This window comes from Heloderma suspectum, chromosome 2, assembly GCF_057233095.1.
Source record: "Heloderma suspectum isolate Gila_16-S chromosome 2, 16-S_ref, whole genome shotgun sequence".
NCBI lineage: Eukaryota > Metazoa > Chordata > Lepidosauria > Squamata > Helodermatidae > Heloderma > Heloderma suspectum.
Genome location: NC_139459.1, coordinates 125525567 through 125597016, shown reverse-complemented (window position 1 = coordinate 125597016; position 71450 = coordinate 125525567). Strand labels below are relative to the sequence as shown.

Genomic DNA, 71450 nt, shown 5'->3' with positions numbered 1-71450 from the left:
GGATAAAATGGAGGCAGATTATGTATGCTGCCTTGGGTTCCTTAAGGAGGAAAAAAGCTGAGATATAAAGGTAATAAATAAATAATAGATCTAGCCCTGCACTAAAGTTAGGATGTTGACATCTTCTCTTCTTTCCCCCAGGTCTCTTGGGGCTGGTTCCAGCATGCAGGTCAACCATTTGACCCAGCAGACAGGGCCTGAGTGAGGGTAGGCTACCTACCGTGAGTGAGGGCTAATGGGAGTTGTGGTCCCAAAATGCATAGTACCAGAGTGTCACTAAAATGCACAAACACATGCCAAGACTCCTATCCCACAAAGCCATGAAGTAGGCTTTGGATACTCAGTTATAAAAACCATATACAGTGTAATGCTGTGTTGATAAATGTATCCTTATAGGAGTCCTCATTGGGAAACAAACATTCATCTTCAACTCCTCTCCTAAATAATAGATTCCCCCAGTGAATTTTATATGCAACACTCAGTCCCCAAATCATAATGTTAATAGCTATCTCAATATTGTTATTTTTAAATGCACACAGGCCCATATACATATATTTGAAATTACTCATTTTCACTGGTAAATGCATGTCTATGTGTGTATGTGTGAGCAAGCATACATTTAATCCATCAAAACAAGGAATAACCAGTGTTTTAAGTGGCAGTTTTGACATAGCAGTAATAGCAGCAGTTCTGCCCCCTTTCTGCTGATAAAGCATAGAAGCCATAATTTCCACAAGGACATAGCAAAATCTCCACGATCCATTAACTGTCATTTATTTCTCATTGTGATGGAGTATCTAGCATAATGGTGTTTCTCTCTCCCTCTCCCGTGTGTGTGTGTGTGTGTTGCTTACTAATCTTTTCTGGCTTTTATTTGTCTCAAATTGTCCCCTCTGTGGCTTGAATCTGATGCGTGTCATCCTTATGACATTTGACGCGAACCACATCAGAAAAAGAACCTCAGCTTATTTGATGCCAAATATCAAGAGACAATGAGCTATGTATTCTAGGATGTGCAGACAGTCTGACATCTTGCTGAAGTGACTGAGAAGTCTTTAAAATGGAAGCCTTTTCCTCACAGACCACCATTGGGTTGCCAAGATCTTAACCAGCCAGATGGGCAGTTAATAAATTTAAGAAATAAAAGAAATAAATAAAAAAATGGTAGAACTATGGGCAGTATCCACTGATGTCATTCCACTAGTGCAAATGCCATTGTGCTAGTGGAAACAAGGTTTCAAACTACGTGCAAGAGGAGAATTGAACTCAAGATTTGTGCAAGTGTGGTTGTGCAACAGGTTGTGCAAGCAGTTGTGCAAGCAGTTGCCCAAGAAGTGTTGTGCAATGGAAAGATTCAGCAGAGCTCCACTAGTGCTATTTGAGTTTGCAGTAATGACGCTGTTGGATACTGTGATCAGATAACTGCTAGTATGGGGTCTGAAAAGCCAGTAAATTCCCAATTCTGCTTGGCTCCACCATCAGGTTCCACCTTGGCTTCACTCCCAACCCAGCAGGTTCCACCCTGGCTTCACTCACCCCCGATCACCAGCTTTATGTCAAGTCTGAGCCCCACGCAAAGGTCCAATATTTTAAAATCAAAATTGGCAACCTCCTATTTCTGACTAAACCATTGTGTGCAGATGTTATAATGAAGTTATGTAGTACATATCAGTTCCAAGAGGGAGTTCTGGCTATAATACTGGATTGCAGTTTTGTCCAGCTCACTATCTAATTATCCCCATACATCGGTTTGAGGGGTATTCAGGTTTTGCAAATATGACACTAGCAGACGTGAATAACAGGAGAAACTACATCACAGGTACATTCATACATGTGTGTACATCACTGGAACATGTGATTTCCAGCTTTGTCTGGCTGGGCCCCTGTGCTTTTCACAGTTGCCTGATGCACATAATTTTTTAGCAGGTGATAGATTTCTCACTATTGAAAGGTATGGGAGACCTGTCACAAAAAAGATAACAAGTGGCAACAATTATACAACAACATGCAATGGCTTGTATGTATGAGGCCATGAATGCACAGTTCTTATCAGAGTGGCAAGACATCAAGTGATCTACATGAATTTGTAATTTAGCCTTGAAGATCCTTAGCTTAGTGGGGAAACGTCATGCTCAGAATAATAAGCAAATTATCAGAATAATAAGCAAATAGGGCTGCCAGCTGGTGACGGAGGAAAATTGCTCCTGACTCTTTAATTGGACTTGATATGCAGAAATCAGCAGATGAGGCTTTTGGTGGCATGGATCCAAGCATTGTCACCTGCTAATTTCTGTAGTTCAAACTGCTATTCAAGGGACAGCTAGAGGGATGGGTTCAAAGGTTGGCAATCCCCTAACTCAAGGCTAGGCAACCTGGTGTCCTCCAGATGTTTTGAACTACAATTCCCATAATCCCTGACCAGGCTGGGGCTGTTAGGAGTTGTAGTCCAAAACATCTGGAGGGCACCCAGTTGCCTCCTCTTTTCCTAAGTGAAACATTTTTAATACGGTTTCTAAATACAAAACTATTTGTTGCTTCATTTCTTTAGGTCAATAGACCAGAAGTCAGACATTACAGATCTACTTACATTGGTAATATCCAAAACACAAATGTAGGCAGAATGCAATGTTGAATGACAGCAACAGTCCATGATAACCCCCACAAAGACAATTCCCGGGACAGCAAAATCAAGCCATAGTTTCACCAGCTGCTTTCTGGGGGGTGTTTCCATGAGAGATTTTCTTCGAACTGGCTGCGTGTGGAGGTTATTAATGATACATGACATCGTGGCCATCCTGCAGCAACCCCGGAGCTTATCACAGAAAAAATGGTTCTTCTGAGACAGGCTATAGTCCGACTCAGCTACTCTCCTGTTGGGGTGTGTTCCATCTCCCACACTTGCTTCAGTATCATAGTCCTGCCCATGGGGGTGTGTAGCCCTGCCCATGGGGGGGGCAGGTGTTTCACCTGGCCGTGACCTCACTGACACTGGTCGGGGTGTTTCCCCCAACCCTTTCCTTCCCTCTCTTCTGGAAGTTTTGCCACCATTTTGGAGCTGGATGCCGAGGGACCAATGTTAAAAAAAAAACATTGAAATTAAGCACTAGATCACTACTGCTCATTAGCATGCTATTGTGGACAAGCAAGTACTCCCGCCACAGCCTGGACTTTGCTGAGTTCTACACTCTGGATTCTAAGAGAGGTTTCTTTCACCTTCCTCTGGGTCCACAAAAGCCTGGTCTTCAGATCTCTGCTTGGGATCTGCAGAGGTAGCTATACATTCCTTTTAATCCTCCCCACCACCACCACTCTCTCCCTTTTCTCTAAAAGTTTGGGCCATACTGCTACGTAGCTGAAAGCATCAAACACTGCATTTAACTAGTTTGGATTGGTGGAAGTTTAAGTACAGCTAAGTACAATTGAAACCGCTGCTGGGCTTACTTGGGCCTACTAACATTGTGGGTTTTTTAATAGGCCTTAGCAAGAGTTAAACTGTAGTGTATTTTGCATAGTATACACATGTATTTTCTTTGTAATCATTGCATGTTTCACATTTTACTTCTGTATATGATGTTCTTCTGCATTTAATTTTCTTTATAAACCATATCTTAAGACATCTCGTATGGCATGATCTCATTTGTTTAACAACTTAAAAAGGTATTCACTGTTTTCCTGCTTAAGTTTTAAAATATATTTTCAAACATATTTAACTTTTAGATAGTGTTTTAGATAGCAGGGATCTGTATTGGGACCAGTGCTTCTTAACTTGTTCATAAAGACAGTGTGGTATAGTGGTTAGAGTGTTGGAATGGAACCTGAGAGATCTGGGTTCTAGTCCGCACTCGGCCAGGAAGCTCACTGGGTGGCTTTGGGCCACTCACTGACTCTGAGCCTAACACGGTTGTTGTGAGGATGAAATGGAAGAGGAGGATGCCCATGGAAGCTGCCTTAGGTTACTTGCAAGAGGAAAAAGGGCAGGATATAAATGTAATAATAATAGTAGTAATAAAATAATAGTAATAATAATAAATTATCTGGAACTAGGATTAAGTAGCAAGGTAGCCAAGTTTGCTGATTACACCAAATTATTTAGGGCAGTTAAATAAAAGAGGGATTGCGAAGAGCTCCAGAAGGATCACTCCGTAGCGGAAAAATGGACATCAAAATGGTAAATGCAGTTCTATGTAAATAAGTGTAAAGTGATGCACATTGGCGGGGAAGGGGGGGATCCCAACTTGACTTGTATGCGCGTGACTGATCAAGACAGAGACCTTGGGCTTATGGTTGACAGATGACAATGTCAACCTAGTGTGTAGCTGCTATGAAAACGGCACATTCCATGTATTTCAAGGCATAATTAGGAAAGAAATCAATTTGGCTGTGGGGATGGGAAAATGCTGCAAGGCAGTGATGTTTCAACACACACTTAAAGTCCCCCCCACCAATCCATGACTTTCTGGTTCAAGTCAGGCAAATACTGTATAAGGACAGTAATTTCCCATCTTCTCAGGGCAATTTCTGTGGATTCAAACAAAAAGAAAAGTGTAAACTTCCCGGTTACACAGGATTCTTTGTACAACAAAATCAGAAGTATGCTGTATCATGCACTCAGAAATTTTCATTAATTTTTATCACAGAAGCCACTTCCACACCGCCACTTTTTCAAAACCACTTTTGAGTGAGAGATATAGATCGCAATTGTATACAAGCCTATTTATTTATTTATTTATAGCATTTTATTCTGCCTAGCTCAAAAGTCTCCCAAGGTGACTTACAAAGACAGGAAATAAGATAGCCCCTATCCACAGGCTTACATTCTAAAAGATGTAACACAAAAGGAAAGGGGATTGGGAGGGAGGAAGAAACACAGAGCCAAGAATGAGAAACCATGTGGCATAGCTGTTTCTCATTCCACATTGCATGGTGCATACAAGAACACAATGCAAAAGGAGGACCATCAAATCAAATATGCTATCAAGGCTTTGGACAAGCCAAATTTACAACCCAACAAGCCACATGGACGTTGAACTCAAATAAACAGTAAGTGAAGACAATTCCTGCCTTCAGGCTTATGATTTAAAAAGACACACAAGGAAAAAAGAACAGGGAGGGATGAGGGGAGAAAAAACAGGATGCAATGCTAGGCATATTTAGGCAGAAATAAGTTCTACAACTCACAGCATTCCCCAGCCAGCTTTTCAGTAGGAATGGTGCTGCTTCTCAATCTCATCTCCCTCAGCACAGCCTGCTGGAATTGAATTTTTAGGCCACCTTTAAGGCCTAAGAACTTATAAGGGTAGAACTTACAGGATAAACAAATACAAAGCTATACAAGTGGACATTTAAAGAAAACATTTTACTTTTGAAATAGATTATCTTTTTCTACAAGAAAACGGTGCTGATTCTGAAGTAAATGTGTTCAGCATCAGGATAGCAGAAGCAAGTTCCATTTTATTTCTGTGGTCATAGTTGTGATATAATTTAAGTGAGTTTAACATATAAAACTACACATGCTCAAAGTACTATTATTTTTAATCAGGGCTGGCGAACACCGCAGATTGGTGAGGCAGGGTGTGAACATTCCAAAAGCTGCTTTTCTGTGTGATTTTGAGAATACCACATGTTATTTTAATTATGATCATTATCATTGATGTTATGGTTTGGGGTGTTAGGGGAGGTGTGAAAGGGGGTGGGGTTGCAAAGGGTTCCTGCAGACTTCCAAGGGATATAATCATCATTACATACAATGGGATGCCTATACTTTCTCCTGAGCAGTCCAGTCCTTACTTCTTGCAAGTAAGATATGCATGATCTGGAGAGCTTTGGCTATTGGGCAGTACAGAAATAGACAGACAGACAAGATAGGTAGGTAGGTAGGTAGATTTGTACTGTGCTGCTTCTGAGTAGGCCTGCTCTGGTGGATGCTTTGTGATGGATTTTTGGAAGCTTTCGGAACAAAAGCATGGATGCTTGGAAGCTTTAAGAACTTGTTCCTATGTTCCAAAAGCTGCTTTTCTATGTGGCTCTGAGAGTATCACATCTTATTTTAATTATTATCATTGATATTATGGCTGTGTAGACTCTCTGCTCCTATTCATCATCTTAAAGTCATTTGACTCTTTGTGAAATGGGAGTTATTGCTAGAACAGGAGAATATGGATGCAAAGGAGTACTTCTGTGTGGTTATGTGATTCCCCCCACCTTTGCACGTTTCGTGCCTCAGTTTTCTCCTTCTGTGGTATAGGTCTGGAATTCAAAGACTGCTCCTCATCCACTGATCCCCCTTGGCTCTGCCTCTCATTAGCTCTTGGCTCTGCCTCTCATGACGCCTTGGCTATGCCTCTGCTGACTTTCCCCCCATCTCACCATTAAGAGTGGCCACCAGCCTCCACTGTAGGATAGTGGTGTTTAAAATTATTCATGGTTACAGAAAGAGGATAGGGAGACATTTTTCTCCCTTCCTCATAATACTAGAACCCAATGGGGTCATCCCATGAAGCTGATTGGTGGGAGATTCAGGACAGGTACAAGGAAGTACTTCTTCACACAGCACATAGTTAAACTATGGAATTACCTGCCATAAGATGTAGTGATGGCCACTAATTTGGATGGCTTTAAAGGGGCATTGGACAAATTCATGGAGGATAAGGGTAACAAGGGCTTCTAGTCATGATGGCTATGTGCTACCTCCAGTATCAGAGGCAGTATGTCTATGTACACCAGTTACTGGGAAACATGGGCAGGAGGGCATGGTTGCACTCATGTCCTGCTTGTGGGTTCCCAGTTGACAGCTGGTTGGCCACCATGTGAACAGAATGCTGGACCTTTTGTCTTATCCAGGATGGCTCTTCTTATATTCATATTAAAGATAGGACCTCAATGTTCAGAAGCACTGTACCTCTGATTACAATGACAGGGAGAAAGAAAGACACAGACAGACACACAGACAGACAGAGTGGTGTGTGTGTTTATACACACACCCACACCCTGGGGAGACATTTGCTTTTCAGAAACCAAGGAAATCCAATCATCAGAAAACCTGCCAGTTTAAAAGACCAGACGATAAGGTATCTCATGTTGGTCCAAACTCCACAAAGCCAGGAAACTGGAAGCTAAGGCTGATGCCTTATCTGACATGCCCTGTGATCAGTCACGGTGTTGTGCAATGTCACAAATAGTGCTTGCTTACAATTTACCATCCATGCAGCCACACTTTTCCTGGGTCTTTCAGTTGCAAATCCAAACTGGGAGGATGGAGTGCCTGGGACCAGCAAAGATGCTCCACATTGTCCTGGTCCTGTATTGCTTTATGAAGCATCTGAGCCTTACTGATCAACGTGAAATAGCCTCATCTTCTAGTCTTTTAAACTGGCAGGTTTTTTGATGATTGAATTATTATTACATTTGCTCAATAGGGGGGCAAGGAGAGAATCTCTCTTACCGTAGTGTTTAGAATTATGTATGTTTTATTTAATCCTTGTATCTGGTAGCAACAGTATTGTAGACGGGAAGTGGTCAGAAGAACAGCTTGCAGTTCCATGTTCTCTAGAGCAAACAAGATATGTCACTGTTTTACTGCATACAATGAGCTATGTCATTAATGTTAATACCCAACATTATAGACCAACATGCTGGGCTTATATTCTGTATAGTGCAGTGAGAAAAGCAGAATAGGATTGTGATGTCCCTTCCCATTCATATTGCTAACTTTACTACCATCCCCTCTTCTTGTTGACATTGTTAGCAGCTTCCTAGGGAGCAAGTCTTAAGTAAAATTCTTAGGATTGCGCTACAGTGCTGCCAACAGAAGTAACCCTTGCTGTCAAAACACTGGGCTTACTTCTGAGTAAACATGCATTAGCGTCAGCCTGAAAGTGAACAAAACAGTGGAGGCTGGTGGCTCCAATTTCGGTGGGGCTATGAATCCATTCTGGGTTTTAGTTAGAACCAGCCAGAACTCTAAAGGAGCTATCCAAGGTGCTGGGCTCTATCCCCAAAATAGGTTCAGTGCCCTGGATACCTCCTTTAGACTTCTGGCTTGTTCTGACTGAAATCCAGAATGGATCTATACCCAACCAAAGCCAGAGCCACTAGCCTGCACTGGAATAAATGGAGTTGTTGCTCGAAAAAAGAGTGCATGTTTGTCTGTCTTGCAGATCTTAACATAGGTTTAGGAGGTTGTGGTTTAGTGCTTTACAGGACAATCCAAAGTAAGGATGGAGGAGGGAAGGGAAGCAGCAGATCTCGCACCACGGGGTGGTGGGGGAAGGGATCTTGTTTGTTTTTCTTTCCTGGCATGTTTTGGGTTTTTTACATTTTCCCTAGAGGAGGGAAATGGCACAGGCTAGCATAGTCTAGGGACCTGATCCTGGGGCTGTATGGGGAAACGGAGGGCCTTTCTGCCTTGAATCCAGTGGATGCCATGGTATCTCCACCTCTAGAATGCCCTGTTTCAGGGCCTACCACCACAGAGTACTCCCAACCCATCTTAACTCACTTTGAATGGCAGTCTGAGGGAATAGGGTTATATTGTGAGGCTTGCAAATTTGGCTACCTTTGTAACTGTGGTATTTATTTATTTATTTGCTTATTTACTAAAATGTTTATACGCCACACCATTCTGTACCAAGTCTGCTGAAGGCAGTGAACAAAACACAAGTTTAAAAATAAAAAAATATTGTAATACTGTAATAAAAATTTACCATTCAAACATGCAAAGCAGCAACAATACATTAAAATAAATTTTACTCCATATAATTTTTTTCCAAGTTAAAACAATACAACATCAATAAAACAGCAGCATTGTTTTCCCTGTCCAGCGGCACCTGGCGTCTATTCCTCTGAATTTATACATATGCATGAGACCTGTGTACACACTTAGTAAGGAAGTAAATGCCATTGGAATCAGATAGCCTTACTTTCTAAGTAGACATAGGGCGGCCGGGTATTGTTTTTTACAGAGGACAGTTCTCTATGTGAAGGGCTGCTAGGAGATTGTACTCTATTTGAAGACGTCCTCTGTTTGAAGTGCTGTCCAGTCCAATTCTGGTTTAGAGATAATGAACCATAAAAATGAACCATATTGCCCATCAACCATTAGCACCTGAACAGTGGACCAAACAGGCAGGCACACAGGTCACCACTGTTCACAGTCTTCCCCACTCTGGTGAGATGTGCTGAATTTCTATTTAAATTATAATAATTATCTCTAAAGTTGCAGCTACATGTATAAATTAGCATGTGCAAATATTATGCAAATCAGTCTTCTTTCATCCTCTTTTTTGTGATGCATTTCCTCTCTCTTTTTTTTTTTTGGTGACTCATAGGTGGCCACCCTATTTAGGATGGTATTGTTTTACAGCTTTTCTACATGAAGCATTTGTTGTGCGCTCATGATTCCTTACTCACAGTTGTTTATAGGTTCTTTAGACTATGTTGTGATCCTCCAATTTCACTTCTGTTTTTTAAGAGCACAATTCCGTTTTTGTTGTAGAGTGGGGAAACTGGGGGATTATTTCTTTTTTCCCCCCAATACTTTTAATTCTATTTTTTATCTTTATAAATGAAATAAAGAATACCAACAACATAATCACTATCTACAGTTTCCAACATTACAGTATTCTTTGGAGGACACAGCAACAACCAAAAAACAAAAAAGGAAATATAAAAAGGAAAGGGAAGGAAAACGGAGAAAGAACAGGAAAGCAAAGGGAACAAGAAAAAGTATTTTTTTAAAAGTTACATAAAAGGGTTAAAGTTAAACTCCCTTACACATAAACTTCAAGTATCACTCTACTTAAAAGATTATACCATTGCCAATATTATAGTTCAGTACAGCCTAGGTAATCCATCTTATTTCAGTAACATATCCTCAGACTTATGGCAAGGAAACAGGCTTTTCCCCTAGCCATAAAATGCTTTTCAACTAACATATAATGGTAAAGCTAAAATCAACCAATCAAGAATATTACTAATCATATTCTCAAAATAATAATAATAATAATAATAATTAAAAGAAAAAGAAGGAAATTATTAAGGATAAAAAAGCAACAACAATCACTAGTATATTTTATACTATCTATATTTTAGATAGTATTTCTAAATATATATGAGTGTGTACATTTCTAGACACCCACAAATCGGAATTTTATATACAGTACATCATGTCTATTATTTAAAGAAAGGAGATAAAATAAAATGGAAGGGGAAAAAATGGATATATGTAAACAATCATCTCTGGCATACTGCCCGGATCTTGTAACCCAAACAGACCGGAGATAATTGTTTATATATTCCCAGCTCATGGGACTGGAGAAGATGTCTTCTTTCTGGGAGATGTCCCATGCTTTACCAACAAGCCAAGCTTCCACCATTTCATGATTTAAAAGCTGGCCTTCAAAGAGAATGCAAAATGTGGCAGGGTGTTTTATGTGATATTGTAAATTAATTTGTCTTGCTTGGTTTCTTGCCTTAGTGAAGTGCCTTCTTTTATCAGTGATTTCTTTAGTGTAATCCAGAAATAGCATACCTTTATCTCGTTTTGGCCCCCCAAAAGATCTCCCCCGTCTCTTGCCAAGTGTAGGATGTAATTTTTTGTAGAAACTCTTGCGAACTGAACTATAACAGTAACAGCAGTCCTTTTAACACTACGCACCGGACGTGGAACACAGAATGCATGCTCAATGTCAAGTAGATAATCAGATGGCAAAGCAAGTAGTTCATGCAGGAATTTATCCAAGAATTTAGACAGGCTTACATCAGTGGGTAGTCCTTTGATGCCAATAATACATAGGTTCACTCTTCAAGTGAGTGCTTCCAGTTGAGAGATTCTAGTAGACAGGATATTATAAGAAGCTTGCGTTGCAATCTCTTGAGCTGACACCCGATCTTGCAGCTCATTAACTTTGGGCTCCCGTCTTTTGCAGAGAAGTATGAATTAGGTCCACAACCCCTTGAAGGGCGGTAATGGAATCTTGGATTGTATCCAATCTCTTAGCCTGTTCTGACAGTTGAGAAGACAAAGTTTTTATCAGAGCAAGCAGCTCCTCTATATTTCCATCATTTCTAGGAGCCTTTGCCAAAGGAGGTGTGGGGCGGGGGGGGGGGGGGTTGGCAGTGGTCCCATTCCTTTTTCCCTTCCCTTTGATGTTGCCATCCTTCTCTTTAAACGAATTTTGCAGGTCCTCAAATATTGTTGGTATTCTTTAATCCATAAACACTAAAAACTACATTTGGAGCTCGTCAGCCCTGTGTTCTAATTAGATAGGAGTTTCAAAACAGCTTTGAGTAGATGCCTTTGCTCCAAAAAACTAACCTTGAAGTCCAACCCTTCTGCTGCTCCGCAAAAGGAGCTACTCTTCCAAGATTTCATCCAGATGGTACTCTTGCTTCCCCTTTTAATTCCAGGGGAAGATGAAAAGGTTTTTCAACCTTTTAAAAGCTGTTTGAGATAGCCTCCCGCGGAGCCTCCACAGAACGCTGCCAGGGCGACACTGGCTCCAACTGGAAGTCTCATTATTTCTGAAAGTGAAAAAAAAGTATTTTTTACTTGTGTACCCCCGATATTCCGGTACAGCACAGCACCACCTAGAAGTTATGCTGTGAAAAAGCAGGAAAGCTCTTTACATAGAGCTTGGATCTCAATTCAGTGACAAAACTGAAAGTAGTTACAGTGATTAACAACCTAGTGTAGAAATGCTCATAGCCTGAAAGATTTGCTTGGGATATTTTACCTTATTTTTTATTTTGCAATCACTAATCGTTAATCAAGAATAAATAATCACATTCATAGATTGATGTAGATGAACTGTGGCCTGGAGCATTAGGGTGGCACTAAACATTATAAATAAACAACCCCCCCAACACACACACAAACAATCCTGCAGTTCTTTTCTGAGAGAAAAGAGGAGAGGGCATGCATAACCCTTTGCAAAAGTAAATGTGGGGGTAAGTAGTTTGGAAATGTTAGGCCCAGTAGATGCATGTGCAAATCAAACCTGAATGGAAAGCAAGCACATATGTAATACATGACAGGCTGAATGAGCTGAAAGTGATAAAAAGGGGGGGGGGACCCAAGGCAATATTAAGAGGAATAATGCCCAGGTTGCCAAGGTAACTGTGACATGTCGTCCATTGTGACATCTCCCCTTGCTGGCTCATCTGTCAGATAGCCTGTGAGAGTAAATGCTTGATGCTTTCTCTCTCCCATTTTGTTGGCATTTTCCAGAATGGCTATATTTTGAGTGAAGTACTATTGCATACTAATACAATAGGAAGTAACTTTGACTTGGACATCTCGAGGATACATGTCTGGAAGACTCCATAAAATGTACTGAAAGGCTTATTATCACCAGCTGCACTTAGTCCAACTTTCACCAATCTGGCACTCCCCAGATGAGTTGGACTACAACTCCCATCAACCACATCCATCCATCTGGAGAGCACCAGCTTGGTGAAGGCTGTCCTTGGCTCTCTAAAAAGCCCAGTTCCCATTTCTGATCCTAACTAACAACTAGGCTTGAGAGGTCCTCCTTGGGGTAGGGGACAATATGTAAAATTCTCGGGGTAATTGAGGCAATACCTAATGCCCCTCATTCTCACAACACGTGTGTACTTTGGACTGATTTGTGATTTCAGGAAGAATTGGTTGCACTTGTGGATCATGTGTCCATGTCAGTTCATGTGTGGGGTGATGGGAAGCAGCAGCTGCCTTTTTCCCTGCTTTGGACTGGTGCTGGAGAGTGATTTGTGAAGTACTCTTATTTTCTCGGCCTTTCCCAGCTGACAAAGAAGCCTCTTGACAATTCTGTTCGGGGAGAGAGAGAGAGACTGAGACAGACAAACATTCTATATTTGGAGATGTAAGTAAGATTTCTTAGTGGCTTCTGCATTCTGGTTCTGTCACAATCAGAGCAGTTCTTCTAGGGAACTTCTCCCTCCCTCCCTCCCTCCCTCCACCCCACCCCACCCCACCCCACTGGCCATACCAGGACTCTTTTTAAAAGATCATCCTCAGCACCAGTTTCAGTGTCTCAGGTAAAACCAAAACAGCTTGCCTTTTCCTGTGTCTGTGTTTCCTACCTTCCAGAGGACAGGCCTCTCTTTGAAGGCATCCTCTGTTTGTCCATTCCAAGTCCAGTTTGATGATAAAAAACCCTAAGAAGGGAGAGCAGCAGGGGTCTTGAAGTTGCCCATCCACAGTTAGCACCTGGGCTGCAGTCTGAGCAGGCACACAGGTCACCTGTTCAGAGTTTTCCCCGCTATGGTGGGCTGAATTGCATTTCTACTGAAGTTGTAGTAATTATTCCTACATTTGCTTCTATACATATACAAACAAGCCAACTTTATGCAAATCTGTATCCTCTTTTTTTAACGGATGCATGCCCTCTATTTTGGTGATGCGTAAGCGGCCACCCTAAATGGTGGGAGCACACGAAACAAGGCTCCAAGGATGATCTCAACACATGGGTAGGCTTGTATGGGAGCAGGCAATCCTTAGCGTGTCCTGGGCAAGGGTTTCCAATTCCCAATGGTTTGTTTGTATTTTTTGTGAATGGTTGTGAACCATCCAGAGAGTTTCGGCTAATGGGCGGTAAAAAAATGAAATAAATACATGAATAATAACAATAGTGGTGACAAAAAGGCCCTTTTCTTCCTAAATTAGGATCTATTAAAATCAAGAAAGTCTGGGGGGGGGATTAGGACTACATTTGTGTGAAAGGATGTGTGTGGAAGCTCCAGTTCTGGAACAGAAAACAAATTCCTAGCAGGGACAGTGCAAGATGTTCAGCCACCTGAGGCAGAAAGACATGTGCCACCCATACCTCCTCCTCCTCCCCCTCCTCCTCCCCTTCTCCTTGGCTGCCTCCTCCTTCTCCTCTCCCCTCAATGCCCCACTCTGAAGGAATCCTTCCTCAGAGCGAGGCATTGTGGGCAAGGTGGACACAGAGACTACCTCCGCCACTGCAACACAGGCGGTCTCCAGGGCCAACTCACTCACAGTGCTTCGCTCTGAGGAAAGACCCGCTCAGAGCGAGGCATTTGGGCCTGGTGAGCTATCCATGGAACCTTCCTGCTTCCCTGCCCAATCCTTCGCTCAAAGGGGAACTCAAGAGTGAGGCATCGGATGCCTGCTCTGGACAGATGCGCCAGCCCCTCTCCTGCTGCCATGTCCCCAATGCCTTGCTCTGTGGAACCTCAGAGTTCCTCTGAGGAACTCTCAGAGCATGCAACTGCCCTGATGCATTGCACTGAGGCAGCAGCAGGCAATGGGTCTCAGTGTGGGGAGTGGGCATGGTTTGCCACCCCATCCAATCCACCACCTGAGGCAGAGGACTTATCCCATCTCATCTGAGGCCCTGATTCCTGTGCCGAGCATATGCTCAGAGGCACCTTGTCCTTCAGTTCTATCTGAGCCACTATTCTGTATCTGGCACCAGTTGGTGGACCTGAAGGTTGTAATGGAACACCAAGTAGAACCCAGAAGCCTGAAGTCTGCCCACCCCTGGTTTAGAGCTTCGAACGTCAATACCAGAAATTTAAGTTGGCCCAGAAACTAACATGGAACCAATTAGATTGTTGCAAAATTTGTGTTATACGCCACAAAACATGACGCTGGCCATAGTGTGCAGGCCCTGAAAGGATGCGAACTGGTTCTGGGTGGGCCGGGTGCTTACTGGTGTGTTTATATTTCAAGAACTACTCGTGAGGATGGCAGCCAGTCAGCTGGCTGGTTGGCTTGCCTCTCTTCTTTGTTCTCCCATCTACCTTTAAAAGTAAAGCCTATATGGCTGGACCAACAGCATGTTTCTCTGCTTACTCCCAGCATGCTCCTGGAATGACACTAGCCAGGGACATGCTGGGTGGGAAAACATGGCCATGTCCGAAGCTCTTGCTCCAGCTGGGTAGACATTATTCTTAACAGGAGGAGAAAAAGACATGAAGCTTTGAGCAGGGAGAGTTGGGTAGTTCCCTGTTCCTCAAAACAGTTTGCACCCTTTCGCCTCTCTCTGTCCCCATTCAAATAATCTAAATTCCTCCCAATCCACGCATGAATGGGGGTGCCAACTTGTGGGGGGGGGATTTTAATTCAGCCTGGCTGAATGTAGTGGTTTTTAAACCTGTACTCATTTTGCACTGCAGTTAATAAGCAATAATGCTGAAAAGCGTGCAGTGAGCAACAAGCTGGAAACATAACAAGACATAAACAAAACACACAAGGTACGCAACAGAAAATGAACACGGTGACAGTGTTAACTGCTGGGTAATAAATGGGAGGCATAGAGGTTTGGATAGGGGACTAGTAGAAACCAGAGTTCCTATGTGCAGAGAACTTTCCTCAGGAGAAAGATTCCAGCACAGAGGTATAAAATATTCAGAAATCTAGACGTTCAGTGATTCTCTACAACATGGTTGGGGAACCTTTAGCCCTTGTACTTCAGCTCCCATGTGCTTCAGCCAGCATGGCCAAGGGTGATGGGAGTTGTAGTCCAACCACATCTGGTGGGCCATATGTTCCTCACCCCTGCTCTACAAGATGCCCATGACTGCACGGTAATGTAAAGCAGGGATGCAGAACCTCCAGCCCATGGGGATTAGGAACACAGGAAGCTGCCTTATCCTGAGTGAGACCCTTGGCCCATCCCTCATGCTCTTGTCAACACTGACTGGCAGCGGCTCTCCAGGGTTTTAGGCAGGAGTTTCCAGCCCTACCTCGAGGTGCTGGGGATTGAACCAGGGACCTTCTGCACACAAAGCAGGGGCTCTACCACTGAGTTACAGCCCCTCCTGTCTGATTCCCCATCAGCTCACCAGCTTCTCTCCTGGCCTCTGGCCATGCACAATGCCTAGCCCTTGTCAGCACTAAGGAAAGGCAGCCTTTATCTAGCGCTAACAAGGGAAACCCCACTCTTATCTCAGTGTTCTGTGGAGATAAGAATGGGGTTTCCCTTTCAGTGCTAGCACAGGAAAGCCCTTCTCTAGCACTGACAAAGGAAAGGGACTCTGTTGACATACAGGGCAGAGATTTTAGGGGAGGGTGGGGCTTGAGAAGGAGGGCTCTGAAGTGCGGGGCCCACCCTCTGACATCAACTGGCCTCTGGGGGTATCCCAGGAGTCAATCTGGCCCAGGGGGCTGGAGTAGTTCCCCACCTAATGTGGTGAATTGAGGTGGCCCAAACTCAGTGTAGACATAAAGAGCCTTTCTACATGAGCCTTGTATTGCGCGCTCATGATTGTTCAGTCACGGTAGTTTACAAGTCTTTTACATAACATCCTTCTCCTCCAAGGCCTCTCCCATGCTTTGCAATCATTATCAAGGGTTTTTTTTACTCGAGGAAAGTCCAGTGTATCCTCAGCAGTGCTACGAAATGCTCCATGTATTTGCGAAATTCCGTGCAAATGTATTATATATGTATTATATATATATAATGAAACATATAGAACATCAGAGAAAGAAAAACCCTGGGGAAAAACACGTGTAAAGAAGCCGATCTTAATGCTGCAAAATATCTGGAAGAGGAAGTCCTGGTAAAGGTGCAGGATAAAAGCCTCATATAGAAATGCTCATAGAATAGGAAGAAGACTACACACCTTGTTTATGGCTCTTTTCTAGGCTGGAAAGGCTTCGGATCCTCGTTCAGAATAGGAGTGCTAATGCTGGGCCCCCAGAAGAGGGAAACAGCAGTGGTCTTGAAAGAGGTCCTGAGGCTTCTTCGCCAGCCTTGTCTCAGGGCGGACAGTGCATGGACGTCCACAGAACACAGACAATAGCTCCCGAATCAAAGGCTCCAGAGAAACCACCTTCAAAACTATGGGGGTTTCACCTCTGCAGAACAAACAGGGACATTTCCAAAGGGGACGGGGAAAACATAAGAACACTCTGGAACTGCTGCCGAAACTGTAAAATCAGCCCCCAGGGCTCTGAACCGAAGGAGCGGAAGCAACAGCCAGAGTCCTGCTCCAAGGCTAGCCGGCCAGATGCCCGTTCCAGGAACACCCGCCACTCAGCAGTGACGAGCATCACCAATGGCAGCTCCACTGGGTCCAATAGTGCAGGTGAGGGGTGCCTAAGGCTCAAGGGGAATTGTATGAGCAAGAGAATCTGGTCGATTGGGTGAGGTAAAGGCATGCATGGAGCTCATTCAGGAAGGCTTTAAGGCCAGGGGTATTGCTATACCTGGAGCAGATTCAAGAAGGCTTCATGGCCAGGGGTATTGCTAGGCCTGGAGCTGATTCAAGAAGGCTTCAGGGCCAGGGGTATTGCTAGGCCTGGGGCCATGGGCCTGAACCTAGTTCCCATGATCCCAGGCCTATTCCCAAGAGCCCTGAGCAGTGGAGGCTGGTGGATCCAATGTCGGTGGGGCTGTGAATCCATTCTGGGTTTCAGTCAGAACCAGCCAGAACTCTAAAGGAGCTATCCAAGGTGCTGAGCCCTCTCCCCCCAATAGGTTCAGCACCCTGATAGCTCCTTTAGAGTTCTGGCTGGTTCTGACTAAAGCCCAGAATGCATAATAGCCTCTCCAGAATCGGAGGCACCAGCGTCCACTGTCCCGAATTGTCCACTGGTGCCAACTGAAGGATTTGTCCTCAGCTTCACTGCTTTGTAGGGGGGCATTTTCAAGGGGGATTGCAGGTGCGGGAGAGCTAATCCCCATTCTCCATGTGCTGCAATATACTTCAACCCACTCACCCCCCCCCCCACACACACACACACCCCGCATGGCAATGACACTGAGAAAACTCTTTCTGTTGGTGCCACTGGGAGAGTTAGCTGCCGTGCAGGAGAGAATTTCCATGGGGATCACAGTTGGGGAGGAAAGAGTTAACCCTCCCTTTCCTGTGCACTTTGCCCCCACCCCAAAATCCCTCCCCCACATGGTAATTAAGCTTAGGGGGGGTGGGAAACCTTCCATTGATGCCAATGGGAAGATTGGGCCCCAGATCTTTTACATGCCTAACAGCACCCCTGCTTGAGGGACAAACAGCTGAACCCCTTTTGAAAAAGGAAGGAGATGGTGTTTTCTCCCTGCTTCTGCTATGTCTACTTTGCCCACAGTTTCATCAGCAGACACCCTGGATTCCACAATCCAGTCATTTCCATCCATCCAGTCAGAGCAGACCAGCATAATGGATGTGGAGGCCATCATTAACATGATGGAATGTGCCCACGCTGGAGACAAGGTGCGTCCACCCCCTTCCCTGCTGCTCTTGAAGTGAAGCCTCTTGTCCACAGAACCCTCAGCGGAGGCCCTTGCTCCTCATAGAGCCCAAGTCAGGATCCATCCCTGTTGCTTGCCCCAAAGAACCCCAGGGCACCCGCTACTTTATTCTCTATTGGTTTACTGATGTATCTGAAGGATGTTCAGCAATACTATCAGGGCAGCGTAGAAGAATATTTCATGTATTTATTTATTTGAAAAAATATATCCTGCCTCTAAAGGTGTAAAATAAAAACACTTCTCAAGGAGGTTTACAAAACCAAAATACAAAACACATTGGATCCAATCCATTTTTAAAGTGTTTTATATTCTTATTTTGTAAACCTCCTTGGCAAGGTGTTTTGTTCTGTTTTTTTAGTTTTCCGTCCTCCTTCCATTCGTGGAAGGAACTGTGATCTTGTGGAGGTGCCCGTCGGAGGGAGGGCAGACAATTTTTGCTGTTTCCACTTCCCCCGATAGGCCCCTTGAAGCAATCTCCTACATTGTTCATACAGTTCAGAGCAGATTTGGTTTTTTAAAACTGGCATCCAGAGACCTGCAGGCAGGACAGAGGATTTTGCTAAAATCTCCTCCCACCCCCCACTCCTCCAGCGGGAGTGTTCCATGTGCAGAGTTCCATTTGCAGGAACTCTGGATCCAACCCATCCAATATAAAAGAGAGTGAACTAAAAGAGCAGTATCAAAATACCATACAAATTGAAGTAAGCATATAAACAACAGTCAAAACTGTAAATTGTGAGGCATGGCAGCAGGCCAGCAGTGGCAGGAAAAAGACCACCCGCCTTCCCCGTTATGTCTGATACCAGAGAAGGGAACACAGGCCTAGGAAGCACGTGAAGTACTACACTGTCTGATATGAAAGAGGATACCCAGGCACCCTTTCTTTTCTTTTTATTTCCTTTCCCTTCCTTTTTTCCATGGAATTGTATTTTATTCTGAAATAAATTAAAAATACGGGGAACAAAAAAGAACAGACATCTCATATGCTATACTATCTAAGCTCCAGCCTTTCCAAGCAACGTCTGCTCCCTCCCTAGAGCCTGGATCATGACATCGCTGGGGATCAGAAGAGATGGTCAGAAACACTCCACATATTCCTTATATATTGAACCTTTTTGTGGTTTTTTAATTGAAAGCAGGTTTGGGAGCCACTCAAAAGCTGGATTAATATCAATAATATTATTAAACATACAATTTTTCCTCTTCACTCCTAGAGATGTAAAATTTCTGGAAATACTGAAGCCATGGGAAAAAAAGATTGTTTTTCTGGGTGGGTTCGGGGGAAAATGGAAATGTTGGGGAAAATTGAAAATTAAGCAATACTTTTTTCTTTTTTTTTAGCACTCTTTACAGATCTAAAGTCACTTTGTTGCTTTAGGACAGCCTTCCCCAACCTGGTGCTCTCCAGAAATTTTGGACTTCCACTCCTATCAGCCTCAGGCAGGATGACCACTGGTCAGAAATGCTGGTAATTGTAGTCCAAAACATCTGGAGGGCACCAGGTTGAGGAAGGCTGCTTTAGGAACGTAAAGCAGCCTTTATGTTCCTAAATTTATATTTAACTTGGTTTGCTCATAAAATTATCATCATATTTGAAAACTTTAAAAAGTAAACTCAGTAAATTTGTTATTGTCTGAATAAATGTACTTTAAAAATTTAATATACCAAACATGATTAATTTTATGAGCAAACCAAGTTATACATAATGTATTTTAGGTTCCTATTTTATGTCTGACCAGAGGAAACTTCAGCAAGTAGTCCTTGAAACGTCTGAATCATCCTAGAAGCCAGAAGAAGCAGAACGACCTGGAGATTGAGGAAGACAAATCCAGAAACACAAGACTCTGTAGAACAAAACCCAAACTGTCAAGACTGTCAAGAATGTACGCTTTCTTCCATGTTATGGATATGGTGACTCTATTCACATGTTGGGAAACTGAGCGTGACTTGGAGCATCCCCAAATGTTTAGCAGTAAAAGATACATTGGATCAATAATTTTAATAAGAAATGAAAGAATAACTATGCTTCGAATCCTACAGAGAGGATTAAAAAACATTTTTCCCTATCACTTCATTATTTCCAGACATTTTACATCTCTAACCCTTCTATAGAACTCTTCTTATTACATTGTTTTTAGAAATCATTTGCAGGGGAGAAAAGGCTTAGTAGCAATATATAAACACCTTGTCTTACATTCCAAAATAAAATATTTCATAATTCAAAGGTGTTCAATATTTCCAATTTTTCATTAAAAAACAAAAATGGCCCTTGGAAAAAAATGGAAACTCTTTTTTAAATTTTGCTTTTTTTCCGGCCTTCATATCTCTATTCCTTCCCCATCCCTTTTTCCTTTTGTGTCATTTCTTTTGGACTGGGCACATGAGGGCAGGGGCTGTCTTTTTTTAAAAAAAAAAAATTATTGTAAATTTCAACAAAAACAAAACACACAAACAGGAACAACAACAACAAAAAGAAAAAAAGAAAAATCTAAAGTATAACTACATGTTTTAAAGTCTCAGTTTCAATTATTACAGCATTCTAAAAAAAGGATAGATTATACATAAACTTCAATAAAAACAGACCAAATATCCATATATAGGTCCATTCACTAGTGGTGCCTATATAAAAGTTTTACTGTTTTAAACTGTTCTATTATACACTTTGTACATCGCCCAGAGTGGCTGGGTGACTGGCCAGATGGGCGATTAATAAATTTAATAAATAATAATAAAAAATAACAGCCTTTCGAACGTTGCTAGTGTTGTTTGGTCTTCAATCCATTGCATTATAGGAGGTGAGCATTTATCCTTCTGGTGTTGTAGTATCAGTCATTTGGCAGTCAAAAGGGCACGAAAAATTAGAGTGACATTATATGCCACAGCTGAAATTGTGGGAGGAACCCTGTGCTGAGAACTGAATGCCATCCATTTGGAGAGAGGCTCCAGACAGCAAGATTCCAAAACTGACCAAGGTCAAGGTGGAAAATCTAATCTAAGTGGGAAAGACCAAAATTTAGTACAGGTCAGCAAATAAGCCTGATGATATATAGCAAGATCCGGAAAGCCAACCTACCTTCTTTAATTGGGAGTTGCATCCTTTTCAAAGGTCTTCTTGGTGGAAAGGACCCCCCCCCCCCTGCCAAATTTGCAAAACAAAGCATTATATTTAAAAAAAAAATATTTGCTGGGCATAGGTAGAGGAGTCCCATGTATAACAAGGTGTTGTCTTGTGTTTTATTGATCTGGGAGCCTTTTTGGCTGAAGGGTGGGACAAAAATGCTTTAAATAAAATTATAATTAATAATAATAATGAATCATAAATTTCCAGAAACACCTGCACAACAACGAGGAGAACATTAGCTTCCTCCGTGCCATCTCCACCAGTTGCATGGCCGCACAAAAGAGTGGCCAGGACACATTGGATCTCCCCTACACAAAAGCTGAATTGACAGAGGCACTAGTGGTGAGTGAAATGCAGCCCCAGAAGTCCAGTGGGAAAGGTTTCTGGGTGGTGAGCCTTGGGTTTCAATGCTGGGAAGCAAAGAAGAGACATCTGAGGGGTAGGGCTTGTGGGTCTGACAGAGAGAATTGTGTGGCTGCCCGTATTTGGAATAGGGTGGCCATACTGATTGTTAAAAAAAATGAAGGGGGAAAACAGAATTGGTACCATGGAGTTGTTGTGCCTGTTCTAACTAAGTAGCTCTGTGGAAGGTGAACAGATGAAAAAGAGGACAGACAGATGCAGCTGAGTGGTGGGGCTGGAGGCCCGTGTGGGAGAAGCACTGTGGATCACTTTGTAAATATGCCCTCTTGAGGCAGGCTAGGGGTTGGTTGATGGAGCAAAGCACTGACTCTCACCTTCTGCATTGTACCTGTTGCTCTCTCTCTCTCAGATGGTGATGGAGACCCTGCCCATCCACTCAGTGCCATCCTTCATCCTATGTTGCTCCATGCTTGCTGTCTACAACCTCAGGTATCCAGACTGCCTATGACACTGACATCTGTACTGGTTCCAGCACCAGTGTTCCTCAACCCTACCATTTTCCCGGGCTGGTGGGAGCGGGAGTGCATTTCTATTCCACAGTATTTGCCACCTCCCATGCCAATTCCAGAACACCCCCTTTTCCCAAAAATCCAAATAGGCTCAGTAATTGCTGCTCTCTCAGAGCCTCCATCTCTTCTTTTCTTCCTCTTTCTGTCAGTCTCCCTCCTTTCAGTACATTTCTTTCATTTCTATACCGCCCAGTAGCTAAAGCTCTCTGGGCACTTTACCAAGATTAAGCCCCTAAAATACAGTATAATAACAAAATGTAAAACCATTTACGTACAAAAATATAAAACAATTTTAAAGGCCATCAGTAAAAATCCCAGGACCTGTTCAAAACCTTATCATATGCTATCAAATGCCTGGGAATAGAAGAAGGTCTTAACCTGACTCCAAAAAAATAACATTATATAGAATTGGGGGGCCACCACCAAGAAGGCCCTCTCCTTTGTTGCCATCCTCCAAACCTCCCTTGGAGGAGGCACTTGGAGGAGAGGCTCAGATGATGACTATAGTATACGGCTAGGTTCATATCCTTGTCTACTTTGCTCTCTTAGCAAGCATTGTTACTTCTTCTGCATTGTGCTACCACGCTTATGCTGATGACATTTTGCTGAGTTGCTCCCTCACCTTTTCTTGCCAATATTTTTTTATTGTCATGCTGCACTCTCCTCCTGGAGTGACGTTCAACTCAGTATGCAATAACTGAATTGGTCTTAACCCCAAATGCTTGCTTTCACTTTCTCTTCCTCTTTCTGTCAGTAGAGCTACTCTGAATTCTTCTTTACAAGTCCAAAGCCTAAGCATAATCCTCGACGCTTTGCTTTCTCTTACAACTCATATTCCTGATCTAACTAGATTTATAGCACAGGGATGTCTCAAGGGTTCAATCAAGGGGGCTCATAAATGTGAGTGCCCCAACAGAATGCTTGAAAGCAGGGCTGCGCTCACCCTGATCCTGTGAACCAGCTTCATGCAGTGTCCTGCTTCACTTGTCCCAAGGTTTCTTAGCAACATTTCTTGAGTCACGAGGAAGGTGGAGGTGATTTCAGGCACTTCCAGTTGACAGCATGAAGAGCAGGATAAATGAAGCCCAGCATGTGGTTCTTGCTGAGGAGAAAGCCCTTGGGGTCTTTCTCCTCAGTGGGAATTGCCCACAGAGCATTGTTTTCCCTGCTGAGGATGCTGGGACTTGTGGTCCCCATCCATTCCCCAGCGAGAAAAATGTGTTCTGCATGTTATTCAGGCAAAAGGGAGAAGAGCTCTAGGGCAGAGGGGCTGAACCTCTTTCAGGGGCTGAAGGCAAAAGGGAGCTGGCCAGCGGTGAAAGGGGCAGAGCCAACATACCAAACGTTACAGCATATTGTAGCTTAAAGCTCATACTTGGGAAGAGGCATTTCAGTCTTTTAGAATGGGAAAGACTGCACAGAACTTGGGAAACCATCAAATGATCAGAAGATGGGGGAAAGGAGTCGGGCCCAGGGGATGGGGGGGTGACCATCTGGGGAACCCTGGGGCCAGAGTAGGACCCCAAGAGCTCTGGATTCAGCCCATGAACCTGAGCTTCAACACCCCTGCTCCAGGAGCTTCAGGTTCAACTGGGAGTGCTAAAGACACTGTCACCTCTGCTTTCCTCTTCTCCCAAGATAAGGTCTTTTTGTTTTTGCAGGGGGTGGTGATCAGGGAAATGGTGGAGGTACTTTGCACACACTTGAGTGGCACATGCCCAAAGCTGTCAGGCTACTGTGAGCATTAGCCTGAAACAACCACAAAGGCTTGACCCATTTTGGGGCAAGCAGGGGGATGTTCACACACCCCTAATGTTAGTATTTGTGCCATTTTTTTAAAGCACTGCTAAAAACTCTCAGCCAAATTCTCATTCTGGAAAAGGTAAATGTTTTCCATTTATACTTTAACCTCAAATGTACATCTTTAAGGGCATCAGAGTGAACTGTGTTGCCAGTTTAATTTCTTTGTTTTAAGTGTGCAGAAACTGTCAGTTGTAGTTTTAAAATGCAGGTAGAGTAGATCGGGGCAGGAGGTGTCCCTAATCTTTTTGGGTTGGTGGGCATATTTTTTGAGAGATTATCATGAGTGATCTCACAAAATGGTTGCCATGGGGGTGGGACTTGCCCATGTATATAATGATTGCCAGCGTGGACATGGGCAGCCCCACAAAATACTAATTTCCCCAAAGGCAAGCTCGTGGGACTAAAAGAAAAGTAACTTGTCCAAGAATCTAAGTACAAGGCAGAGGTGGGGTCTGAGCTCCAAAACACAAAACTACTCTTTTGAACCCAAATAAAGACAATGCTGGAGGGCAGCCCTTTGCTTTCTAGTATGCCAGCCCCCCAGGTTTTTAAAGTAATTACAAAAATATTAAGAAGTAAAATAAAATAAAATAAAAATCAGAAGGAGCAGGGAGCCTAGTGGGCTTCAAGAGAGGTGTCCACAGGCACTACGTTGGGGACCCAGTAGTAGATCATAAGTGTGACAGAACTATTAAATAATGCTGATGGGTGGCCTTCCTGCAATGTTTCTACAACAGGGATGGTGGAGGATGGGTGAAGCAAATATAATGTCCTGAATGACAGCTGCTCTTTCACCCTGCATAACCTATTGCTTTTCTGTTTGTCCTACCAGCAAAATCAAGCCTCCATTCGACTCTGAGCAGGAGTCATGCATCTTGCGGTTGGCTCTCCATGGCGTTTTCAGCATGGAAACAGCAAAAGGGGATTCTCACAGTCAGGTAGATGCTGATCAAACTTCTCAGAGCTGGGGTGAATATGCTCTTGTGCCATACTCCCTTCTTCTCTGGTGCCAGATCCCTTCTTTAGCTTGTATTGCTGAAGAACATTCTACCGCAGGGCTGCAGTGGGAAGATTTATGTGCCCCAGGAACGACATGGGGAGGTGAATGAGGGTTGACTGGTTACATCACATTCTGCTTTATTGTCCTGAATCCATGAGATGGCTTCCGGAAGAAGGGCTTTATTTGGACAGGCTAAGCTACAGGGTTTTCTGTAGCCTATGTCCATACATTTAAAATTTTACTTGAATGGGTGGGGGGTGTACTTTTGGCATCTCATGACATTTGACCTCACTGTTTACTTTTTCTCTCTCTGCACTGATGGGAGTATATACCCACCAACCAGTGGAGGCTGGTGGCTCCTATTTCAGTAGGCCAGGAATGCTCTCTGGGCTTAAGTTAGAAATCTAAAGGAGCTATCCAAAGTGCTGGACCCTATTCCCAAAATGGGTTTAGCACCTTGGATAGCTCCGTTAGAGTTCTGACTGGCTCTGACTGAAACCCAAAGCGTATTCATCACCTCACTGAAATAGGAACCACCAGCCTCCACTGTTGCTAAATGAAGATAATACTTCATGCATCAGATAAAGTGGACTTTAGTCCATGGAAGTTTATGCCATAATATAGGGGTGCAGAACTTCAGGCTTGGGGGCCAAATCTGGCCCACCTAAGGTCCTGGTCAAGCCCTCTGGGATTTCCAGATGGTTATGCCCATTTCCCCTGGCCCCACTCCCTTTCCCCCAACCACTTTGATGGTTTCCCAGCTTTTGTGCAGTTTTTCCTTCATTCTAAAAGGCTGAAGTGCTTCTCCTAAGGTTTTGGTTACTGACAATAAGAGCTTTAAGCTGAAATACACCTGTTTTGCCTCAGGCCCTACCCACCACTGGAAGGAAGGAATATAGTTTATTGTATTAGCAATCAGCTATTGTACAATTCCAAAAAGTAACAACAGTCAATCTGTTAAATTCTATATGGCAAAATAAATTAAAATAACAATTAGGGGTGCAATCCAGCCATGTTTAGACAGAAAGAAAGTCCTACAACTCCCAGTGTTCCCCAGCCAGCAGGTGATAAAATAACAATATTACAGCAAAAACAGCCAGATTATACCTAGACAGTAGAGTACAGAGGACAAGGTTCCCAGCTTATAGACAGTTTGATAATATAGATCAAGTCTTTGATCCAGTTACTTTTGGATGCTCCTTCAAGGCACGTATAATAAACTTTGCAATTTTGAATGTGGTATATCTGTCCTGGTCAGATAGCAAATATAGCAGTTTCTCATGGCTTGTTTTCTTTGGGTTCCTTGCCAATATTGGCTGGCCCACCACAGGAATGTGGCCCCCAAAAGCTTATCTGAAATGGAATCTGGCCCTTGGCCTGAAAGAGGGTCCCTGCTATAACAAAGGTGTTTGTCTTTAAGGTAGCCTGTTTGAAATGACACTGTGTTTGCGGGCAGGAGAATCCAGCCTCTATAGACTAGCCTATGTGGCTCTCTTTCCTTTTAGGCTCTGTACAAATCATCCTCAGACACAATGGAAACTATGCTGAAGGGCTTGCTGTCCGAGGCTCCGACCACAAGCCGTCTACTGTTTATATTACAGGTGAGTGACTTAAAGGGAAGACAGTAAGAATTTAGCCTGCAATTAATATGAGGGAGAGTCTGTCAAGGAAATTATTTTGCCACCACCATCTTAAGCATACTTTGGGTCCTCAGCATCACCCATTGCGCAGCAGTTTAAGATCGTGGCCCGATGGACACATCACACAAGCATTATTGTGAGCTGGACAGCTCATTTAGCATTGTTCAGGGTCAAGAAATGGGGTATTAAGAAGGAAAAGACTCGGGGCCAGCACTGCTATTAGACAAAGTGAGGCAGGTGCCTCAGGCTGCAGATGCTGGGGACATGGAGCTGCAGCAAAATGTTGGAGAACAGCCCTGTGCATGCCACCCAGCCTGTCTGCCACTCCCTGAACTAGCCAGCTGCCCTCAGGTGTGGTAGAGGCTGTTTCCCTGTTGCCAGTGTTCAACTAAGATCCAACTGCCAGTCTGGTGTCAGGTTTCCCGATCCCCCCAGCACATACACTCAGGCAATCTGACACCGGACACCCAAATCAGTGAGATTTCTTTATTGCAGGGAATCCCATGGCAAAAGCTTAATGGTTACACTCTTCAGAAATCATATAGCTGATGGTCAGTAGCTATAGGCTCTATGTAATTCCAGAACAGTCCAAAGCTAAACACTACTACCGTGACTGAGATCGTCATCGACGTGATTTCTCTGTTGCCATCTCCATGGTTCTGAACACAAGGGAAGGGACTCTGGATTCCTGGGTACCTAACCCAAACAATCCTTTCACAGGGCTCCAACCCTGGACATGGAAAGGGAATGATTCCTGGAATGAACCCATCAGGAAATCAAGGGATAAATTCTTGAAAGGCCTAAACAACCCACACTCATAGAGAGTCCAGCATTGAATCTCTTGTTGATAACTCCAGGCTACATGGTCAAGACCCATCAAGATCAAGGGAAGGGCATACCCACACACGCAAGGAGTTCCGGGCCACCACTTTCGCATTGGCAACTCCACGCTGCATGAGTTCTGGCAGAGGGAAGTCCAAAAGTCGTAGATCAAACCCAGCCTGCTGTACACTGAGCTGACCACAAGCACAGACACACAATCCACAGCAACGAGAGTTCAAGTCTATGAAAAGCCTCACAGTACTTTTTATGACAAGTCCTTAACCATCCAAAGTTCCAGTCCATGTGCAGAGTGCCTCCAAAAGCCCAGGTGATGGTGGATCCAAACAGAGAAGGCTTCGGGCAATGAAGACGAGATGTTCCTAGCAAAGGCTCTTCACCTTTGCATCAGCTAAAAAGGGGAGGCCTGACTGTAGGATACCCCCTCCAGATCCCTTGACAGACAAGGGCCTTTACCCTTTCAGCAAGGCCCCTGTCTAAACAGGGCAGCACTGCTCAGCCCTCCAGCAGTGACGCTTCAACCTGGGCAACCCTTCTGCAAACCCCACCCCACCTCTGCCAGGTTCTCGGGCAGCTTCCAGCCTCCCTGCCTTCCAAGGCCAGACCAGCGGGTGGACAGGGAGTCGGGTGACTCCCCCTGGCTCTGCCTGAGAAAACTGACAGAGACAAGCTCACACAGATGCTGAGGTTCCAGAGGCTGAATAGGCCCAAGCCCTTCCAGGCTACTTCTAGTCAAATCCTGGCTATAACCTACAAGGCCCACTGCAGTGCTGTAGCTGGGCTGTGACATCTGGTCAGCTTTGATATATGGGATGGAGCGGGGGCACAATGTTGTCTTTTGTCGCAGGCAGCAAAATATCTTGGGCTGGCCCAGAAGAGACACTTGTATGGATACTGTTTGGTATGTAAGCCTAGGGCAAATTCTGTAATATTTCTGATTGCTGCTTCCTTGTGTTGTAAAAGAGACTCCTCTAATGATAGACACATCATGTCTAAGGAAGGACTGGAACAATTTACTTGAATATAAAACACAATTAAAGCCTAAAGCCTGAAACTACTGTCAGCCACAACAACATACATCTAACAATAACTGGAATTCTTCTTCCCAAACTGCCTCTCTTACAACTATTAAGTCTTCATACGCTACAGTCTGATTTCATGCACTTTACCATATAACTTCCACAGCACATCAGCTTCTGGATTCATTCACAAGATATGCAGGAAAGGTCCAGGGCCATCAAATGCAGCACTTCCTTCCTTCGCCATGCTGTTCGGATGCCAGATTTTGATGTAAGTACCCCCTCCCTTCCCCCACATGCTGATTTGGCTGGTGGACCTGAATTGGGAGACACAAGTACAAGGAGAGGTGGACCCAAATGGCCATTACCTCTTTTCTTTGCTCACGGGAGTGTGTCTGCAGGCTGCGCTGTTTTACTCTAATTGGCCTTAGGACCACAGGAACATTTCCCACATGTGAATGACTCCCCACTCAGCTACATGTGACAGGGGAAGAGCAAGTAGCTGAAAGGAAAGGTGGTTGCCTCTGCCTTCAAGAGCTGATCAGTGTCTTCTGTGCAGTGCTGTGTTGTTCCAGCAAGGATATCACCCAGGAGACTCCTCTTTTCTCATTATCTTTAGTCCACTTCCCCTGGTGGGCACCTTCTGACACTCCCAGCAGACTATCTCCTTTGAGAAATTTCATACTGGATACCTTACTTTTTATGGCCAAAGGGTAGGGATATCCATCATGGGGAAATCCGGCCCTTTTTGGACTCATCGGATTTCCCCGACGTCCCTGGCTCGGCTTGCATTTGTGAGCTGAGCCTTGGGATTTCCCCCAAATTTGGGAGTTTTTCCAGCATTTTCCCCCTTATACAAATTGGGGAAATAGTTGCCCCACAATTTGTGCAAATTACAGAAATTTCCCCCAAAATTTACACAAAGTGCGGCCAAAATTTGTGCAAATGACGCAAATTGCAGCTGTAATTTGCAGAAGTTGCTATTTACGAGAAAACCAGAAAATCTGCAAGCTGGCCCAACTCAATGTGGTTGTGTTGAGCCAGTTCACGTGGAGGTCATGGCGCTCCTGTTCTGTGGGCTGGGAAAAATACTACATTTTTGGTGTTTGGGGAAAACATGGGATAGGCTGGGGAAAATTGCGGGAGACACCCTGGAGGGTAACGGCGTCATCTGAAGCTCCTGCAAACTTCTGTGACAGAGCCATCTCAATAGCAGGATAAAAGCTCCATGTGATGAACCCCATAGACAGGAGAGCATCTCCCTTTGGTAGTCCATTCACCCCGGAAATGGAGAAGATTATTTAGAGCTCTGATTACTTGCCTTGCCCACGAGACTTGCAGGGATAGGGATTAGTTGAAACAGAGGGAGAATCTAATGTGTGTAGAGAATAGTTCCCTCTTGTTTTCTTTCCCACCAGAAGTCTGGCAAATTCCCCCCCATTTTGGGACATCAGGTGGCACAGTTTGGAATATGTATCACAGATACAGTGGAAGATGTGAGCCACCAGGCCAGGGAGACCATCAAGTGCCTTCATCAGCTCTTGCTTCATCAGATGGGTATGTGAGCTTGAAAGGATGAGAGCAGCAGCGCTTGGTTGGGAGGCCCGGTGTTATCCCAAATAGCTCATAGACACCTTCATTAAAACCAATCTCATCTTCTTAGAGCAGGGGTAGGGAACCTTTTTTGGCTCAAGGGCCAAATTGGCTTCAGGCAAGGATATCAGGGGCCACATGCCAGCAGTGCGCAGGGCCACCCCACTGCTGGCATGGCATGTGCGCCCCAACGTAATTGCCCAGGCCCATACACACACTTGTACACTCATACACACTCACTTTGATTGGAGGTAAGAGGTTTTCAGTTCATTGGCCCAATCTCTCCCCCTAGGCCTGCTCTATTTTCCCTTTGCTTGTGTGGATCCCAGAGGGAAAGCATCCCACAGTTAAGTTAGAGCTTAAGGGAGACATGACCTCACTTCTTTCGAACTTGTTCTTGTCCTAAAACCCTGACTTGGCTAGCGAAGGATCAGCAGCCTGCTCAGTGTTGCCGTTCATGGTGGGGTTCACTTCTTCTCCTACAAGCTGGACCCCATGCATAAGCACAGATGTAGGATACAATACATCCACGGAGTATCTGAAATATCTTCTCCCAAGCCAGACTCCCATCTTTATTTTCTCAAGTCTTGCCTCATACCACAGCAAGAATTAACCTGAAAGGTATCAGACAAATACCCTTGGAAGGAAATCTTGGGTACCTCATAGGCCCCTGCATAAAGGGAAGTTAGTATCCAAAAGGAGCAGAAATACCTCAGGCTCTTATGTCAGAAAGCCCCATTATGTAGAGAGAAACAGATATTTCACTTCTGGTGTCTCCCTGTCAGGGCTGAGCGTGAGGGAGGCTGGAGAACTGTGGTGCCACAAATCAGAAGACAAAAAGATCCTGGCTTATATGGACACTTGCAGGGTGGGTGAGGTAAGGATAGCCCTTTGGGGCAACCTGATGTATGGATGCATGACCAGATTGCAGCCAGTGGAGATGCCAAGATAAGGTTGGCGTGGAAGGCACTGTCAAATGGAAAGCCCCGTGACACGGGCAGTGATGACGGACCCTCCTGTCCACATAATTATTCCTGTTCTAATACCAACATTTGTGTTCCTGTGCCTACCAGTTTGACAGCAAAACGGGGCTACCACAGACAAGGCAGTGGTTTCTCCATACTCAAGGGACTACCTAGTTTTGCAGAACCATATTAATTTGTAAACAGAAAGAAAAAATGAAACAGCTGAAGCGGGATGTGGACTGGGTATGCTCCGTGGCATCCAGGAATCACAGAAAGTTGAGACTGTTGGTGGGAGGATGGGGGATTGGCCTGTTTGATCCCATGACAGTTTATAGTATCCTGGAGGTTGTTCAACCAACAAGCTAAAAAAATCTCTCCTCCGTGCACTATATGACATGATTTCAGGATGGAGGACATGAAAAGGGATACCTTGTCCCTTTCCCACTCTTCAGAAACCTCCCCTACCCTCCCCCCTCCCAATATATAACAATAAAGTGCTCAGATTAGGAGCTAGCAGCAAGCCCTGAACCTGAGCCCTTTAGCGCTATATAGAAAAGTGGGGGAAGGTTTCAGGAGATGGGGAAAGAAGGTTCTGAAACTGTCTCCACTCAAGCCCAACTGGTGCTACAAGGCTCCTGTTTCAGGCTGGTTGGAACCCTGAGCAGGTGCACTCCTCTTAGTGGCTAGGAATACACTGTAACATTTTGTTGCAGGTCTCCACTTTTTCTGTTCTAGTGCTTTAAAAAAATCTGAATAAGACTCCTAGCACACTACCTTAGTAACATGACCACTTGTTGGTTTTAGCTGTTTGGGAAGATCTTCACGGAAGATCAGACGAGAGCCTTTCTTCAGACTGCGTTGCTGGCTGTGTATGATCCCCTGATGAGGATAAGTGAGGCAGGGATCCTCCTAGTATATTCCCTCCTGGGGAAGGCAAAGGAGTTAATGGACGATAAGGTGAGCCTCTAGGGTTGACTTGTAAGCAGCGGGGGCAGCTGGACCGTTCATTACCAAGGCATCAGCAGGCATATCCAGGGGCATTGCTAGGTACTTAAAAACTCTGGGCCACAGACCCATGACACAAATGTGCATGAGCTAACACACGCACCTTTAGAATTACTAGCATGTAATCACAGTTCACCAATGTTAGCAACAATAACAGTGAAATAAAGAGCATCTCTACACCAGCCTAAAATCCTGTATTTAAAACAGGGCTTTCTGCTTCCATTTTAAATGCAGGATCATGACGGGCTCCCTTTACACATGTTTCCTTTCCCCCTTCCTTTTCCCTTTTATCTGAGTCTTCAATATGTTTCATTATACAGCTGCTAGATGGCGCTGTGGTCTAGCTCCTCTTATTGCAGGTTTTGCTTTTTCATGAGAGAACTCAAGCGTGGTAATTTGATAGTTCATTATCTCCAATCTTTTTAAAAAATGGAATAAAGGTCATATAGTGCGGGAGATGCCCTGGAGGTTGACGATGTCGTCTAAAGGACCCGCAAACTTCCATAAGTAACCAATCTCAATAGCAGGATAAAAGCTCTGTGTGAAGAATCACCAAGAGTGCTTCTGAGCATATGCAGAATTCTTTTCTCTCACCACTGAGCAATTACAGCCTCCTCCTCCCCATAATCCTGATGGAATATATCCCACAGGGATTAAAGTCTCAGCATTCCCTTTGAAGATATTAAGCACCGGTCACAACTTTTACAAAAAACTACAACCAGATCACACACATTCTGTTCCCCTCCACACAACAATACCTCATTTTTCCTCTACACAGTAATCCTTCCTCATTTTTTCTTCCTCCAGCAACTCTTCATAAAAACAGATGTTGTTGTTGTTGTTATTATTTTGCAACTCTCTTCTACCTTCTCGTTATGTTCAAGTTCTGGCTGTCTACTCCTCTCCATAACTTAATGTGTGTCAAGACTACACCAGGATTCAGCCAGAGTCTGTTTTCAATACTAGGGCTAAGTTATGAACATATACCTCTGAGCATATACCGCCTTTCCCTCAGCACTGAAGCTAGGGTCCTTGCAAAAAGATAAACCACAAATGACAAAACAGACATAGGATTGTCCTGAAAGGGTAGCCAAGCATGGAATAGGGTGGGTGAGCAGTTTATTAAGCCTGCTGTACCACATTCACAACTCAGGACTTATTTCTGAGTAAACATGCAAAGGAGCAGGCTGCAAACCTCCCCAGAAAAGTAACAAAGGGCTCCTTCACACTGGGCTTTTATCCTGCTATGGAGATTGCTTAGTCACAGAAGTTTGCAGGTCCTGAACACAATGCAGCCCTCCTCCAGGGAACCTTCCGCTCTTTGTGAGCTCTACTGCATTGTTTTCCATGACGAGAAAAGTCCAGCATTTTCCCTTCTCCCGTCATGGAGTTGACATAAATGAGGGTGCACAGTTTAGAGATGCTTATATTGCAAATAAAACAACTGTGCCACCTAGCTGCTTTGTAGTGAAACACATAGATCTCATTGAGAAGTTTGGGGTTTTTTTAAAGCCACGTGGAAAGGACCCAATCTGGCCCTACAAAAATTCTGGAAGCAGAAACCCCAGTAAATTACAGGATTTTTAGCCTTGTGTGATGAAGCCCTTAGGCTGCAATCATATGTACACTTTCCTGGGAGTAAGCCCCATTGGACGTAATGGGACTTACTTCTGAATAGACATACATAAGGTTGTATAAGCGAGCTGTATTTATCCCCCCCCCCAAAAAAAACCCTCATATGTGTGTGTGTTTTTTAATTTGTGATTCCATTGCTGGATAATGGCAACTGACAAACAAAATGGCTCCAGATTCCTTCCTCTGCAACCATGTGAACTCAGTTTTCTCAAAGAACTGGGTGTGGAGAAGGAACAGACAAATTCTCTTGTCTGTCTGTATAAAGTCAAATACATTTGAGAACTCTCCTCTCTTGAGAATTCCCCAAGACTTGCTCTGGATGGAATAATGAAGAGAAAGAAAAACCAGGATTGTGGAGGGAAGAAAAGTAGAACGGTGACTGAAAATGGAGGGAGCATTCCCTAAATCCAGTGGTTCCTTCCAGAGGGGGAGCACTTCAGAGGAATTTCGGAGGAGGGTGGGAGGGTTGTCTACACCTTAATTAACTTTGTGAAATGAGATTGCTGTGGGCTTGTTGTTGTTTTTAAATCATAAAACATATTAAAAAGCGCTGCAGAGCCATGAGACACGCTTCACTCAGCCTCTCCAGCACATCCTGGAATGTGATGTTGCATAGTCCTAACTCTCCTTATGGTATAATCTGCTGCCTGTAGGTATGTGGGAGAAGTTAAAGGTGGAGGTGGAAAAAGAAGTTTGTGGAGGCTAATTAGATCCTTTGCTGTGCTGCAGAAGCCAATTGCTCCAGTCTAGGACAGTAAAATCAGATGCTGTGTGAAATATAACAGCTCTTCCTGACCTTCCTTCTCTCTTTTCAAACTGAAATTGCAAGCAAGCTCCCAGCAGTGGGCATGTAAGATTAGAAAAGGAGAAAGAGAGAGAGAGAGAAATGAGCAAACTGTGGAAGGAAAGTTGTTAGGATCTCCTATAGTTTAAAAGGATGCTGCCTTTATACTACACCCCCCTATTGAGTCCTAAGGCCTCCTACTCACTGCAAGGCTACTGGACTCAGAGCTTTTCTACATGAGGCTTTTAACCCACACCTTTATCAAGGCTTCTGCTTCCAGATTCTTTGCAGGATTAAGTTCGGCCACTTTACATATCTGTGTTTTTCTTTCTCTGCCTTTTTATATGTTTCATTACACAACCACTAGATGGTGCTGTTGTATAGCAGAATTGCGCAATTACATGAACGTCTCATTCCGCCATTTCTAAATAATACCACCCTTTCCTTGATCTAAAAAAAGCCAGGGAAATTGTTGCAAAATACAGGAGAGGCTCTGGAGGATGACGATATGGTGTAAAGGACCCACAAACTACCATGAGTGAGCCATCACAAGCACACAATAAAAGCTTCATGTAGAAAAGCTCTCAGAAGCAAGAGAAAGGCTTGTATTAATGCAGACAATGTCACTGGGGCAGTTCAAAAGATTTAGAGCGCATGCTTTGGCATGCCACTCTATAACTTGGTATGCCATCCTACAGCAATGCCCATGGGTATATCATCAGAACCACTCAGAGTGGACTGGCAAAAGATGAAGGGGCCTCACAGGGAAGTTAAAATGGTTGCAATACAAATGTGTTAAAGTTCCACCCTCTCCCTGTCACAAAGAGATTGCATACCTCATGTACAAAATGTTTGCTGTATCATTTTTAAATACACTGTGCAAACATGAACAAACCCTCCCCCCAGTACTAAACTGATGTTTGAGCAGATAAACATGTTATTTATTTATTTATTTATTTCATTTCTATACCGCCCAATAGCTGAAGCTCTCTGGGCGGTTCACAAAAATTAAATCCAAGCAACACATAATAAAACAATTTAAAATATACAGAACATTAAAACCATGTAAGAGATTTGGCTGAGGAGTAGGGGGTGCAGAACCAAAGTGGACACAGAAGCACAGGAGGAGGGGCAAAGAGAAGACCATTTGCTCTGGAGGCTGTATGTCATTACAGAAATGAAAGCAGGAGGAATGGGTGCTTGCTCTAGAGCAGAAAAACCTGCACCCATTCTTGTATACAGGTAGTCTGATCGTTTGTGTTGGATTTGGTTCCTCCCTTTCCCCACCTTCCCAGGCAGAAGATGTGGAGCAGAAGATCTACCAACAGCTCCATAAGCTTCGGATACTCCGAGAGGTGCCAGAAGCATTGCAAAACCTCTTTCCAAATAAAGGTAATGTGGCCAGGAAGGACCATAAGGCAGAGCACATGCTTTGCATGCAGAAGATTCAGTTCCCAACATTTCCAGTTTAAAAAAGAGTTTGGTAGCAGGTGATGGGAAAGCTTGAGGCCTTGCAGAGCCACCACCAGTCACAGTAGACAATATTGGGCTGGATAGACAAATAGTCTGACCTGCTATAAGGCAGCTTTCTATACACTAAAAAGACTGAGATAAAAACTGCTCTCCATACCCCATAACCTCCATCTGACCTATTCTGGCTGCTAGGGGAAACAAAAATGGTTTCTGAATTAACTGAATGAGTTTTGAATTAATATAATTCCATTCAGAACTCATTTGTTACTATACCATTCATTTCGTGATGAATAATAAATAGGCCCTGTTCATTTCAAGTTTTCATTCATTATGAAATGAACACACACCCTACCAATGGGTTAAAGAGGAATAAGAAAGCATATAAAGGTTTCTGGAAGGAAATCAAGCAGAATGATGTAGCAATAAAATAAACTCAAGAGGCTTTAAGAAACAAGAGTTTAAGATAGAGAAACTGAAAGCACAGAGGAAAAACTAGACAAGTTAAGCTAAGAGGATTGCCAGAAGAATTTACTTGGTAGAAAATGATTTAAGATCTTCTTGGACCGTAGTGATGGTTGCACAACAAGGATGCAGCACAAATCTAGAATTAAAGCAGCAGTGGCAAGAAGTCTGAATTTACATGAGGTATTTTTAATCAAGGTCCTTAACATTTAAGTTAAAGAGGTGATTCTGCATAGGATAATACAGAACAATCAAAAGCTTTGTTGATCAAGATCCAAAATATAGTTATTCAAATAGAATAGCTATTTAGTCCAGTGAAAGAGATTCAAATTGTAGTAGATGTTAATCCAGACATTTTAGGAAGAAGGGAGATTCCATCAGGCTGCAGTTATAGGTGCCTGAGTTGGTTTTCCTCTTCCCTCCTCATACCCTTTTCCTGTTAACAGGACTTTCACCACTTTCCTCCTCGTCTCATGAAGCATTTCTTTAGTTTCTCTCTCTGTCAGCCATGTCTTCCTCACTCCAGCTCTTCCTCTTCACCTACTCTCTTCACATCAAGTGTCAACCTTTTTCTGTCACCTGAGTAACCAGCAACCTTCCCCCCACCTTCTGATGTATCTATCTGATCATTTCAGATCCAGCTACAGACTGAAGGAAGTAGCAAGAATGCATGAGCTTGGCCTTCCCCCTGGACACCACACCTCCCTGTGTCTTTAGTGTCAATCTAAAGGGGGCCTACATGAGAATGGATGTATATGCATAAAGCTCCCTCCATGAGGACAGGAACCCTGGTCAGTCACTGTTCCTGTCCCCATAGAGAGAGTCCCACATGTGTGCATCTGTATTTGTATAGACCCCCTCCAAACTGACAGAGAACCCACAGTGACAGGGAGCATAGCCAGCATGAGCAGTGGTGTCCAGGGGTCTGAGCTAGCACATGCACTTTCACTACCCCCTTCATGCATTCAATACCCATGTGTAGGATATTGGACACATGACGCCCATGAGTAGGGCTTGTGTCTAGGATGAAATGAAGTTGAATAGGACTCCTGGGCCATGTGAATGATCATTCATGGTACGAAGATGGCAGTTATAAGCTGCACCTTTCGTATACTGTGAGAGCCTCTAGTCCTTGGGTGGATAACTTGTGGCCCACCAGATGTTTTCGCTTACAACTCCCATGATCCCTCACTATTAGCTATGCTGGCTAGGGCTTACTGGGAGTTTTAGGCCAAAATATCTAGAGGGACACAACTTGCCCACTCCTGCTCTAGAAGCCTAGAGAGAACACGGCCACATATCAATTTTACTTATAAGGCAAAAATTGTTCTTTCTGATATCAGTCCTATAGCTTACCCTTAATATTGCCTTTGTATACAGTACCGCTTCCTAAGTATAATTTAGCTGGTATAATTAAGGCCCCCTTTTCTACTTTTCTCTTCCATCCAGTTGATGTGATCTTCGAGAATAAAAATAACTAAAACACCCATGACAATACTACTTCAGGCTTGAAGACGAGGATAGCAGGACACAAAGTTTAGCATTGTGTTTCCATTGGGCCCTTCTTGTGGAACGTGTCTCTTCCTCCCATTCACTGCAGTGGAAAGGCAAACATAGGACCCCTGAGGAGTCTAGCGATTGTTTCTACCCAGAACCAATTTTCTGCTGGATCTCAGAGCAGCATTCAGTATAAAAGACTCTTGGAAGCACCAGGCAATACATCACTGGGTACAATGACACCAGAGGGGAACAGCCAGTGGGCCACACTCCTTTGGCACACACATTGAGTGATCCAGAGGCCATAGCATTTATTTTTAAATTAAGCAAGCACTGTGATTTCTCCTTCTGATTAAATGGCTCCATATTTTTCTTTGGACTGTTTTTGTTTTATGCTGTATTTTCCCTTATTTTTTATTACACTTTTTTGTCATAAACCACCATTTTTCTTTGTAAAATAGGCAGAACATAAATTAAATAATAGTATTTATACGTACACACTCAAGGGAAAATATGTGTGTAAAAACAGGGGTGGGAGTGGAAGAAATAAGGAAACAGGTATATCCAGAATGAAACTGTTGATTTTGCAAATTTCATTTATCATTGGGTCATAGTACATCCCTTCATCATTTGAAGAACCATGCCTAGTGTGCAGCAAAGTACACTGTTTACACAGTGACATCTTACACACACACAACTGATTTTGGGCAACATGTGCTAACATCATGGACTGTTTTCCAGAGATGCTGATAGGTTAAAGCATCGCTTGTTTTCCATCCTCAGTCACATGGATGCTGGAACTGAGGCTTGCTGTACTTTGTGAGTGCTGAAACAATGCACGTGATGCCAGATAAATGTTTTCTGTGGTTTGGTTTTTCCATGTAAATATTCCTTTATATTCATTGACATTTCCTATGGCACTAGCTGGATGTTACAATAACACTACAAAACACTGGATTAAGCCAAGCACAGGTTATTCTGGCAAGAGTTGTTGGAATTCTGGCACATTCTTCACTCATTTTTCCACCATGTTCTGTCAAATGATGTGAAATCATGATCTCAAATCATGAGCGCTGTGGTAACATATCTACAGGATGCACCTAAACTGACAAAAGTATTTCTTCAACCAACACTATTAGGGCCAACCCAAGATGTTTTTCTGCTCGAACACAACCAAAGGTGTCCCCCACTCCAAGTCAGGGTACATAATACCCAAGGCTAGACAAGTTATTTGGGCACCTGAGGCAGAAAATCCAGCAAGTGCATCTTCTTGGGAATAAACATACTATAATAAATTAAATAAGTACCAGTTTGCTGCTCCTTCATAACACCCAAAATCAGCTGGCTGAGGCAACTATTTTGATCTACCCAATGGCAGCGCTGGCCCTGAGGGTTTGCTACAATAAAATGTGGTGGTAGCTACTGGTTTATGGCCAAATTACATTACTTTCATTTTTTAAAAAAACAAAACCAGCCTGGAAGAAGTGAGTTTAAGCAGAGGAAGAGCTTAGGGGAATGCTTAAACCTTTTCTACAGGTCATTTTCCACTCAAAATCATCCATCTTGTTTTTGGACAACAATTTTGAGCAGAAAGGCAATCAAATGGAAACAGCGGTTAAGCAGCCCCATCTCTGCCTCGACATACAGCACAATCCTATGCAATTGGATGTATCTGCAGATAAGTGTGTATATGATTGCAGCTTTACTTTCACAGCCTCCCAAGTTTTCTTTTGGGTGTTTCGTTTTTATTTTAAGCCCAGGGAAAGTTATAGGGATCTGTGTATACGAGCTTCGCTATGGAGGAACTAATACTGGCCAGTTTTATTTGTCCACTCTTAGGAGAAGAAGTATGATCAGGGCAACTTTTTATGTTATTAAAAAAACAAGACATGAGTTTAAAAGAGCATACACTTTTGTCTTTGCTTCTACTTTTGTTGGTGGGGCAGGATTGGAGGATTGTAATGATAAAGGATTGTATCCAGTATTAGTCTAACTTAAGTCCCATTCATTTCAATGGGCCTACTCCAAGTAGGACTAACATTGGATAAAACCCAACGTCCTGGCTTTCTGCATTGTCCCCTATGAGCATCTGTCACTTTACACTGTAATGAGAGTTGGACATGGCATCGAAAATGACCATGAAATCCGGCCTCGGGTCAACGGGAGCGTCGGTCGGTATCTTTCTTACGGCTATGTCCCGATGTAGGACGCTTCCTGCTTCGTTCTCCCGCATTCTTTTAGGACTAAATAATGGAAGCCAGTCTTCATTTTTCATAAGTCTATTAGCCCTCATAGACTTATGAAAGAGGAAGACTGACTTCCCTTGTTTAGGGACGGGGCTTCCTAATGCCTTTTGGCACCCCCACCCCCGCGTCCAAAGGCAGGCGCAGCTCTTGTTTAATGCTTAATGTTTAATTTAATGATTTAATTTAATGCTTAATGTTTAATTTAATGATTCATCTATTTTTAGTTCGAAGCATATATTTGTAATGCCCTGCAAAATGCAAGCCCTTTGTTGTTATTCCCATACTGCGGCTAGGGGAAGGGGCTCGCTGCGGCTGGGAAAGCGTGGCGGACGACAGCCCCGCAGCGTAGTCCAGTGTAATTATGTAGTTATGCAATCTAATAAGCCGTACCCACCCTCTTGCAACCAGTAGGGTCGTTAAGTAATGCTATGCAATGCTTCAGCGGAAGTAATTCTCACTTTGTTAGAGCCAGCGTGGTGCAGTGGCGAGAGTGCTGGACTGGGAGCCGGGAGATCCGGGTTCTAGCCCCCACTCGGCCACGGAAGCTCACTGGGTGACTTTGGGCCAGTCGCTGACTCTCAGCCCAACCCACCGCACAGGGTGGTTGTTGTGAGGATAAAATGGAGAGGAGGAGGAGAATGTCAGCCGCCTTGGGTTCCTTGCAAGGGGAAAAAAGGCGGGGTATAAATGCAATAAATAAATAAATAAAATAAATAACTGTCCACCCCCGCCCCGGTGACTTCTGTCGGGGCTGGCTAGAAATCCCACTCACAAAACACACCTCACGTTGCAGCAGATACCAGCGCGGTGTGTAACGCAGTTAAATTTCCCCCTCGCCGCCCATTCACTTGTCACGCCGACAAGCCGGCTTTTTTTGCCTCCGGCAAAAGCGTCAAGTGACACTTCCAACTCAACCCGGAAGCTGCACGCTTGTGCTGCACGCTGCCCTTTTCTAAGTCTCTATCCTTTCCAGGGGATGCTAAGGTCGGATGAGAAGGGGGCCCTTTCCTCATGCGGCGCGCGCGCATGACGTAACGAGGGGGGGTGAGTGATTCGACTGTTCATTGGGTTATCCAGTCCGGAGGGAAGATTCTAAACGGGGAGGGGAGGGGAGGGGAGGGGAGGGAGAGTCCATCTGTGCAGCCGGGGCGGGGGAATGAAGAGGGAGCCGGAGAAAATGGCGAGCGGCCCACGCGCGTGAAGGATGGGGATGGATTGGGCGCACCAACCGGCAGGTACGCTGAGCCGAGCCAGGGCGTTGGAGACATACGTTGTTGATACTAACTCCCCATCTTCATTCGCCAGGCGCAGCCTGCCCCCCGCCCCACCTTGCTTTCACCCAACGTTCAGGGACTTTTACAGCCGCAAGCAATTGCCGCAGGAAGGTGCAGTGGTGGTGCAGGGTTATGCCTGCTTACTCACTTTCTGTGGTCCGAGGACTAGGCTTGTGCACGCCTAGAAAAATGCATTTTATGAGTCGTTCAATAAATTTAATAAATAAATACTTGGAAGTAGATCTGAGCAGGGGTGCATAGGTTAGCAGCCTTCGTGTATGCATGTTAAAAACAAAAGCAAACTTTAGCTGCAAACTGCTTTGGGTTGTATCCAGTGTTTGTTTAATTTCAGGCCTGATTTCAGTGGGTCTGCTGTTAAGTAGGATTAACGTTGGGAGCAAACCACGATTTACGCGAGCCTTCGTAGTACACGAGACTATTCGTTAGGCGGGTTTACCCTAAAAAGCGGTCTGTGACAATAAATACATAAGGTGCTATTCCCCTCCTCCTTCCCCCTCGCTTCTCAGCTTTGACTGTCGGAAGAGTTCCTCAAGTAGAATTTCTGGGCAGGACTGCTCAGTCATTAAATAGCTGCGGAAAAACGCCCTTCACCTCTTGCCATGTTTGCTTGCTGGGGGGAGTTTGGCCTGTTGAGGGTCTGCTAGTCTGGAGGTACTAAAAATGTAGGAAACCTGCTAAAGAAAAAAGAAAGGGCTGGATATCGGCTCCTTGGAGATGTAGCTGCTAGGTTTGGCTCTGAATTGTGCTGGAAACTGAATCACACCAGTTCTGTTTCTAACGCTTGCCCAGATACCATAGAATTACTCTCTAAGGCTGCAATCTTATCATTGCTTTCTTGGGAGAAAGAACCACTGAACTCAGTGGGACTTGTGTCTTATTTACTTCTTTAGGATTGAGGGGCAAAGAAGAGGTTGATAAAGATAGGAAAGGTATGACAGAGTAAATGGAGATAAACTATTCCCTCTCCATGTCTACATAGCAGGATTTGGGATCATCCAATAAAACTGACTGGCAGCAGGATCGGGAGAAAAAACACAATAAATTCCTTTACTCACATTGGTGAGCTGTTGTATGAAAACCACCGCTGGAGCATGTTTCAATTCAGACTTAATGGGAAACCGTGGTTTCCCACTATGTCAGCCTTCCCCAAACTGGATTCATGCTTGCTGGGGATGATGCAGGTTGTAGTCCAACACACCCGGAGAGCTGCAGTGAGCCTCGGCTTCATGCATTCCCCCCTCCTCTTTTGTGGCTTTGAGAAAATTGAAAGCATCCGCTTTTAAACAAACCACTTTCCCATTTCCTCCAAATTTGGGAAATTGTTGTTTGTTAGATTCTAGTTAGTGGGAATAAATCAGGAGTGAGCTGTGGTTTTGGATCCTGGCTTATTCAGGGAGTCTGAATCTGACAAAGGGATGCATCTGATCTTGTGGCTGTGAAAAAGAATGACAGAGCCTTTGGGCTGGTCTCTGTTGAGGACAAAATGCTGAACCATATTTGTTTGAACCAGCAAGACAGTGCTAATGTTCTTTATAATGCAACCCTCTGAACATTTATCCAGAAATAATTTCCACTGTATTCAGTGGGTCTTACACCTAAGCAAGTGTGCATATATGGAAGCGAGCCCCAGTGAACTCAAGTGGGACTTAACCACTGAGTAAACATTGACAAGTTTGCACTTTTTGCTAGGAACTTTTTAGCAGTCCAATAACACTTAAAATAAATGCTTAAAACCATCAGTGTGTTTTAACTAGTGCTGTGATGCTATCAACTGATTGATCAGCTAAACACCACAACCCCCTTATCTGCCTTTTAGCTAGTTGACCAGTTAATGAATGGATGCAATTTAGGGTGCAATCCTATGGCCCCATAGGCAGTGTGGAACAGCCCCATGCGCTGCGCTCAGCAGAGGTGCACATAGCGGCGAAAAGGGGCATTCCTGGGGGCATTCTGGGGTGGGGAAGGCGGAAATGCCAGTACAACACCTCCAGTGTGTTGTCCGGCAGCCACTTCCCCCGATCTGCCTTCCTGCAGGTAGACAGCCGAGATCGGCTGTCTAGCTGCAAATGCAGGGCAGCTGAAGCACGGAGGGGACGGTCCCCTCTGCACTGCTCCTGCCCTGCATTGGATAGGTGGTCACCTCCAAGTTTGGAGTTGGCAGCCTGTCCCAATAGGATTGCGCCCTTAAATGTTTTTATATACTGCAAATTCATCACAGGTACCTTTTTGAGCTACTGGAGGAAGTTGATGAGAATTTATTTAATAAACAAAAGTTATATCTCACAGTTAGGAGGAAAGACCGTCTTTTACATGTTAGTTTCTGTCTTCAGTTACAGTAACTTACACAACTCTGTCAGAATAAATACATTTAGATTGCCTTAGATTGTGAGCCCCTAGAAACAAGACTATTTAAAAAACCTTTTAAAACCCTCTCTGAGCCCCTGGGAGAGAGTGGGATATAAGTCAACTAAAGGCACAATCCTATGCATATTTAGACAGAAAGTCCTGCAACTCCCACATATGACTTTTTCTGTCTAAACAGGCATAGGACTGCACCCTAAATAAGTAATATCTAGCCTTTCTTCCATGGAACCCAAGGCAGTGTATCTAGGGTTCCCAGAGAGTTTTCAATGCAGGCACTGAGTAGACCCTGGGCCTAATTATCCTTAACATGTTTGATGCAATAGGCACCTTCAAAAAATGCCCTGGCCTTATCTTGCAGGAAAGGAAAGGTTCCTCCTGTGGAAGTACCAGGTCATTACTGACCCCTAGAGGGACGCCGCTTGCGCTGGCGTTTTCATGGCAGACTATAGCAGGATGGTTTGCCATTGCCTTCCCCAGTCGTGACTACCTTTCCCCCCAGCAAGCTGGGTACTCATTTTACCGACCTCGGAAGGATGGAAGGCTGAGTCGACCTGAGCCGCCTACCTGAGACCCAACTTCTGCTGGGATCGAACTCAGATCATGGGGAGAGCTTCGGTTGCTATACAGCCGCCTACCACTCTGCGCCACATGAGGCTCTCTTGCAACCTTGCAGTTAATCAACTTGTTAGTTGATTGATCTACAGAGATTAGCATATAATTAGGGAATGAACTTTTTATCTGACTAATAAAAAACAGAAGCAAAAGCTTCCAGTTTCTCTTCCTCCTGGCTGTGAGCCTGGGGTCTGCTGCAGCTCATCCCCATCACAATAAAACACGATTTATCCTGATGTCTGAACTAGCCCAATATATGTGAGTGACAAAGGGATGCTTTTCTGAGCAAACGGATGATAAGTTACTGAGCCCGGATATATAGAACTCTAGATTCCATTTGGGTAGCGTATGTATTTTAAAACATTTTAGTTTTATCCTTCCTTAAAAGTTTCAGTTGGCTTACAGTCATTTTTTTTTAATGGAATGAATAAAAAAACTAAAAATCAAGTTACAAAACTAAGAACAGCAGGGTAAAAATAACAGTGAATAGAGTCGATTTTTTAAAAAAACCAGCAGAGTGAAAAGCCAAAAGCTTCAGAAAAGGAGGTTTTTCACTGTTTGATAAAAAGCTGTTAATAATGGGACAAGGCACGTGTCCCTTGGGAGAGAGTTCCAAAACCTGGGTGCTACTGTTAAGAAAAGTCATTCCTTGTTCCAATCAAATGTGCATCCAGGCAGTTGGGGCACACAGGAAAATCTGCATTGATGATTTTGGCAAGCAGGCAGGTTTCGTATGCGATGCGACCATCCTTCGGATATCCTGGTTCCAAACTGTAAAGGACTTTTAAGATAATTACCAGCAGTTTGCACTGAGCCCAGAAACAAATTGGAAACCATTGCAGTTGTCTTTATAAGGGGTTCCTATGCTTCCAGTAGGTGGCCTCCATTAACACCTGGCTGGTTTTTGCTGTGGTCACCACTGGGTGATTTAAAAACACTGATCAGGGCTTTACTCCATGAAAACATAGGCCACCATAAATCTGTTAGTCTTCAAGATGCCGCAGGTATCTCTGTGTTTGCCATAACATAGCTGCCACTCACTGGGGGTGTTCAGACGTGGGGAGAAGAAGCCATTGTGGCTTCTCCCCGTGTGCGTGCTGCGCGCACGACCACCATTTGCATAGTTCCCTGCAATGCAGCACAGGTTGGCATGTCATCCGAACCTGGTGCGTGGCACAGCAGGGGTAGCTTCGTACTCGCCCCACAATCCCTACTGCAAGTTTTGGGTTGTAAGGTGGTGTCAGGGTTGGAACTGAGCCCATAGAGCCCCAAAGCAGCTCTAATTCTGAGGAACAGCTACAACCCGTGGGAGAGGAGCCCGCTCATCTCTCAGAGGCGCAGCTGCAGGGAGAGGCCCCTTCCGCTTGCGTTCCTGAGGGAGATAGTGACCCAGGCAGTGAAAGAGCGGGAGATCGGTTGTTGCTAGACACAAGGCGCCGGCGCAGAGAGAGGCGCGAGGTGGAGGACACTAAGAGGAGGCACTCAGCCCGCTTGGCACTACGGCAGCGGCTGCACTCTGATGCCCCATACGTTTCAGAGCTTTCCCGCCCTTCTCCTCAAAACTGGGACCAACTGCGTAGATGGAGCTTAGGTTACCCTGTTAGGATACCCTTTGCAGTTCCTTGCTTAGTCACTGGCAATTAGCATCTGAAAGAGTCATTAAGTAGTAAAAGAATAAAGCCTTGGAGAGAATCCCTTTTGTCTGCATCTTGTTTGGGCTACTGGAGGGGACTTTAAGAGGCAGCTAGGGCACTCCTGACAGGTGGATACAAAGCCACCACACCGGGTTTGGACAGCCCGCCAACCCACGCTGCATCCTGGGGCATTATGCAAATGGTGGTCATGTGCACGGCAGGGGCAGGGGGAGAAGCCACGTTGGCTTCTTCTCCCTATACAACCATCTGAACCCAGTCACTCTGTGTTTTTGCAAATGTTCTCTGTACTTGTAAACATTGTAAACATTGTTTACATTTACGTGTAAATGTACTTAACACGTAATAGTATATTAGTGAGCTTTGGAGCTGCTTGCCTTTATGTCCACATATTCATTTATGTTCATTTTTATAGCTCTTCATATAACAGCAAGTTATAGCTGCTTCTCATAAAACAAAGGCAGGAAGTAGAAAGATGGCTTCAAACCCTCCTGGACAAGGTAAATGTTAATATTTGGTCATCTCTGCATCTATCTGTGAAGCTGCTAAAAATTCTCGTGTGGTTTCATTTTAGAATTGAAGTAAAGGACTGCCTTTCTGTGTATGTGTAATAAAAACAAATGAAACAACATTATACCAAGGGACCTTTTTTTAGATCTTTGGCACTGGGAAAATCCTAGTAAATTTTCCCCCTGAACTTTTGGCATTACTGGGGCCTTGCAAGCCAGTCTGATTCAATGTAACCACAATAAAAGACCCAGGGAGAGGTATTCATCTTGATCCAGCCAAGGGAATTCTGTGTCCAGGTGCATGTCCTCATCCCAGTACTGATGTTCTTTTGGTCCAGGCTAAACTGGTGGTTACCTCTTTGATTTGGGTGGAGATATGCATTTAAATCCAAGTCCTATTTGTTGTTATATGTCTTTTTTATGATGTGGAAGCCCAGTTTTATGCTGAACATATTCTGGATTTGTAAACGTGGTCTTTCCATGCTTCTCATTAATTTACCATCCGTGAGTGTGGCAACTCTTCCAGCCGCAGTGCCCTTTGCAAGCGATCACATTGCAGACCTTAATTCTAATCATGTTTGTGTATGTAGCACCACCGGCTGCTGCTTGGATCACTTGGCATAAAATAATGAAATGTAATTAGCACACTTAGTGGTTTTACGTAAGCTCCTGTAAGAGTCCAATTAAAGCCCATGTTTTTAAAGGGTGAAGCAATAGGACATTCACCAGGGCTAGGCAACTTGGTGCCTTCCATATACCCATCAGCCCCAGCCACCATGGGCACTGGTCGGGGGTTATGGGGGTTATAATCCAAAACATCGCCCCACTGCTGAGACAAGTTAAAGAGGAAAATCCAGTGGGCAAAAAAGTAGCATTTGAAGAACAACGAAGCCTTCAAAGTGTTCCTTAAAGCTGAGGAGGGAGGAACAACGCTGCATGTCCAGATCAAGGGTCTCCTTTATTGAGGAACCTATCACAGTAAAGGCCTCCTGAATTTTGAAATATCTTTTTACTGAATTTTATGACATACGTTAGACTCAACGGAGAGACAAAGAAAAACCCTTTGCATACATATTGCTAAACCATAGTACTTAGGCCAACTCTGAAACCACGTCTGGGATGGGTTCTTCCAGCAAAGGGGCAGGGCTGTGCAGATATGGCCAGGCACTCTCCGATTGGCTTCCCTGGAGTTCTGTGAGTGAAAGAGAAAACTGCTGGACACAAGAGCCCTGTTCAGGCAGGAGAAAGGGGCACTGAGGTTGCGCTGCTGGCCCTGCCCATGATGTCCTGTGTGGCACTGGCCCTTGCCCCTTACGGATATCTGCACAGGCTTCCATGCAGCTGGAGCCCTGGTACAACCAGAAGTTCTGATTCTTTGGGAGCCTGTGTGTGAGCAGCTGCTCGCGCATGGGTTTTCCCTATTCAGATGTCCATGCCAACACGCAGCTGTCAAGTGGTGGAGCCAGTGGCGTGAAGCATGTCAGGGTCATGGCCAACAGGGCAGATCCACTGGGTAAAATGCAATGTAAGACCTACTTAGAGTAGTGCCATTCAAATGAATGAGGCTTAAGTTAGTCATGACTAACAAGTCCCATTCATTTCAATGGGACTACTCTATGTAGGACTTTGGATTTTACCCAGTCTCCTTCTCCACATGTAGGTTTAGATGTGAAGAATATGTGAGGAAGGCTTCTGTATACAGGTTACATCCCCCATAGTTGTTCAGTCGTTAAGTCGTGTCCGACTCTTCATGACCCCATGGACCATAACACGCCAGGCCTTCCTGTCCTGCGCTCTCTCCCAGAGTGTGCTCAGGTTCATATTCATTGCATCAGTGATGCTATCTAGCCATCTCAATCTCTGCCGTCCCCTTCTCCTTTTGCCTTCAATCTTTCCCAGCATCAGGGTCTTTTCAAGAGAGTTTTCTTTTCTCATTAGGTGGACAAAATATTTGAGCTTCAGCTTCAGTATCTGTCCTTCCAATGAGCACTCAGGGTTGATTTCCTTTAGGATGGACTGATTTGACCTCCTTGCAGTCCAGGGGACTCGTAAGAGTCTTCTCCAGCACCACAGTTCAAAAGCATCAGTTCTTCGGTGCTCAGCCTTCCTTATAGTCCAGCTCTCACAGCCATACATTACTACTGGGAAAACCATAGCTTTGATTATACAGACCTTTGTCGGCAAGGTGATGTCTCTGCTTCGTACTATGCTGTTGAGGTTTGCCATAGCTTTCCTCCCAAGGAGCAAGAGTATTTTAATTTCATGGCTACAGTCACCGTCTGCGGTGATCTTGGAGCCCAAGAAAGTAAAATCTGTCACTGCTTCCATTTCTTCCCCTTCTATATGCCAGGAAGTGGTGGGGCCAGATGCCATGATCTTTGTTTTTTTAATGTTGAGTTTCAAACCAGCTTTTGCACTCTCCTCTTTCACCCTCAACAAGAGGCTCTTTAGATCCTCTTCGCTTTCTGTCATTAGGGTGGTATCGTCTGCGTATCTGAGGTTGTTGATAATTCTCCTGGCAATCTTAATTCCGACCTGTGATTCATCCAGCCCGGCATTTCTCATGATGTACTCTGCATATAAGTTAAATAAGCAGGGTGACAATATGCAGCCTTGTCGTACTCCTTTCCCAATTTGGAACCAATCAGTTGTTCCATGTCTGGTTCTTACTGTTGCTTCTCGGCCCTCGTACAGGTTTCTCAGGAGACAGGTAAGGTGGTCTGGTACTCCCATCTCTTTAAGAATTTGCCACAGTTTGTTGTGATCCACACAATCAAAGGCTTTAGTGTAGTCAATGAAGCAGAAATAGACGTTTTTCTGGAATTCCCTTGCTTTCTCCATGATGCAGCGAATGTTGGCGATTTGATCTCCAGTTCCTCTGCCTTTTCGAAACCCAGCTTGTACTTCCAGTAGTTCTCGGTTCACATACTGCTGAAGCCTAGCTTGTAGGATTTTGAGCATCACCTTGCTGGCATGTGAAATGAGCGCAATTGTACAGTAGTTTGAACACTTTTTGGCGTTGCCCTTCTTTGGAATTGGAATGTAAACTGACCTTTTCCAGTCTTGTGGCCACTGTTGAGTGTTCCAAATTTGTTGGCATATTGAGTGAAGCACTTTAACAGCATCATCTTTTAGGATTTTAAATAGCTCAGCTGGAATACTGTCCTCTCCGCTAGCTTTGTTGTTACTAATGCTTCCTAAGACCCCTTGACTTCACTCTCTAAGATGTCCGGCTCAAGTTCAGTGACCGCGCTATCACGGCTATCAGGGACATTCAGATCTTTCCTGTATAGTTCTTCTGTGTATACTTTCCACCTCTTCTTAATCTCATCTGCTTCTGTTAGGTCCCTGCCTTCTTTGTCCTTTATCATGCCCGTCTTTGCACAAAACGTTCCCTTGAGATCTCCGATTTCCTTGAAGAGATCTCTAGTCTTTCCCATTCTGTTGTTTTCCTTGATGTCTTTGCATTGTTCATTTAAGAAGGCCTTCTTGTCTCTCCTTGCTATTCTCTGGAACTCTGCATTCAGTTGGATATATCTTCCCCTTTCTCCCTTGCTTTTCGCTTCCCTTCTTTCCTCAGCTACTTGTAAAGCCTCATCAGACAGCCACTTGGCTTTCTTGCATTTCTTTTTCTTTGGGATGGATTGAGTTGCTGCCTCCTGAACAATGTTACGGATGTCCATCCATAGTTCCTCAGGCACTCTGTCTATCAGGTCTAATCCCTTAAATCTATTTGTCACCTCCACTGTATATTCATCAGGGATATGATTTAGGTCATACCTGAATGGTTTGATGGTTTTCCCTACATTCTTCAATTTAAGCTGAAATTTTGCAAGAAGCAGCTCATGATCTGAGCCACAGTCAGCTCCAGGTCTTGTTTTTGCTGACTGTATAGAGCTTCTCCAACTTTGGCTGCAAAGTACATAATCAATCTGATTTCGATATTGACCATCTGGTGATGTCCATGTGTAGAGTCGCCTCTTGTGCTGTTGGAAAAGAGTGTTTGCTATGATCAGCGTGTTCTCTTGGCAAAGCTCTATTAGCCTTTGTCCTGCTTCATTTTGTACACCAAGGCCATGCTTCCCTGTTATCCCGGTGATTTCTTGACTTCCCACTTTAGCATTCCAATCCCCTATGATGAAGAGGACATCTTTTTTTGGTGTTAGTTCTAGAAGGTGTTGTAGGTCTTCATAGAACCGATCAACCTCGCTTCTTCGGCCTCAGTGGTTGGGGCATAGACTTGAATTACTGTGATGTTGAATGGTTTGCCTTGGATTCGTACTGAGATCTTTCTATCGTTTTTGAGATTGTACCCCAGTACTGCTTTTCCCACCCTTTTGTTGACTATGAGTGCTACTCCATTTCTTCTAAGGGATTCTTGCCCACAGTAGTAGTTATAATGGTCACCTGAATTAAATTCGCCCATGCCTGTCCATTTTAGTTCGCTGATTCCCAAGATGTCGATGTTCAATCTTGCCATCTCATGTCTGATCACCTCCAGCTTACCTTGATTCATTGACCTTACATTCCAGGTTCCTAAACAATATTGTTCGTTACAGCATCGGATTTTCTTTTCACCACCAGACTCATCCACAGCTGAGTGTCCTTTTGGCTTTCGCCCAGCCGCTTCACTCTTTCTGGCGCTACTTGGAAATTCCCTCTGCTCTTCCCTAGTAGTATATTGGACACCTTCCGACCTGAGGGGCTCATCTTCCGGCATCATCTCTTTTTGCCTTGTGATACGTTCCATGGGGTTTTCTTGGCAAGAATACTGGAGCGGGTTGCCATTTCCTTCTCCAGTGGACCACATTTTGTCAGAACTCTCCACCATGACCTGTCCGTCTTGGGTGGCGCTGCACGGCATAGCTTATGGCTTCACTGAGTTTCACAAGCCCCTTCGCCACAACAAGGCAGTGATCCATGAAGGGGACATCCCCCATAGACTCTCTGCAATATAAGGGCCTTTCTTCCAGACACCTTCATCTGTCATAATGATGGACATTTTGCTGGTCTTAAGTGTTCATCACCACACCAGGGAAATGTAATTCTTTTCCCCATTGGTTTAATCTAGTTAGGCGTCTTGTTGAGCTTCTTGAATGTACTTGTATGTGATAATTTCATTAAGTTTGCTGCTTTCCAAACCTTTATTAGCCATAGAATTCTAATCATGGCATTGTTTTTTTTCTTCTGCCATTTAGCAATTAATGACTTTGCTTCAGCTAATGAACAGAAGATGAGCTCCTGCTCTTGGCTTTTGACCAACTGTAACTATGCTGATAAAATGAGTTCTGGATCAGTCAAAATGATACCAAGCTTGATCTTATCCAATTAATTACCTGTTTTTTTTCTAATTTTTCAGCTAATGGGCACAGAAGGCCCCCTGAGATGCAAGGCAGGGGGAGCATTCGAGTGCTTCCCCCAATAAAAACTGTACTGTCTATGGGAGAGGTTTCTAATGTAGAATTTTTCCTCTCATGCTAGTCTCCCCAGATAAGCTAGTTTTTCAAGAGTTAGGGAGTTTTTATGTGGAATTGCAGTCAAAGATGAAATATCTCAGCTGCATTCCAAAATGGTACAGCCATTGTATCTTAAGACGGTGGGCTTTCTTGGGCCTGTTAATAGAAGGGAAATTGATAATTAACTGGATAAGAAAATTCGTAAGTCCTGGGTGGGGTTTATTGCCTAAGGTTTATGAATGTCTAATTTGATTTTTTGTTCAGCTGTTTTTTCGCTTGTTGGCACTGAATATACTACATACAATTTTTAAAAAATTGAACTGATTTGTAGGCAGTTTTTGCCACATGAAAGTATGTAGAAAGAGGAACATGTTTAGCAAAACATTTCTTGTTTCTGTAATATGTCTTAAAGAGGTGACTTCTCATTATTTACCTTGTCCTAATTTAAAGTTACAGAGTATTTTAGAATTTTGTTGCTCTTCACGGAGGGTTGTTCTGTGGAGAATGGACTTCAGGCACATTTTTAGTTAGCATTTAAATCACTGGTCCTAATGCACTGAAGGCATTCTTTAGTCTATATATACAAATTTCCCAAGAACTCTATATCCATAAATCACTGAATGTATTGGATTCTTTTGTATATGTGATCATGGTGATTGGAGGCAAGTAAAATATTCATGATTTAATAATTTAAGGGAAATTTAATGAGCAACATGAATTTTCCTTAATAGTTACTGAACATATGGGAGAATACATCAAAATGTAAATCATTATTAGAAAGTGATAGAGAATTGGCTTGTTGATTGTGATTGCAGTAGGCACAATTATGTTATTATAAACGGTGCAGTAATTCTTTATGGCCGCATAGCCTAGAAATCTATATTCTGTTTCTAAACTTGGTCAGTCTCTGCGTGGCTAATGGAGTTCTGAAATAGTGAGTTCTGGCTAGGCAGAACTGGTCTCTACCATCAGTAGAGACCCTGCATTTCTGAAAAATAGTGTGAGTGGACAAAGTCTCCTAAAACTCTATGACAGCCTAGGAAGCACATGCATCCTTCCAAATCAAGCCCCTATGGTCATTTTAGGAGCAGTGCTTGGCTGAGGGCTAGGCTGATCCCTTTCTCTGAGGTGATCATTGGTGGCTCCAATTGGCTTGGGCTGAGAGGGAGAGCATGGTCATCTGCATTTGTCTCCTCATCCCAAGACCCATTGGGAAGGATCCTTCCCAATGACCTACACCTCCAGATGAATGTGGGATGAGGCACCTCTGTGGAGGGGGAAGAAGGGAAGGGGTAGGATTTTCTCCCCTTCCCCTTCTGTATTGTGGAAATTAACTGGCCTCTTGTTCTATGAATAATTCTGTTACTTTCTCTTGGAACTCAATAACCAGATTTGGTAGTTCAAAACATCCTTCGCTCTGCTCAGCTGCCCTGGGTTTCTTATGCAGCAATCTAACACAATATCCCTGTGAGAAGAGCCATTGCACGTAACTGTACATCTTCTTGGCTGAATGCTGGACTGTCTCCCAAGCCTGAGAGACTGTAGTGGACTGACACTAATTCTGACTGGCTTGCAGAGGGCTGAGCAAGGACCATGTATCTAGGAAGTGTATTAAGACATATAGTTTATAGTACATAACTACCTACGGTGTCAGGTTTATAGAAGATAATTCTGGCTGCGATATCAACACATGAAGCTTCTAGGTTTCTTTTGTTTCTTGAATAATATGTCAAATTGAAACATGTTTATCTGACAGGAGACCTTGTCAACCTTGGTTTTAAGCCCTGCTTCCTTATTTTTAATACTACAATATGTGAAATTTCACCCATTACAAATTAGACAGGAAGGGTGCATAGACATTCTTAGAAGAGGTGCTGACTCAAACACTTTTTTAAAAGTGCCCCATCATCTATATAACATGGTCTGTGTATTTGTCTGGCCTTTTGTCTACAGCGACTGAAAAGGGCCACGTTTAGCTTGAAAACAAACAAAATTTGGCACTTTTGAGTGTCCGTAGTGGTTTGCCACCAATTTCAGCAGCAAACCACCATTTCTTTTGCCACTGCACCACTGAAGTTGGGGGGGGGGAGCAGGCCATGGGAAGAGTCATATGTTGCCTACCCTCCCCATCTACACAGTTCAGATGTCCTCTGCTCTGGACTAGCCCTCAAATGAGTCCCCCAAAGGCATCTGTGTAATATCTGTGAAAGGGCTTCAGGATACGTGCTGTATACATTGAAGCTGCTGGTGCTAGTTTAGCTGTTCAAACAAAATTCCAATTGTAGTCTGTCTGTGTTGACTCGAAGAAAAACTGTTCATTGCTGAGGGCTACTGAAGAAATAACTTATGAGCTGGATGACCGTAGTAAAGTTTGTTTATTTATTTATAACATTTGTATACCACTCCCCATCTAAAACAGATTCTAGAATGGTGAACCTGACAGGTTTAATAGTAAAAGATTTTAAAAGTTAAAACACCGTGTTCAGATTCTTAAAATCAGAATGCCAATAAAGCTGTGGCTAGTCATTCGAGGAATGCTTCCTGGAATAGAACTGTTGTCAGGAGGCGGCGGAAGCAATATAGTGTGGGCACCTGCCTCACCTCCAGTTGCATGTTTCAACTGTGTGCAATAAGTACAACTTCCTTTAGAAGTTGCATATCGCGTCTCCTACCTTGAATGTCACCGACATAAATTAGCTGTGCTAATTTCAGAAAATGTTGCCCTCAGGTGTGAAAACTGAATCAGGCTTAGGAAAAATCTTGAAATATGAACTTCGAAATAATGGGTTGGACCCAGCTTATATTCTGCCAGCGGAAGCAGCTCCTGGGCTGAGTTCTGTTTGGAATACTCCTGCTGGCGGAACGGGGAGAGGTGATTTTTGCCAACTCTCCCCTCTCTCTGCAGCCAGTGCCACCTACCTCCCATACTGTTCTGGAGGGCCCCCCAACCCTCTGGAATAGATTTTCAGGAGACTGCAGGGGAGGGGGCACTTGATGAAGATCGTCTTACCCTTTCCACCAGTGGGACTCCCCTGCAGGGTCAGAAGCATCCCACGGACCGAAGGAGCCCTTCCATCCATGGCAGGGTTCTGCTGAATCCAATACGTGTTGAAGAACAATTATTTTCCACTTCATACATCTTTCTCCTCTAATTCTGATTCTTCTCTTGGTTCCCCCGGCCCTGTCCCCATTATGTTGCTGAACTTCTCTCTCTGTCTCTCAGGGCTAGAATTTGTTTAATGAACTCTGAATCTCAAGATTATATTGCATTCCTGTGGGGCAGCTCAGGAATATACAAAAAAATGGATTTTATTTCTTATATTTATAGCTGCCTTTTCAGCCAAACTTGCTGAATCAATACAATGTGAATGGTTCCCATCTTGTACAAATTATTGCACTTGCAGATGTTTTCTGTTTTGTAGAATAAGACAGTTAAAATGCAGAAATCAATGCCTAGGAGTTTATAGTGGAGAAAACCATGCTATATTGCAGACGCCTGCCCATAGTTCTGAATCTGGCATTCAAGAGCAACCTAACTCAAGGGTTCAAGTCAGTGTGTATGATATTGTTAGGAAGCTATTTCTTGTTATAAATGAGGAGACTAAAAAGGAAAGCTATAAATAGGTTTCAGGAATGGTGCTTGTTGGCTTTGAAGATTAATATATTCATCACTGATATTCATCATAATTCACTTTGTGCCAGGAAGGTTGTTGGGTAGTTCAAAGAAATAGCACACATCACTAACTTCTACATCCTTCTCATTCTTGCTAGGCTTTCAGAATAAGAACAGGGTTGCAATCTTGGCTGAGCTCGACATGGAGAAGAGGAGGCTGCTGCTGCAAAACCAGTCTTCCACAAACCACCCTGGAGCTAGGTACAATATGTTCAGAGGCCTGCCTTTTTGTCTCAGTCACGCTCTGTGATCAGAGATGCAGGCCAAACGTTGCTTTCTCATTTCATCAGTATGTACATCTAATGGGCCCACAGCACCATAAGAGTTGTCTGCTGATTGTTCTCAGCACCAACCAGCATGCACCCTGGATTTTGTGTCTCCTGAGTCTCACCTTTGCCCTATTCGGAGGGAAACACAGATATACTTTAAAGCAGGGGTATTGAACCTCTTTCAGCATGAGAGCTGATTTTGGAGAAGGTCTCAGGGGCTATATTCCTGTGTTGGACAAAAGTGGGTGAGGCCAAACATACCAGAAATATGAAAATGCTCAGTGTGCGTACTGCCAGTAATTAAGCTTTAGGAGAGGCATTTCAGACTTTTGGAATGGGGAAAAAACATTAAAGTCAGGAAACCACTAAACAATTGGTGTTTGGGGGAAAGAGAGGACAAGGGAAGCGAACATGATCGTCTGAGGACCTTGGTTAGGCCAGATTTGGACCCTATGCCTGTAGCTCAACACCTCTGTTTTAAAGTTATCTTTTTAAAAAAGATACTATACTAACCCATTACTCAGCCAAAGTCCTCCGAAAGCTGACTTACACTTTTAAAACTCATAAATATTAAAATACAATCAGGTGAGTCATTTCGGTGTAGAAGATTAGAAAAACAAAATAAACAATTAAAATCTAAATAAAAATAAGCCACGGAAGATGAGAGGGCTTAGGATATATATCAAATTCCAGTAAACAAATCTCAGTAGTGCCACTTTAGAAGTCCTTGGAGCCGTACATTTTCCCTCTTGTGTAGCTAAATCTAGTGCCTTGCATAGGGACCGATTCCAGAAGGGTAGCCGTGTTGGTCTCTTGCAGCAAAAACCATGAAGTGTTTTACTCCAAGAGGTTAACATGGTTACCCTTCTGAAATGAGAAAGCATGAAAACTTTGGAAAGCAAGGGGAATTCGTTTCAGAAAGATTTTTTTTAAATGATCGATGTATTCTCTCTCATGCATTGTTCGTTTTTATGTCTAGATGCAAATACAGTTGAGAGAATTAAATGCAATTATCTGTTTTCTGAACTGTCAGTGTTCTAATTCAGCCAAAAATATATATTTTTAAAAAATCTGAGAGCTAGGGACACAAAGCTCAGCTCCCCACCCCATTTCTCTTAATATCTATGACTTTATTGTTATCAAATACAAGCTGTATGTATGTTCAGCTAACAGAAGCATTTGTATTTTTGAAAGCTTTGGAAAAAAAAAATCCATGTTATCCAGTTTTCATAGTAAGTGGGGAAATCCTAGAAATGTGATCATAGAGGTTGGGCATTTCGGTCATTTTATTAGGTGTTCTAAGTTACTACTTCCAGTTGGATTGTATTTCTGTTGTTCCAGGCTCCCAGAAAGAAAATACAACCAGTGATTTTCAAGGCACTTTCCCCCAAGAAAGTGGCAGAATCTAACAGTCCGTGGTATTTTTTTTAAAAAAAAATATTTTGCTTTGCTTCCCCTGCTCTTCCTTGGGATGCTGAACTTTATTATCATTTTTATGTTAAGATCTAAGATGTATGCTAAGCCTCTGAGATTTTCTGTGGGCCCTGAATGAAAAAGCACCCCCAGGCCCAGTAACTTTTATATAATTTCTTTTCCTCCTCCAAACGTTTGGCCTAGAACTTGATTTATTGCTCATGGTAGAGTAGTCATGTTTTTGTGTACTATAACTTGTCAACATGTTGGCTACAAAGAGACCTTGTCTGGGCTCAATCTCAATGGGAAACTCTTTTCCTGCATACAGAGTTCTGCAGCCACTCTACCAAACATATGAGCTCCCCATCATGAAGACTATGGACCCCTGGTTAGTGCTGTAGTTTTATTCAGGTATTGCTTAGGCAAGTCATGGGGTGGCACTGGTGAGAGAAAAATATTCTGGGGGGCCTGAGTGTCATTCTACTGCATGTCTTCCAGTTGATGTCCTTTCGGTTTATGCTGGGGCATGGGTTTCCTTCCTATCTGACTTAATGTGCTATTGCTAAAGTGAGTCGGTTGGGCCCAGACTTAGTCACACCTTACAGTAGACCCACTGAAATCATAAGGGCATAAGTTAGTCCTAACAAGTTAGTCCCATTGGTTTCAGTACATTTACTCGAAGTATGACTAAGCTGGGATGCAACCCATTTTCCCTGAGCAGAATTGTTCATCTGGTGTGCGCACACACCATCTTGCATGTCATATTTCCCCAAAATGTCAAGTCTTCTATTTTTAAAATAGAAACAATCATGGAACTTTTCGACTATGAAATACCCACCCAGCCATGACAAACCACCACCTTGATCCTGTGCTGGTTGTTACCTTCACTGCATTGGTATGACGTGTTTTTTTTTCCCCCTGTTGCTTGCAGCATTTCACTAGCTAGATCCTCCCTTAACAAGGATTTTCGTGACCATGCTGAGCAGCAACACATAGCTGCACAGCAAAAGGCTGCTTTACAGGTGAGTCGTTCTGGGCAAAGCACACCTAAGTGGGCTGTTTGGAAGCTGTGGTTCCAAAGAACTGGTGTAGATGTGTTGGGAGCAAAAACAAATGTGCATCGCAAAAATATAAGGATTGTGCAGGGATTACATTATTTAATATTCTCACAGAATCTTATTTATTTATTTACAATATTTATATACCGCTCCACATCAAAAGATTTTGGAGCAATGAACAGCAAAGGCAAAAGAATAAAACACCACGTTAAAACAATTTTGATGCAGTGAGTGGCTTTGGCCCTATCTCACCACTTGATCCATAGCATGTTCCGACTTCTAGACTGGATGATCCCATACAGCTATGGTTTTAAAAACTCTGGCCAAAAACGTGCAAAGGGTGAGATGAACATGCACAATGCACGCCAACATAGAAGAGTTGGTAGATGAAAGAATACGTAGGAAAGTAGAGTGTAGATAGGCAGAATCTAGAAAGAAAAATAATTATAATCTGTATATCACTTTTAATGTTAAAAAGTGCTCCACTTCACGGGTGGGCAGAAAGTAGATCTCCAGATGTTTTGGACATCAACTCCCAGGATGGCCAGTGGTCAGGAATGCTGGGAGTTGAAGTCCAAAACATCTGGAGATCTAGTTTCTGCCCACCCCTGCTCTACATTATGCATCTTTTCTGGCTTTGTGAAGTGGGATGCTATGATTTCCCCTTTTACAAATGAGGAACTGAGCTGAGAAGGAAGTGGCTTCCCCAAGGCTATCCAATGAGTCCCATGAGTAGTGTGGGATTTTAACCAGCCTGAAGTCCAATCCTCAGGCCACTGCACCCCACTGGCTCTCATCAACACAGACATTTTTGACTTTTCTGCAAGCAGTGCATGCCAGTTATTTAAAAATAGCTAAAATTGTCAGGATTCTAAACTTGTTTCTGCATTTGTTCCAAAGTTTTGGTTGATGTATGTTGACTGTGCACCAACCCATAGAAGCAACACCATAATGCTGGTCAGTCAAGGCACCTGTGCTGTGACTACACAACTGGAGTAGTATTGGTGTCGATCATCCTGGGTCACGGAGAGCCTTGGAAGCTGTGGTGCCTAAGAACACTTTTTTTACATGCACTGGGAACAAAAACCATTGTGCCTTACCAAAACCGTAGGAACTGTAGAACGATTACGTAGTGTAATATTCTGGCAGTATGTTGTGCTGCAGTAAGTAGCATCATGTGTGCTCATCATGTGATATATGTGTGCTCATCATGTGATATATGTGTGATATCCTGTGCCATATCATTTTTCATGAGATGTGCACGCTGTTTGCTGCATCTTGTTCTGGAATTCTTTCAACAGAGCATGCAGAGAGAGCCTAACAGAGTCCTAGACCATCTCATAAGTAGATGGGCAAATAGTCATTGGGGAAACTGCTCCTGTCTGTCTTTTTGCATTGAATTAGGGATCCTGACTCTTAACCAAAGCTTCAGCTTCAATTCCACATTACAATTGGCTTGTTTAAATCCCATAGAGGTCAAAAGTGTTAAAGCAGAAGAACTGTGTGCAGGACTGAAACCTTTGACATGGGACAAAAATTTCCTCCAAATCTGTGTTGTTGTTTTTTAAATCTGCTCCTGGATGGTGGTGGGGAAACCATCTTCCAGTGGTTTATATGTGTGCCATTTTCAAATGGATATGTTTTTCTTCCAGCATGCTCATGCGCATTCTTCAGGATACTTTATAACACAAGACTCTGCCTTTGGAAACCTTATTCTTCCTGTGTTACCACGACTTGATGCAGAGTGAAAGAAAATCCATGGAAGGAAGGAACATTGGTATTATCTGGTACTGCAGCTGCTACCTTTCCAGACTTTCAGTCAATAGTTCGTGAAAATAACAGGACTCTAAACTGAAGATATATTTTTATTCATTCTAATGGCTTTCATTTTGGATCCAGGCATTTTGTTTTCAGGGGACATTAAACTACTTTAAAGAAGTTCTAAGGTACCCTGTGTTTTTTCCCCTTTCCTTCCAGTCCCATGATCCAGATATTACTGTTAAGCGGTTGACTTTGCTTGCTTATTCTTTCAAGTTAATTTTCTGCATGTCTAGCAAGCCACTTAAGAGCACTGCTGAGCATCTATAGAGCACATTAAGACTGCAATCCTAGTAAGCCCCATTGAATTCAATGGGACTTACTTCTGAGTAGGCATGTATAGGATTGCACTGTACAAGTGTCACAGTGCTTCACATTCATTCATTTTTCATTTATTACATTTCTATACCTCCCAATAGCCAAAGCTCTCTGGCCAGTTTACAAAGATTAAAAACCATTAAAAATACATTATACACAATATAAAAAAACATTTACATACAAACCTATAAAAAGACAGCACACACCCAGACATATCCAAACAATTTTAAACAATGAGAAAAATGCAGGACTTGATTAATGCAGGACATGCATTATCTCAGTAAACCTTACAACAGCCCTGTAAGGTAACTCCATCTTATCATATTTCAGATGCAAGACTGACTCAGAGAGAGATTTGCCTGAGGCTATTTAGTGAGTTCATAGCTGAGGTGAGAGTTGATGTTGGGATTTCCTGGATCACAGCTCACACACTTAGCCAATTTATTCTCTTAGCAACAGTAGCGTACCTGCTATGTATGGAATTGCTATTTTTTTGGCTTTCCTTTTTATTGTTTTGTTTGTATTTATACACTGCTCTTTCTCCCAGAGCTGCCCAGGGCAGCACACACAACAATAAAATTACATAATTATACATAATAATTAAACCTTCATGAAAATAAACAGCCCTGGGTTAAGAGAGTTCAATGGGACACACAGAATATTACTACTGTGTGTATGCTTTTCCCTGACTGAGGATTGTGGTAAAAAAGAATACTATCAATGCAGGATATTGCAGCTCCATAGTAAAGAGGGCTACATTGCATGCCTTAGTCCCCTTTGTATCTTGACAGTGTACTTTTTAGCTGTATGCATTATTGAATGCAATGTGGTTATCCACACTCTTTCTCTCTGTCTCTCTCTGCTGGCTCCAGGTTTTTGAGGGCCCTTGCGCAACACTCCCTCCGTGGGCCCCCTCCCTCAGGGAGTCCACCTGCTCACTGCCATTGTCCCCAGCTGCTCTTGATCCTCATCCTCTTCCTCAGCACTGCTGCCGCTTGCTTGCTTGCTTGCTTGACAGGCAGGCAGCCAGTGAGCAAGGAGGCCGTGGCATCTACTGCTCCTCTTTCTCACCACCGCCATGGCCTAGGCCAGAGCAAGAGGCAGGTGAACGAGCAGGTTGCAATGGGAAAGAGGAGCTGCAAGTCCAGGGGGCTCTTGTCAGTGGGCCCCTGCTGGGGTGTGGGCCCTCGGCAGGTGCCCAACCATGTTTACCCTTGACACCAGCCCTGCACCTCAAAGAAGTGTCTTCTTGGTTTTCTTCCATTTAGCCCATGCTAAGGGATTTGGTTTGTCTGCCAGCCTAATCTTTTTTTTTAAAAGGTGAATTCCTTTAACAGAGAAATACACAAGAGTACATACAGAAGTTGTGCAGTTGCACAAGGTTAAGCTACGCATTTGCACAGGTGCGTAAACCTTAAGTGCAAAAATAATAAAGGAACCAGACAGAAAATGGCTTCCCTTTTTAGGTGGTGCACCTTGTTGAATATATGAGGCCTTTTACTGAATCGCCCTGTTGATCGTCTACCCCAGAATTGCTGCCTCTGACAGGCTGGAGCTTTCAAAGCTTCTCAAGGAGGATTAAACTGTAGGAAATTATTTCATAGCCACTCAATCGTAGCCAGCTCTAGTTGTGAAAAAGTGGTGAACGCCCTCAGTGGGGGCTGGTGGCTCCAATATCGGTCGGGTTGTGACTCCATTGTGGGTTTCAGTCAGAACCAGCCAGAACTCAAGAGCTATCCAAGTTGCTGAACCCTATTCCCCAAATAGAATGGATTTACAGCCCCACTGAAATCAGAGTCACCAGCCTCCACTGAATGCTCCTTTATTTTACTCTTAACCCCATCCATCACAATTGTTTTTTCCCTTGTCGATTTTCCCTTTTTGATTATTCAAAATGCTGCCCTCTTGCTCGCCCTGATTCAGTCTCTGTAACTTGATATGCTCCCCTTCCCCTATATGTTGGGGGTGGAGTAAACTTGTATGGGAGGTAGTCTTTGGTGCTGTTTCCCTCTTCAAATTAAATGAAGGATGATGCGAACTCCAGTGCTGGAGAAAAACAGCTTTCAAAATGGTTTCTAAAGTGGCACAGAACCATGCACAGCGGGGAAATACAAAACAGCAGAAAGGGTCTTTAAAAGAAGTCCAGGTGCTAAGTTTAAAGAGAAACCACCACATGTAATTGATGTGATTGGTGAGTCTAGCCCTTCTTTAAAATGTTCTGCCACAAGAGGGAGTCCTATAGAAAATAAAATAAACAGCCACATTCTCTCCAATATCTTCTTGGCTGTGAAGAGTTCACTGTATGCCTAGTCAAATGAGTGAGCTGATCACATAGGTTTTGGTAATATGGCCCCCAAATATATATATTTTTATATACCTTTCCATACAACCCAGAATGTTCAGCTCTATTTCTGCACAACTGGGACCTGATGCCACATTGATGACATGTGCGTAATCCTTTTTTCTGCTTATCTCCCTTGCTGGGTTGGGATATTTGTTTAGCTTTTCTTTGCTTGCTCACTTTTGATTTCATAGTTCATCTCACAATCAAGGTGGAGAGATCCAGTTCCAAAACATAATATTGGTGATACCAATGTTGGGAGAAGCGTCATCTGTTGAATTACTGCTTATGTAGCTGTAAAAAAACGACAGTGGGTGGGGGGAGTACAGGAGCTCTCCCAGAGAAATAGTGCCAGTCTCGCTTCTTGTATGTGCCACACGCCTCTCTACCCTACACCTTAACAAGGACACAGTTTGTCATACAGGATTATAAGAAGGTAACTGTTACCTTCATCACCCTCTTGGCTTCCCAGTGGTCCCTTCCCACCCAGGTCAACAGTGGAGCTAAGAGGAAGGTGATCAGAGACGAACTTGCAGAGCTGTGGGACATGATTATAGAAGATGTACTACTGTAACACTTCAGTACATTCAATCAGTAAATTCATCAAAGTCATTCATTTAACAAGACAGCATCTCTTATAAATGTGAAATCAGTTAAACACAAGAAAATATTCTTAACAGAAAAACCGAATCCCAAGAAGTAAGCCTGTTAGGGAGCTACCATTATTTTGCAATGGCTCAACTCTGACTTTAGAAGAAGAAAAGAAAAAAAAATGGAAAAAGTGTGAGAGAGGGGACAGAAATGAAAGGGAAAGTACTTTGCAGTCTGTTCCCTCACTCTTCCTGAAGCAGCTCTTCAATACATTGCTTCCATATATAACTGACAATTAGAGGCAAGTGTTTTAATTATAAATATTCAAGATAACAACCCAAGATCTCCCCCAAAACAAAGTTTATTGGCTTAAATTTATTTGTTTGCTTTAAACTGTGTTGTGTAATCATTACTCTTCTCTAAATAGGTACATTTCTTCCAAAGATAATCATTAGAGGGGGAGAAAAATGGGGTGGGGGCAGAGAATAGAATAATAAAGTCTGCAAACTTTGATTCTTTATTGTTTCCTGCCCTCTTCCAAAACTGCTTGTTCTGTCCAGATACAATTACGCTGTATTCCTGCAACAATCCTCCAGTTTCCTCTTTCACAATTATCCAACAGCAGTTAATCTGGAAACCAAATATAGTTCATTCTAATGACAGTCTTCAAGCGCCCACAAAGGCTAGCATTTCATATGAACCATTGTTCAGAGTCCAGTAGGCTTAATCAAATGTTCCCAACTAAAAAGCTGGACTGATACAAAACAGAATCCCAAGAAGGAAGCTTGTTATGGAGCTACAATGATTTTGCAGTGGTTCAACTGTGACTTTAGAAGAAGGAAAGGACAACAATGGGGAAAGGATGTGGAAGGGGAGAGAAATAAAAGGGTAAGCTTTTGGCAGTCTGTTCCCTCACTCTTCTTGAAGCTGCTCTTCCAAATCGGTAAGCCCCTGTGGTTCTCCAGCAGTGCCCCAGGGCTGCTAAGTTCTTTAAATAGCACCAGTGGTATCGTGGTAAATTTTGAAGTGCATGCACTCATGACAGTCCCCATAGCTAGCCCCTAAAGGAGAGTCCAAAAATTCAGAATGCTGTGTTGAACAACCAAGTTGTAGCAGTTTTCTTCTACATCAGAAAGCAGGTCTTTTGTAAAGCTAATGGACCTTAATTATTCATGACCAAGCCACCCCAAAATACTTTATATTGCAGCAAAGAATAATACATTGTTGTTGGGAAAATTCATTTCTTCCCAATCCTGTGAGGATAGCAGCTAAGCTCAAAGAGAACAAGGAAGTCTGAGTGGAGTGGCAGTTGGCATCAGCGTCCCGGCTGATTAAAAAGTTCCAGTGCTACACCACTGAACCACTGAATAGAACCCAAACAGTGCATACCGGTGCACCCACAACAGGCTCCCAGAACAAAAACACAGCCCACTCCTCCTTGGTTCCAAGAGAAGCAGCAACTGTCTGTAGAGGCCTGAGTGAGGAACTGGCGTCCCCAGCGAGGTGGTTGATGGTGGTAGGGACCCATTTTCTTCCCTGCTACCTTCTCCGCTTTCCTAGAGAGGGTCTTTTTGGGTTGTAGTGCCATGCTTGCTTAATGTCCTCCCCAGGGAGGTTCACCTGGCACCAACTGTAATGTCACTGTGGCCCGTGGGGGAGACATTTCTGTTTGTCCAGGCATTCCAGCTAGGAGTGTGTGAGCTGGTTTTAATGATGGTTTTATCCGCTCTGCTCTGTTTTTATTCTTCTGGTTTGTTCTGCTTTCTGTTTTCAGTTTTATATTGATGTATTAATCCTGTATGCCACCCTGATAATTCTTCTAAAAGTGTTCTAAAAGATACAATAAACAGAGAGGGATTTTTTTTAAAAGCCCTATGTCACAATTGCCAGGTCCCAGCACATCCTCCTCGTGTGAAGTCCTTTTCATTTGAGAGTTGTCCATTGCAAGGTGGAGTGAGGCAACTAGAAAGGTAAGATGGAAGGCCCATTTACAGTTTCTGAGTCTAGGGTCTCCAACATGGTGCCCATGGGCACCAATGTGGCTGTGGACATCTCTCTTGGCACTTTCTAGGCCCCCTGCCCCTCCTGATATTTATTTTATTTCTTAAGATTTTACAATTATTACTATTTTATTGGAAGGCTGGCATACTGTAAAGTGAAGTTCTGTCCTCCAAGCTCCATCTTCATTGAGGTTCAAAAGAGTGGTTTAGTGTTTTGGAGCTCAGATCCCCCCACCTCTGCCTTGTACATAGGTTCTTGGGAAAATTACTTTTAACTTCAGCAGTTTGACTTCCAGGAAATGAGTGTTTTGTGACTGGCCATGCCCACCATGGCAGCCATTTTATGAATGGGCAAGTCTCCTCCACCATGGCAGCCATTTTGTGAGAGCACACAGGACATTCTCTCAAAATGTGCCCACTGACCCAAAAAGATTGGAGACCTCTGTTCTAAGCCATGAGTCTACAAGCAAAGGGCTGGATGTGCCTGATCTCGGAAGCTAAGCAGGGTCAGCCCTGGTTAGTACTTGGATGGGAGACTGCCTGGGAATCAGGCTTCCTGCATTGAGCAGGGGGTTGGACCTGATGGTCTTGTAGGCCCCTACCAGAGCTATGATTCTATGATAAGAACCTGGAGGCAGCTATGCTCAGGAGGCGGCCAAGTTATAATGTGCCTATCTTTTGATAATTTTGAACCATTTGTGTTTGATAAGAACAAATCAAGAGTTTCGCTAATAGCATGACTTTGTGGATATAGGCTCTCACGTACTCATCTTAATTCCCTTATCATCCCGTTTTGTGTTTTTTACCATGCATTTTCTCTTATTGCCCTTGCTTCCTGTGGTTTTGATGCACCCATGACAAATCCAGCAGCAGTCATTTTAATCAATAAAAAGAGATGGCTTCTAGTCTTTGCAAGGCATAGTAGAGACGAGATAAAAATAAATTTCCTTTGGGAAACATTAGTATATGCTCAGCTGGGGAAATATTTCATGACACAATCAAGTCAGTAAACTCAACAGCTTCATAATGCGCTGAAAATGTGTGGGTGACAGTCATAGCCCTTTAAAGTGTACTGTGCTAGTGGAATCATAGCTCTTTCTTTCCAGTTCTAATATGACCTAGTACAGCTTCCTTCCCCAGCCTGGTGCCCTTCAGATGTGTTGGACTACAAACTTATTTTATCCTTAGCCAATGGCCATGCTGGCTGAGGATTATGGGGGTTGTAGTCCAACACATCTGGAGGGCAGCTGGTTGAGGAAGGCTGACCTAGTAGTTCTTTGTATTCACTTAATGGCCCATCAGATTTATCCTTCCCCAACCTGGTGCCCTCCAGATGTCTAGGACTTACAACTGCCATCAGTTGTAACTGCCATTGGTGGGGGTGGGAGGTTTAATGATTTTGTGGGTTCATGTTGCTTTAGGGTAAGAATTGCTCACCTGTCTGATGGATGAACACAATTGGACTAATTTATTGGAAGATGTTTTATGTTTCTTACATATAAATAACAATATTCAGTACAGCATTTCTCAAGTCGACACAGAACTTCTTGGAAGGATTTGATTACTCTAAGAACTTGGTTATTAAATCTCTGAAGATCTGTCTTCATGGCAATATTCAGTTTTTGCTATATGTGCATTGTATTTTCTGGTTGTCTTTGGATTTATGTCTTTATTTTAGTGTAATTGTAATTTTTCTTTGGGAAAAAGACAATACAAATATTTTTTTAAAGTGCTCACCTGTTTTTTTGCTTACTTGCCTCCCACCTGTTCAGCCTGTACATGTGCAAACAGATATTACAGAAGGACTGCAACTAGGGATATTGGAGAATTCTGCCACAGACTTCTAAAGAATCCAGCCCCCAGAGTCCATGGCAGAACGAAGCAATCCCCACCACCACGCCGCGGAATCCCCCCGGGACGGAGCCTACCTGGCTCCGACGGCGGCTCCAGAGGCGGCTCTGGGTCACCTTCTGGCTGCTGCCGAGCTGTGGCCACAAATGGCGGCCACTATGCCGGCCGCCATTTGCGTCCCTGCCAAGCTGTGATAGACTACATAAGTATCTACGTAGCCTATCACGGCAAAAGGCAGGGACGCAAATGGCGTAGCGGCGCCATTTGCGTCCCTGCCTTTTGCCATGATAGGCTACGTAGATACGTGCATAGCCTATCACGGCTTGGCGGGGATGCAAATGGCGGCTGGCGTAGTGGCCGCCATTTGCGGCCACAGCCCGGCAGTGGCCGGAAGTTCAGCTGTGGCCAGGCAGGATTCTGGGAGGAGGGATGGATCACCTCCCGCCCACCACAGATGTCCCTCAGCGGAGCAAGGTAAGGGATGCGTACATCCCTAACTGCAACTCTTCCACATTATTTATTTATATATTGATTACATTTCTATACCACCCAATAGTTGAAGGTCTCAGGGCAATTCACAAAAAATTAACATTCTCTCTGCTCACAAAGAAACTGACCCGGTAAAGCTGCTGTGGGATATCTTACTACTCCATAAAGTTGGGAGCATATTGGAAAATGTCTAGTATGTTTCCATGTCTAAGGTTACAATCCTATACACACCTTCATGGAAGTAAATCCCATTGAACTCAGTGGAACTCACTTCTGAGTAGACATGCATAAGATTGCACTGTAATATATTTATTTATTTATTTATTTATTAAATTTATTAATCGCCCATCTGACTGGTCACCCAGCCACTCTGGGCGATGTACAACCCACCATAAAACAATTTAAAACAATAAAATTTTACCATATTTTTTTTTTTTAAATACCCTAGCCCACCCCAAATGCCTGCCTGAACAACCACGTTTTTAATGCACGACGGAAGCTCATTAAAGAGGGGGCATGACGGAGTTCCCTAGGGAGGGAGTTCCACAAAGTGGGGGCCACCACAGAGAAGGCCCTCTCCCTCGTCCCCACCAGTCTAGCTGTCCTGGCTGATGGGACAGAGAGAAGGCCATCCGAGGCTGATCTTGTTAAGCGGCCTGTCTGGTGTTGCTGGAGGCGCTCCTTAAGATAGGCTGGGCCGGAACCATATAGGGTTTTAAAGGTCAAAACCAACACCTTGAATTTGGCCCGGAAAACAACTGGTAACCAGTGCAACTCCTTCAGCACTGGAGTGATGTGATCTCGCCGGCGGCTGCCTTTAATCAGGCGAGCCGCCGCGTTCTGTACCAGCTGCAGTTTCTGAACCGTCTTCAAGGGTAACCCCACGCACAGCGCATTACAGTAGTCCAAACGAGAGGAGACCAGGGCATGTACTACCGATGGGAGCAGATGGTCGGGAAGGAAGGGGCGCAGCCGCCGTATCAGATGGAGTTGATACAGCGCTGTCCGGCTCACAGCTGACACCTGAGCCTCCATGGACAGCTGGGAGTCCAAAATGACCCCCAGGCTGCAGACCTGGTCTTTCAAGGGTAGCTGTACCCCATTCAACACCAGGTCAACATCCCCCAGCCTCCTCTTGTCTCCCACCAAAAGTACCTCAGTCTTGTCAGGGTTGAGCTTCAGCTTATTCCTCCCCATCCAGCCACTCACCGTCTCCAGACATTTGGACAGGGATTCTACGGCCAACCTTGGTGAAGATTTGAATGAGAGGTAGAGCTGCGTGTCATCCGCATATTGATGACACTGCACCCCAAACCTCCTGATGATAGCCCCCAGTGGCTTCACATAGATGTTAAATAGCATCGGGGAGAGGATGGAACCCTGTGGCACCCCACAAGTAAGTGGCCACGGGTCCGAAACCTCCTCTCCCAGTGCTACCCTCTGGTACCTGCCGGAGAGGAAGGACCGGAACCACCGCAATACAGTGTCTCCAATGCCCAACCCCTCCAGGCGGTCCAGGAGGATACCGTGGTCAACGGTATCAAAAGCCGCTGAGAGGTCGAGGAGAACAAGGAAGGAGCATTCACCCCTATCCAGAGCCCTCCTCATATCATCCACCAAGGCGACCAAGGCCGTTTCTGTCCCATGCCCAGGCCTGAAGCCCAACTGAAATGGGTCTAGATAATCAGTTTCTTCCAAGTGTGCCTTCAACTGCACCGCCACCACCCGCTCAATCACCTTGCCCAAAAATGGCAGATTTGAGACTGGGCGAAAGTTGTTCAGAACTTGAGGATCCAAGGAGGGCTTCTTTAAGAGCGGTCTTATCACTGCCTCCTTGAGGGCTGATGGCATCACTCCCTCCTCAAGGGAGGCGTTCACCACCGCCTTGATCCCCTCACCCAGTCTCTCTCTGCAGCTCATAATGAGCCAAGATGGGCAAGGATCAAGTAAGCAGGTGGTTGGCCTTACAGATGAAAGCACCTTGTCCACTTCATCAGGAGGAAGAAGCTGGAACCGATCCCACAAAACCGGTTTGCCACAGGCTGCCTCTTGCTCACTAACTGTATCCACAGTGTGCAGAGTAACACACCTAATCTGATCAATTTTATCTGCAAAGTGCCTTGCCAAAGCCTCACAGGAGGCCTTAGAATGCTCCAGTGGTTCCGGAGCCACAGGACCGACCAGGCTCCGGACCACTTGGAACAGCCTCCTGGGGCAGCACTCTGCAGACGCGATGGAGGCAGCATAATATTCCTTTTTTGCTGCCTTCACCGCCACGTGATAGGCTGAAGATATAGCTCTAGCCCGTGTCTGATCGTCTTTGGAGCGAGACTTCCGCCACCGGCGCTCTAGCCGTCTCACCTCCTGTTTCAGAGCTCGTAACCGCGGATTGAACCATGGTGCAGTCCGAGCCCTGTTCAGGGGGAGAGGGCGTTTCGGAGCCACCCGATCTAATGCCCCAGTAATTGCGGCATTCCAGCCACCCACCAGGGTCTTGACCGAGTGGCCGTTGGCATGCCCCAGAGAATCCCCAAGCGCGTTCAGGAATCCATTTGGATCCATAAGACGCCTGGGGCGGACCATTTTAATGGGTCCTCCACCCCTGCGGAGGGGTTGTGGAACCGAGAAGTCCAACATCACCAGATAGTGATCTGACCATGACAAGGGGGTGGTGGATATACCCCCGACTTCCAGATCACTCCCCGCTTCTCCAGAAACAAACACAAGGTCTAGTGCATGACCAGCTACATGGGTGGGCCCAGTTAGAATATGGTGCAGCTCCCAGGAGGCCATGGTCTCCATGAAGTCCCGAGGTGCTCCTGTGAGGATGGCCTCCGAATGTACGTTGAAGTCCCCCAACACCAGTAAGTTAGGGGACTGTACACGCACATCAGAGACCACCTCAAGCACCTCGGCCAGGGAGTCAGTCGTGCAGCGGGGTGGACGGTACACGAGCAGAATCCCCAGACTGCCCTTCGGGCCCAACCTCCAGTACATGCACTCAACAACCTTGGTCTCCCGGAGAGGGGGTCTGGTGAAGACCAAGGACTCTCGGTAGATAACAGCCACTCCCCCTCCCCGATCCCCAGCCCTCGGCTGCTGTGCATACGAAAATCCAGCTGGACACATGGCTGCAAGGGTTGGAGCAGCAGCCTCGGCCAGCCAGGTCTCCGTAATACATGCCAGGTCTGCACCCTCATCCAGAATCATGTCATGGATGAGGGAGGTTTTCTGGGTAACAGACCTGGCATTGCAGAGCAGCAAACGAAGGCCAGAAGATGGGGTCACGCCTCCCCCAGCCATCCTTTGGCTCTGGACAGGCCCGGAGCAGGGGACAGATACTACACATCTCTCCCTTGTTCTCCTTAGCTGGCATGGCCTGCCCCTAGCGCTCCGCCAGCGCCTGCCGCCCAGCCTCGGTATGTTCTGGCCCCCAACACTCCCCCCACTGCCTCCATCAGGTGGACACATGCCCCCTCGCTCCCGCCTATCAGGCAGGCTACCCACC

The 71450-nt window shown here is 44.2% G+C and overlaps 2 protein-coding genes across 5 annotated transcripts; both read left to right on the top strand.

Moving 5' to 3' along the window:
- Positions 1–12790: 12790 nt before the first annotated feature.
- LOC146352713 (maestro heat-like repeat-containing protein family member 7) lies at positions 12791–38486 on the top strand. Its single transcript, XM_084834716.1, has 13 exons — positions 12791–12860; positions 16613–17055; positions 18056–18180; positions 21547–21681; positions 22112–22191; positions 24907–25012; positions 26580–26675; positions 28740–28844; positions 29992–30130; positions 30952–31043; positions 31936–32088; positions 35851–35947; positions 37940–38486. Coding segments are annotated over exons 1-13 (1605 nt in total). The 5' UTR covers positions 12791–12858; the 3' UTR covers positions 37972–38486.
- Positions 38487–41372: 2886 nt separating this feature from the next.
- INIP (INTS3 and NABP interacting protein) lies at positions 41373–63762 on the top strand. 4 transcript variants are annotated; one of them, XM_084834722.1, is made up of 6 exons: positions 41373–41468; positions 46572–46656; positions 55893–55995; positions 57805–57864; positions 58408–58498; positions 60187–63762. In XM_084834722.1, the coding sequence occupies exons 2-6, from the start codon at positions 46632–46634 to the stop codon at positions 60280–60282; spliced, it is 375 nt and encodes a 124-aa protein (XP_084690848.1). In that variant the 5' UTR covers positions 41373–41468; positions 46572–46631; the 3' UTR covers positions 60283–63762. The 4 variants fall into 4 exon arrangements, with proteins under 4 accessions (XP_084690848.1, XP_084690847.1, XP_084690850.1 ...); XM_084834721.1 differs by lacking the exon at positions 46572–46656 and having other exon boundaries at positions 60187–60481; XM_084834724.1 differs by lacking the exon at positions 57805–57864 and having other exon boundaries at positions 60187–60481.
- The last annotated feature ends 7688 nt before the right edge of the window (positions 63763–71450 follow it).

What these genes read in the sequence shown, in the direction of transcription:
- LOC146352713 (XM_084834716.1), top strand. An exon ending in CACTGGGTCCAATAGTGCAG is followed by an intron (nt 17,056 to 18,055) that starts GTGAGGGGTGCC and finishes CTTTGCCCACAG; the next exon opens with TTTCATCAGCAGACACCCTG. An exon ending in AAACCTCTTTCCAAATAAAG is followed by an intron (nt 35,948 to 37,939) that starts GTAATGTGGCCA and finishes TCTTCCATCCAG; the next exon opens with TTGATGTGATCTTCGAGAAT.
- INIP (XM_084834721.1), top strand. Translation starts at nt 41,438, where the DNA reads ATGGGGATGGATTGGGCGCACCAACCGGCAG. An exon ending in ATGAAGACTATGGACCCCTG is followed by an intron (nt 57,865 to 58,407) that starts GTTAGTGCTGTA and finishes TGTTGCTTGCAG; the next exon opens with CATTTCACTAGCTAGATCCT. An exon ending in AGCAAAAGGCTGCTTTACAG is followed by an intron (nt 58,499 to 60,186) that starts GTGAGTCGTTCT and finishes TTTTTCTTCCAG; the next exon opens with CATGCTCATGCGCATTCTTC.